Source organism: Monodon monoceros, unplaced genomic scaffold (assembly GCF_005190385.1).
Source record: "Monodon monoceros isolate NGI ecotype Baffin Bay Population unplaced genomic scaffold, NGI_Narwhal_1 Super_Scaffold_9, whole genome shotgun sequence".
Lineage (NCBI taxonomy): Eukaryota > Metazoa > Chordata > Mammalia > Artiodactyla > Monodontidae > Monodon > Monodon monoceros.
Genome location: NW_021703786.1, coordinates 17,592,701 through 17,661,985, shown reverse-complemented (window position 1 = coordinate 17,661,985; position 69,285 = coordinate 17,592,701). Strand labels below are relative to the sequence as shown.

Below are 69,285 nucleotides of genomic sequence, written 5' to 3'. Positions count from 1 at the left end.
GATGGCCGAGCTGTCGGAGGTGCTGGCACTCAGGATGCAGAACTATGAACAGCAGCAGAGGGAGGCTGCCCAGCTGCGGGCCCAGGTCATGAAGCTGCAGCAGTGCTGCCAGGCGGTGCGTCAGGGTGTGTGCGCGGGGCTCCTTGCTCCTGTCATGGCCCCATGGGACCCACACCTCCTTCTCCCTGCCCCCACCCCATGGAGCTCAGAGGCCCAAGGCCCCTCTCTGTGTCAGAGTCAGTGTTGGAGGAGACATCAGAGAGCGCCTCATCCTGTCCCCTCGTCCCAAGTTGGGGACCGAGCCCAAAGAGAGACACAGGGTGTTCCAGGAAACAGGCCACGTGACTCCCCACGTTCTTTGGCCTTATTCCATGTGACTTCTTTTTTGAAGAGCTGCCAGAGACTCATTGATGAGCCTGGGAAGATCTTGCCAGAAGCAGGGTGTGCGCGGGAGCGGGGAGGTCTGGGGTGAAGTTCACTGGTCTTGGGTCCTTCCAGTATGGGGCTGAGGCTGAGAAGTTGCAGCAGCAGCTGGCTTCGGAGAAAGAAATCCAGATGCAGCTCCAGGATGAGGTGAGGCTACCCTGGGCTCCTGGGGGACCTGGGACCCTTGGGCAGCTGGACAAGCTCCTTGCAGCAGGGACTGGGTCTGTCCTTTCCATACCCTCAGCCTCTGGCACAGGGCCTGGCAGGTGGCAGTTCATTTGGGGTCTGAGTGGAGTCTGGGGATCACCCTGCATATCATTATGGGGGTCTAGAGTCTGGGCCTCCTGCCTCTTTGCCCAGGCTTCCCCGCCCCCTGGGGAGAGAGTGGGCAAGGCGTCTGGGCTGGGTGTGCCTGCGTCCCAGCAGAGCCTGTGGGCGGGTTCCCAGCTGCAGGACCTACGGGAGAAGTACTCTGAGTGTGGGAGCATGCTGATTGAGGCCCAGGAGGAGGTGAAGACCCTCCGCCAGCAAGCCCCGGCGTCCACGGGCTCTGTCACCCACTACACGTGCACTGTACCTCTGGTGAGGCCCCCTGGCTGCCTGCCTTTTTACCTCTGTGCGATCTGTGTCTATCCGCAGTCCTTTCCTGTGCCTGGGGGTACGGGTGGGGGGTTCTGTGGGGATCTTCTGGTGATGTCCCCCCTCTCCATCGTAGGAGGCACTTCCTGATTTCCAGGAGACCCTGGCTGAGGAGCTCAGAACGTCTATAAGGAGGATTATCTCAGACCCTGTGTTTTTTATGGAAAGGTGCACTCTTGGCCCCAGACCTTTGCCTGCCCTGCACTCACTCTTGCCTACCTGGTAGGCAGCGGCCTTTCTGGTAGTGGGAGGGGGGTCACCCCACACCCCGCTCTGACCTCCCTCCCCCGCCCCTCCCCCCCGGGGTGCCCCTCCTCCTGCCTCATTGGTCCTTGGCCCCTTCCACTCAACACCTTTCCTCTGTGCACACGTTCTGGGTGTATCACTTCTCCCTGGGATTTTTCTGCATGATGGGGTCCCAGGGATTTCGCACTTTCAGCTTCCCGTTGCCTCGGGACAGTGAAGGCCCTTTTCTATGTTGAAGGAATTATGAAGTGACTCCAGAGGAGACCTCAGTTCTGGGGTACGCTGACCAGGGGCTCCCCCTTCACCTGCCCTCACCTTTTTTTAAAAATATTATTATTTTTTTGGCTGCATTGGGTCTTTGTTGCTGCACAGGCTTTCTCTCCTTGCGACGAGTGGGGGCTACTCTTCGTTGCGGTGTGTGGGCTTCTCATTGCGGTGGCTTCTCTTGTTGAGGAGCACGGGCTCTAGGTGCATGGGCTTCAGTAGTTGTGGTGCACGGGCTCAATAGTTGTGGCTCGCGGGCTCTAGAGCGCAGGCTCAGTAGTTGTGGCACATGGGCTTAGTTGCTCTGCGGCATGTGGGATCTTAGTTCCCCAACCAGGGCTTGAACCCGTGTCCCGTGCATTGGCAAGTGGATTCTTAACCACCACGCCACCAGGGAAGTCCCCACCTGCCCTCACCTTTCAGCAGCCAGACAACCCCCTGCAGCTGGTTCTGTGGCCCTACAGCCCTGGAGAAGCCCCTGCTCTCGGGCCGGCTGGGCTAAGAGTTGTTCTGGGAAGGAGCTGCCCCCTTTGCCTTCAAATTTTGCCCCATGGGTGGCCATCTGATTTGAGGCTTCTCCAAGTAGGGGCTGAAGCCTTCCCTTCACCTGACCAGGGGCTGAGAGGCGAATGGGCACTGGCCTAGGAGCTGGAAACAACTGGGACTGAGTCCCAGCTTGATCCCTTTACTGGCTGTGTGTCCTTGGGCAAGTCACTTGACCTGTCTGGGCCTTACTAAAATGGACTTGTTCCTATGGCAACTAGATGTGGGATGGGTTGTGAATGTTCAATAATGAAGGAGGGGGGCAGAGGGGATGTTGTTCCTGCTGGTCTGTTCCGTTCAGCAGGGTGGGGTTACTGGGGGGAGGCGGGGCCTAGGCAGTGTTGGTGACCATTCTTCTTTCTACCAGGGTCATGGGCTGGGTGTTTGAAGCCTTGAGGCTGGTACCCAGCTGCCCTCTCCCCTGGCTGGGACAGAACTGGGGAGTAACCATCAGGGTCTGTGTGCAGACCGGGGCAGAGAGCAGGAGCCCCAGTGGCTGGAGATGCCCTGGGGGAGTGAAGAGGGGTGGCTCTGGCTTTGGGGGGTTAGGGAAGGGCTTCCCTGTCTCCCTGCCCAGCTATGAGCTGCACTACAGTGAAGATCGAGAGCGGGAGCGGGGGCTCGAGGCAGAGGAGGGGCTGATGTCGGCTGAGGATTTCATGCCTGCGGAGGAGTTGGTGCCTGAGGAGGAGCTGGGGGCCACAGAAGAGGCCCTGCCAGCTGACGAGGGGGTGACGGAAGAGGCAGAGCTGGTGTCTGAGGAGGCTGAGGCCTGGGAAGAGGTGGAGCCCGAGCTGGATGAGGCAACGCGGATGAATGTGGTCACGTCAGCCCTGGAGGCCAGCGGCTTGGGCCCCTCGCACCTGGACATGAAGTATGTCCTCCAGCAACTGGCCAACTGGCAGGACGCCCATTACAGGCAGAGCTGAGGCAGAAGACGCTCCAGAAAGGTGAGCGCTCCCGTGGGGGCCTCCCTCCGGCCAGCCGGACAAGCTGCAGATCGTCAAGCCGATGCAAGGTGAGGGTAGGTGAGCCCCCCAAACGCTCACTTACCCCAGCCCGGCCCCACCCAGCGTGCTGATTTGCATGCACTTTGCATATCATTTACATAGGCACCTCAGGTCCCCCTCAGTGGGAGCTGTGGCCCCAATGCTTATTTACGTGGAGTTTGCATAGGATTCCAGATCTTCACCCTTTTTGCTCCTGGGGCTGGGCTGGGGGTCAGGGCGCGGACTGTAGCCCCTCACTGCGTCTCAGCTTCCTGTCTCGGCCCGCCCCCTTCCCGTGTCCCCCACCCCCACCTCCCCCATCCCCAAGGCTCCCCAACCCTGCAGCAGGGGCAGCAGCCAAAACAAACATGGGGGGCGGGGTCGTGGAGCAGCAGCTGGGGGGGCCAACCCAGGACTTTCGGAGGCTGGAGGAGGAAAGGGCCAATCACCCTCCCAGGGCCTGGGAGGAAGAGGGGCCTTCTGGGGCCACCCAGGCCATTGGGACGAAAGCCTCTGCCAGCAAGGGCCACAGTCAGACCAGTCCCCTGGGTGAGTCTGAAGGTGGGCTAGGGGCTCCTACAGGGTGATGGGGGGCGGTTAAGGTCTCCTCTCCCCAGCTGGAAGCCCCAAAGGTTGGGGAGTAACACCTGCTGAGTTCAGGCCTTGTGCTAGGCCGTGAGAGCCCTGCCTTGAGGAGTTCGTGGAGATATCAAAGATGATTTAGTGATGCGAATTATCTTCTCTAATCCTCACACCCCTGTAGGTACGTATTATCCCCATTTGGAGAGGAAACGGAGGTTCAGAGAGCAAAATAATTTGTTCAAGGCCACTGAACCCGTTTTCATCACTGCTATGCCATAATGACTTCCCTGACCCATCCCTCCCCTCTAACCCTGTCCTGGTGCCTTCTTGGCCTTCTGGGTGAGCTGTGATGTTTATAACCTGTTGGTAGCCTCACCATTATATCTGATCTGCCCTGACTCTGATGGCCGTTTGGTCACTGCTGGGTGGCCTCATCGGGGTCGCCATGTAAGGTTGTGCAGGTTGTAAACTGAATGGTGACCTCTATGACTGGACAACCTGCATAACTCTCAATGGTGGCTGTCTCTTTCTGATATAGCTGACCAGGCGTAGCCCCTGCCTGCTGCCCAGGCCAGACCTGTGGTCCTCAGGCCCCCAGTTCACGTCCACCCACTTCTTTTCCAGGCTTTGCTGTTTCCCAGCAGCCTGCAGAGGCCCCATAGACAGCCTGAGGCCCCTCCTTCCGCTGCCTGGCCAAGCCCCACCCTCCCCAGACCTCCCTTCCCTTGCTCAGAAACCGGACCCCCGATCTGTCACCAGCCCACCCGCTGTCCTGATGAACCTGGGCTGGAACTTGAGGGCCCAAGCCTTGACCCTCTTCTGGGACAGGCTGAAGGAACCCCGGCCCTCGTTCTGCAGTTGGTGCAAAAGCTGTGGCTGCTGGGCCTGGATCACTTGGTGGCCCCAGGGGCGTAAGAAGCTCAGGGGGTGTAAGAAGCCCAGGGGGAGGCCCACCAGCTACCAGACTCGGCTCTGAGCTGGGGCAGGGCTCAGGCCCGGGGTGTAGGAAGTTGTTTTGAGCACCTTGCTCACTACATGCCCCTCACCCCTTGACCCCCAAATCAAAGGTGGCTTCCCAGTCCTTGGTGACTTTTAGGGACCTGGTCGTCTTTTCCAGTTCTTAGCTCTTTCTTCTCAGTCCCTAATTGCTGTGTGTAACCAGAAGCATCTGTCTGTGTGGGCGAGGACTCCCTCTGCCCGGGATGGGGGTGCAGGGCTCCCTCCCCTCCCCTGCCCTCCCCACCTCCCCACCTGTGGCCTGTGAGTGTCCAGGCTCCCTCCCAAGGCCCTGTCACTCCCCACCACGTCCTCTCCTCAGTGCCCCTTGTTTCCTTGTTCTAGATGTTTCGCCCTTTCCCACCCTTTACTCATAAACACCTGGAGTCGGGGGCTCAGGCCCCTGTCGGTATCTGCCCACTTCCCCATAGTGCTTCTCATGCGTCTGTTGCTTGTCAGCCCATGTACGTGCCGGTGAAGGAAATAAAGGACCTGTGCGCTACCTGGCCCAGCCTCTGCTGTCTTTCTCAGGGAGTGCACGTGTGTGTGTGTGTGTGTGTGTGCAATGTGTGCGTGTGCATGCGCACTTTGGTGGGGCAAAGCTGTGGCGAGAGGATGGGCTCCAGTCGTGAATTATGTGCTAGGGGCTTTGATTAAACACATAATCATTCCAGCAACCCCTGGGGGAGTGGTGGGTGATCTGACAAATGGTCGTCAGGTGATGAAACAGACACCTAGGCAGGTGAAGTGACCCTTCCAAGAGTGGAACAGCTGGTTGTGGAGCTGGGATTTGAACCCAAGCCCTCAGGCCTCCAGAGCCCATGCTTGGGCAGGCCCCCTTCCCCGATCCTTTCTGTTCCTGGGATCCTGACTCAGTGCCTAGCTGCAAAGGGTATAGCAGGAATGAAGTCACCACTGTTTTAGGCAGAGGTCCCCCAGAAGAACATGTGAAAACAAGTCGTTTATTCCGTTAAATGAGGCTGTTGGACTGACTCTTGCCAAGGCAGGATTCTCAAACACGCAGGCAGAGAGGGACAGAAAACAGTATGAGATCAGAAGGTCCCAGAACTTTTGTTATGAGTCTGGCTTGATATGTTCAATTTCCAGTTTAGAGTTTATCATTTTGGAAAATAAGAGCTCGATTTGCAGAGCGGTTTAGTCACCTTCTAATTCTTGGTGTTTCCAGAGCATTGATAATAAAGATTTCAATCATGAAAAAAAAAAAAAAACCCAAGTAGTTTATTTAGAAGATGATCCCAGGAAGCACTCTTGGTGGGGGAGTGGGGAATTGAGAACAGAAGGAAGCTAACGAAAGGGAGTTTTAGGCAACAGAGGCTCAGTCCTACCGGGGAACCCTGGGAGGGAGTGTAGCCCGTTGCAACTCAAAGTGTGGTCTGTGGACCAGCATCATTAACATCTCTTGGGAGTTTATCAGAAATGCAGAATCTCAGGTCTCACCCAACACCTATATTGTCAGAATCTGCATGTTGACAAGGTCCCCAGGACCTTGACCTTCAATGCATATTGAAGTCGGAGATGCACCAATCTAGAACCCATTTCAGTTACCCCATCCAAGGGGCGAGGAAGCTGGGGCAGGCATCCTCCAAGTTTCGTTTGTCATTGGCTGAGGTCTGCTCCTGGGGTTATTAACTCACTGGTGCTCTGGCCTCTCCACACATACGCTGGGGAAAAGCCCCCTGGCAGAGACTAACTGTGCTTGTCATGGACCATGGTCAGCGTGTGCTAGAATGGTGAGTGCCGAGGAGGCGGGCAGGTCACTGACAGTCTGCTACAGTCCACCCTTTGTGCCACTCAGATGCACTGAAGCCCCATGTGGAGTTCACTCTGGCCTGGCATTGCTTCTTTAAGATGGCGGCTGGTCACAGTATCTTAGGAAGAAGAATTACACCTGGAGGATGAATGGTATAAGCTGTGGTCCTCAGCTGCAATTGCTCCTGAATCCCTAGATGATACTTCTCATCTCCTTCCTCTACCACCCATCCTATATTCCCCTCTTCCTTGGTCAGCACTTCAGCTGGTCCAGGTTGCTTTCTGGTTACTGGTGAAGTAACCTAGATCATCATTCCTGAGAGGTCTGAATACTTGGTCATCGGCCCTGGTCAGGCTATTGTTACTGCAACTGCCTGTTTATGGTTATTGCCAGGCAGGAAGTCCCAAGACTCTCCTCAGTGAATCCCCCTGAGTTCCAGACCCTGAATACTCCTTCCTGTCCCCACTATGAGGCAATGATCCTAACCCCTCATGTTAATCAGAATCAGTAACCCCTGCTAATAATTGGCCTTTCTTTGCCTGATGGTCTAATGACATGAACCAAAAATGGCCAGGCAGCCTCTATAACGTTTTTTTCTTTTTCTTTCTTTTTTTGTTTTTTTGCTTTTTTTGTTTTTGGCCGCACTGTGTGGCTTGCAAGATCTTAGTTCCCTGACTAGGGATCGAAACTGGGCCCCCTGTAGTGGGAGCACAGGGTGCTAACCACCGGACCACCAGGGAATTCACAAGCCCCTATAACTTTAGATTTAGGAGAACTTTTACTGTTCTCCCTGGTGGAAGCATCTTTCCCCGGGAACCAGGATTTCTAGTCCAGGAGTGTCTAGAGTTGTGGGGATGGGAAGTACAAATTTCTGAGGTGGGCCACTGGCAATGTTGGTCATAGGGACCACTTCCACTCTCCCCCTAGGTTCCCGGACCCAGGTGTTCTGGCTGTCAGGGACAAAGCATTGTTTGAGAACCTCTGGCTCAAAGTATATCCTTCACCCCACCCTCCAGGGTGCATCCCCAAGTTAATGCCTTAGCTGCGCCTTTAATTCCGACATTCTTTTAGGCCTGCGGTCTCTGGGTCACATGGTGTCTGGTAGGACAAGTGGATCCCATGGTCATATGCTCATTGCTGCACCTCCTTCACTATAAAGCAGGTCCCTTGTCTGAGGTCCTGTTTTTTTATTTTTTTATTTTTTTTTTACTTAAGATCTTTATTGGAGTATAATTGCTTTACAATGTTGTGTTAGTTTCTGTTGTACAACAAAGTGAATCAGCTATATATATGCATATATCCCCATATCCCCTGCATCTAGCATCTCCCTCCCACCCTCCCTATCCCACCCCTCTGGGTGGACACAAAGCACCGAGCTGATCTCCCTGTGCTATGTGGCTGCTTCCCACTAGCTATTTTACATTTGGTAGTGTATATATGTCAATGCTACTCTCTCACTTCGTCCCAGCTTACCCTTCCCCTCCCCGTGTCCTCAAGTCCATTCTCTACATCTGTGTCTTTATTCCTGTCCTGCCCCTAGGTTCATCAGAACCTTTTTTTTTTTTTTTTTAGATTCCATATATATGTGTTAGCGTACGGTATTTGTTTTTGTCTTTCTGACTTTCTTTGCTCTGTATGACAGACTCTAGGTCCATCCACCTCACTACAAATAACTCAGTTTCATTTCTTTTTATGGCTGAGTAATATTCCATTGTATATATGTGCCACATCTTCTTTATCCATTCATCTGTCGATGGACACTTAGGTTGCTTCCATGTCCTGGCTATTGTAAATAGAGCTGCAATGAACATTGTGGTACATGACTCTTTTTGAATTATGGTTTTCTCAGGGTATATGCCCAGTAGTGGGATTGCTGGGTCATATGGTAGTTCTATTTTTAGTTTTTTAAGGAAACTCCATACTGTTCTCCATAGTGGCTGTACCAATTCACATTCCCACCAACAGTGCAAGAGGGTTCCCTCTTCTCCACACCCTCTCCAGCATTTCTTGTTTGTAGAGTTTTGGATGACGGCCATTCTGACCCGTGTGAGGTGATATGAGGTCATGTTTTATGGGATCCTGTGATGACATGTCACACACTGTACGTCCTTAGATGCTCTGTCGTCCTGTAGTGCTGGGGGAGGCGCTGCGGGCAGAAGGGAAAGTCTACATTCCGAACGTGAACCACTCCCCACCAGGATGGTTCAATGCCCCTTCTAGGGTGGAAGGTGTCTGATGGAATCAATTTACCGAGTGGCTTGTTGGTCCCCTAAGGGCGTGGTCCCATAGCCAGGACTCAGAAATGGCATCTGCTGCTCACAAGTCAGAAGTGCAGCAGAGGTAGTAGCTGGATTGACTATCGATTCCATGCCTGACCTCTGTCTCTGGCACCATGGTCACTTTATTCATGGGCCCATAGTGCAAGTCGGGAGTGGCCAAAGACTGCACCTAGCTGACCTCCATTGGGTGAGACATCCTGACCACCTGGTCGTTTCAGTGGATGCTCTCGGGTGGGCACTGGTGTGAGACACGAAAGTCCACAGGCCCTGTGCCACCCTCCATGGATCTATCTACTTGCCTCTTTCCCAGATGTCTTCGTTTCGGAATTTCTAGTCTTTCTCTTGCATGTCCCCTGACCGATCTGCTGCTGCCCGGAGGTCTGTGTGTGTTCTTCCCCCAAACCGCTTCTCCCTCCATGCCAAGTGGATGCCCAGGTCCAGAACGTGAAGCTCTACCCACCTGAAAGGCTGCCCTTCACCACCGTATTCCAGGGCCACCCAGAGTGAGCCATGGTTCAGCAGCAGTTCATTTTCAGTTTTTACCAGCTTATCAAGTCTACCCCGTCGTGAACCAGGCCTGAATTTTTCCTCCTGTATGAGCTGGCCATAGGGAAACTCCAGTGAGGCTATAGGGGTAAGCCGAGGAAGAGGCGCTGGTGAAGTAGATGTAGGTGGCCTGGGGATGTGGGTGACTGACTAACTTGTTTGTGCCCTCTGGCCTTCCTCAGGCCCAGTCTCAAGTGTACCATTTCATCCTAAACTGAATCACTGCTTGGCCCATCCAACCTTATGACGTGATGAGTCTGAAAACACCCAGCTCATGGTGGGCAACTCTGGTTGCATAGTAACTTAATGTCCAGTGGCCAAGTGCTCATTCCCTACTAGGGCCCAGTAGCATGCTGGGAGTGGCTTTTTTAACAGTAAATAATTCTCTTCTGTAGATAGCATGCCCTTGACTCTAGAACAGGGGTCAGCAAACTATGACCCGTGGGTCAAATCTGGCCCATCACCTGTTTTTGTTTGGCCTGCAAGCTAAGAATGTTTTTTATAGTTTAAATGGGTACACTTTAAATGGTTATTTGAGTACCTATGCAATGTCCTTGATTTTGCCTCTTGGCCTGCAAAGCCTAAAATATTTTCCATCTGGCCCTTTAAAAAAAGTTTGCCAGCCTTAGGGGTCTGCACTGCACTTCTCTTATTGGGACTTCCCAGAGACTTCACATGAAATTCTTGTCCAACACAGATATTTCTAGCACTGTGGGATCTGTAGCATCATAATTACTGAGATTCCTTTTAAAAAATTTTTATTTTATATTGGAGTATATTTGATTAACAATGTTGTGTTAGTTTTAGGTGTACAGCAAAGTGATTCAGTTATACATGTACATGTATCTATTATTTTTCAAATTCTTTTCCTGTTTATTGCAGAGTATTGAGCAGAGTTCCTTGTGCTATACAGTAGGTCCTTCACAATTACTGAGATTCTTATCTGTAGTGAATTAGGATGGGATCCCGGTGGATGAGGGTCCATTGGCTTATCAATTGCTTCAGCACTTGAGAGATAAGAGCAATGATTATTATGACTGTGGAGTGGCTTGGCTATTGTTAATCATCAGAGAATCTCTAAAGGAGGAAAATGTTAGGCTCAGGTCAGCCAACCATTCACTCAGGATATGGTATGAAAGTCAAATGGCCTCCATTGCAACAAAGGGAAGATTGCATTGGAAATCAGGACCAAGACCTGATAGTAAGAGTGCAGAGTAACAAAGGAGGCTGAAAGCAGCACCCCAAAAGTCTCCTCTGCTGAAGTCCTAGAATGAAAGGATGTCCTAGAATGACACCCATGGGTGGAACATTTGAGGAGATGCCCTTAAAAATCTTTTTTTTTTTGCGGTACGCTGTTGTGGAGCACAGGCTCCGGACGCGCAGGCTCCGTGGCCATGGCTCACGGCCCCAGCCGCTCCGCGGCATGTGGGATCTTCCCGGACCGGGGCACGAACCCGTGTCCCCTGCATCGGCAGGCGGACTCTCAACCACTGCGCCACCAGGGAAGCCCTGCCCTTAAGAATCTTGAACTCCCAATCCTCCTACACTGTTGGTGGGAATGTAAATTGGTACAGCCACTATGGAAAGCAGTGTGGAGGTTCCTTAAAAAGCTAAAAATAGAGTTGCCGTATGACCCAGCAATCCCACTCCTGGGCATATATGTGGGCAAAACTCTAATTTGAAAAGATACATGCACCCCTATGTTCATACCAGAACTATTTACAATAGCCAAGACATGGAAGCAACCTAAATGTCCATCGACAGATGAATGGATAAAGAAGATGTGGTACATATATACAATGGAATACTACCCAGCCATAGAAAGAATGAAGTAATGCCATTTGTAGCAACATGGATGGACCTAGAGATTATCATACTAAGTGAAGGACGTCAGAGAAAGACAAGTACCAAAAGATATCACTTACATGTGGAATCTAAAATATGACACAGGGACTTCCTTGGTGGTGCAGGGGTTAAGAATCTGCCTGCCAATGTGGGGAACATGGGTTCGAGCTCTGGTCCAGGAAGATCCCACATGCCACGGAGCAACTAAGCCTGTGAGCCACAACTACTGAGCCTGCACTCTAGAGCCTGCAAGCCACAACTACTGAAGCCTGTGCGCCTAGAGCCCGTGCTCCGCAACAAGAGAAGCCACCGCAATGAGAAGCCTACCCACCGCAACGAAGAGTAGCCCCCGCTCACTGCAACTAGAGAAAGCCCGCACTCAGCAATGAAGACCCAACTCAGCCAAAAATAAATTAATTAATTAAGAAAAAAATGACACGAACCTGTCTACAAAACAGAAACAGACTCACAGACATAGAAAACAAATTTATGGGGAATTCCCAGTGGTTAAGACTCGGCACTTTCACTGCCGTGACCCGGGTTTGATCTCTGGCCGGGGAATTAGGATCCTGCAAGCCTTGCGTCCCAAGGCCAAAACAAACAAACAAACAAACAAATAAATCCCCTCCCCCATTTAAAAAAGAAAAGAAGGGCTTCCCTGGTGGCGCAGTGGTTGAGAGTCTGCCTGCCGAGGCAGGGGACACGGGTTTGTGCCCCGGTCCGGGAAGATCCCACGTGAGAGGCCCGTGTACCGCAAAAAACAAAAAAAACAAAAAAAAAAAACTTATGGTTATCAAAGGGGAAAGGGGGTGGGATAAATTAGGAGTTTGGGATTAGCAGATACACACTATTACATATAAAATAGATAAACAACAAGGGCCTGCTGTAAAGCACAGGGAACTATATTCAATATCTTGTAATAAACCATAATGGAAAAGAATATGAAAAAGAATATGTATACATATGTATAACTGAATCATTTTGCTGTACACCAGAAGCTAACACAACGTTGTCAATCAACTATACTTCAATTAAAAAAAAAAAAGTAAAAGAATCTTGAACTCCCGGTTTCCTGGAATCCTCTGGGCTGGAAGAAGGGCCTCTACTTTGCCAGAGGGGAGCAGCTTCCCTTTACCTGGAGGCTGCAAAGACCTCCTTGAGGCAGATGCCTCCTGAAATGATGCTTCTCAAGATTTGCCCCTGCCACCCTTAGGCGTTTCTAAAGCACAAGCTAACGTCCAGGTCTTAGCATGTGGAGAAGTACTGTTCCAGATAAGAGAAGAGAGGGATTATTCTCTGCCAAATGCTGCAGGAGCTGAATGACCTGGTACCAGCAGGGACCAGGACAACAAATATAGGAGTGGATTTTTGAGGTTGGTAGACCCAGGAGGGTGAGCTGGAGAATGACTGGCTAGGGGAGAGTTTATTTTATTTTATTTTATTTTGGCCACACCGCCCGGCTTGCGGGATCTTAGCTCCCCGACCAGGGATTGAACCCAGGCTCTCGGCAGTGAAAATGTGGAGTCCTAACCACTGGATGGCCAGGGAATTCCCAGGGGAGAGGAGTTTATTGATATGGGAGACAAGGATGCCTACCCTCCTATGACTCAGGATTTAACTTCCTGGCAAAGACACCTGAAGCCAAATGACTCGCTGGCAATGACTCCTTGACAGACAAAACAACAGCATACAGCAATTGAACCGAAGATGTCTGAATTGCCTCAGCACAGTATTGAGGAAGGAGACAACAGGCTCAGAGAGGCAGCAGTGAAGACCCATTCCATTGCTAGAATGGAATTGTGATGTAAGATGAGAGAATCCACAGGTGACTGTGACGCTTCAGGTGTTATCAACACCCCTCTTAGCACAGCAGTGGGGTCTGGCCGGTGCAGGACCAAATCCCAGCATCCCATCATGGGGGTCTGACTTCCTATAACCGCTTCTAGTACCCACTGTCTTAGGATGCGTTCCCCCAGGTGCAGACTTGGAGATAGGGACTGGAATGCAAGTAGTTTATTTGGCCGGTGATCGCAAGAAATACCTGTAGCAGCCTAAGGATGTGAGACAGGGAAGGGAAGGGAGCCGATAAAGGAGATCGTTGAGCAGGTTACTGTTGTGGGTAACTAGGGCTCAGTGCTACTGGGGACCTCTGGGAGACAGAGTAGCACATACCTCAGTGTTACCCCGCCCCAGGTGAGGGAGCTGGGGTAGTTATTCTCCAACTCTAATCTGTCATTGACTGACAGATGCTTCTGGAGGTACGGACTCCCCAGAAATTCCAGCCTGCCTTGCGTTCTGAAAGCCCTCAGGTGGCGAGTAGCAGGTGCCTGGGATAGGATGCTGTGACAGGCACAGGAACAGTAAAGGAATACGAGCAAAACGCCAAGTGTGTGTGCTGGCCACGCGCCTATCCATTTGATACAGACTTTTTAAATTATTTATTTATTTAATTCATTTTTGGCTGTGTTGGGTCTTAGTTGCAGCACACGGGACCCCTCGTTGTGGCGCTCAGGCCTCTCTCTAGTTGTGGCGTGTGGATTTTCTCTTCTCTAGTTGTGGTGCGTGGATTTTTCTCTTCTCTAGTTGTGGCGCGGGTTCCAGAGCGCGTGGGCTCTGTAGTTTGTGACACGCGGGCTCTCTCGTTGAGACACACGAACTCAATAGTTGAGGCATGCGGGTTTAGTTGCCCCGCGGCATGTGGGATCCTAGTTTCCTGACCGGGGATCAAACCTGCATCCCCTGCATTATAAGGCAGATTCTTTACCACTGGACCACCAGGGAAGTCCCCTATTTGATAAATATTTATGGGGTATCTCCTGTTCTTGGCACTAGGGATACAGCAGGGAAGAAGGACACGTAGTCCCCACCCATACAGAGTTTCCCTTCTGCCTGGGGAGGCAGACAATAAACTGGCAAACAAAGCAACTACAGATTGTGAAATGCGCTCTGCAGACGGTGCTATGCTGTGATGAAAGACTATTGGGGGCTGCGTGCGAGGAGCAGAAAGGGCAGGTCTCTCAGGAAGAGGCCTTTCAACCAAGACCCAAGAGAAAAAGAGGAGCTGGCCACGTTTGTGCCCAGGAAATGCATTCCACGCACAGGGAACAGCGAGGACAAAGGTTCAGGGCAGGAAAGAGCATGGTGCGCTTGAGTAGCAGGAAGGAAGAGGAAGGAGGAAGGAATTTGGCACCCATGAGGTGGAAGAGGACAGCAGGGCTAGGTCTTAGGGCTATGGCAAGGAGCCCACGTTGGTTTTTTTGTTTGTTTTTGTTTTGTTTTTCTGGCTGGGCCATGCGGCATGCGGGGATCTTAGTTCCCCAATCAGTGATCCAACCCGTGCTCCCTGCAGTGGAAGCGTGGAGTCTTAACCACTGGACCGCCAGGGAAGTCCCCAGGAGCTTAGGTTTTATTCTAAGTGCAACGGAAAGCACTGGGGGGTTGACTCTGGAGTGGCATGATTGATTTCTCTTTTAGAGGGCTCACTCTGGTTGCGATAACACCATCTATTCTCCCATCCACACTATAGAGTCTTGTTCAACGTTAAGCTCTGGGGACACCCAGGAGACTTAGCTAGTATCCCTGCCCCTAGGGGCGTGCTCAACCCTCCTCCCTGTCTCAACTCTGCCGCAGCCACCCCCATTCCCTGCCCCGTGACACTTGACACAATGTGATCCATTCATTGGAAGCTAGTTTATTTCGATTTATGTTTCATGGGGCTGGGCTAGGCTGGGCTGGGAGGTGGCTGGGCTCTCAAGCTTGGCTCTAGGGACCTAGGTCCCCTTCCTCGGCACTGCGGCGGCCGAAGTCCATCCAGCCATATGCTTCTTCTTCTTCTTCCACCCATGGTCCCTGCTTCTTGGACAGGTCTGAGGGTCAGAGGTGGGAGAGGAGGTGAGGATGGGGGAAGGATGCCTAGCCTCTGGAGACTGAAGCCAGGGCCAGCCTGGGGGGACCTTGGCTAAACCAGGCTGGGCGAGGCAAGTAGGGAGTGTTAGCAGCAGCTCCTACCTGCTACCAAGTGTGAGGGACCCTGGAGCCCCAGCTGCCTTCGGTGGTGAGAGGCTGGGCCCAGCCGGCCCAGCCCACGTGGCTCCTGGTCCCTATTGGCCCCTGGACCCAAGGGTGCGTCTTGCAGGTGGGAGCGGGGCTTCCAGGTAGCTTCAGAGAAGGTGGCCAGAGCCAGCACCAAGATCAGCACATACGCACACAGTCGCTGCATCTTGTCTGCAAAGGAGAGAGGGGTTGAGCTTAAAGGTGGGGCTGTCCAGGCACCCAGAGGCAGGGCCAGGACCCTCCCTGCTGACGGATCTGCAATTCTGCGTGGGGTTGTGGTCTGTTCCTCCAGGTCCTGCCAGATCCTCCCCTAACTCCCAACCTCAAGCCTTGCCCCTTTGCTCCTTACCTACCCTAGTTACAGTGACTGTTTCTCTCGGAGGAATTTAAAACCCAGAACAATGGTTTCTAAACTGTTCTGAAGAATTTGAGGCCACGTGAGCGGTTCTGTAATGCTTAAGTCTTGCAACTGAAAGTGAACTTTTTTTTTTTTTTTTTTGCGGTACGCGGGCCTCTCACTGTTGTGGCCTCTCCCGTTGCAGAGCACAGGCTCCGGACATGCAGGCCCAGCGGCCATGGCCCACGGGCCCAGCCGCTCCGAGGCATGTGGGATCCTCCCGGACCGGGGCACGAACCCGTGTCCCCTGCACCGGCAGGCGGACTCTCAACCACTGCGCTACCAGGGAAGCCCTGAAAGTGAACTTTTAAATAGTAATAGGAATGGGATACACACACTCAGCTGCTCATGCCTCTCTATGCAGCCAACCAGCACATTCACTGTGTAGTGGGGTCACCCTGTTTTTGTGCAGCCTTCGGAGGAAAGGTTCTCCTGCCATTTTCACTTACCTGAGGACTATCCTCTGATTATAATCTAGCAGTTAACAAACAAACAAACAAACTGAAACTGTCACCATTTGCAGCTGTGTGTCAAGGTGAACCAAGTTTGGGGAAACCAGAATACAGAAATAAACTGGACCCTCAAACGAATCTAAAATTTATCGGAAGTAAATAATAAACATGTTGCCTTCGAAGAACACATTTGTATTAATAAATTACTGGTTTCTTCTGTTTTCTCTGTTAGATTTCTTTTGGAAGAGAAAGGGTTCTGCTGCTAAAGAAACAAACCTGAAAAACCAGTGATCTAGAGTGATGCTGTCCAACATGGTAGCCACCAGCCACATGTGGCTCTTTACATTTAAATTAATAAAAGTTAAAAATTCCTGGGACTTCCCTGGCGGTCCAGTGGTTAAGACTCCGTGCTTCCTCTGCAGGGGGCATGGGTTCAATCCCTGGTCGGGGAGCAAAGATCCCACATGCTGGGTGGCCACACACACACACACACACACACAAATTCCTTTCTTGCACAAGCCACATTTTTAGTGTACATGTGGCTGGCGGATACCGTATTGGACAGTGAGGCTGTGGAATGTTACCACCAACATGGAAAGTTCCATGAAACAGTGCTGGTCTAGGAAAGAGCTTGAGATGGGTCTAGGAGCTGTAGGTTCCAGTTCCAACCCTGCCCAATTTGTGTGACTTTGGGCAAGTCACATCTCTCTCTGGGCCTCAGTTTTCTCCCCTGAGAGATGGGAGAATAGTCTTCATCCTCACCCCGCAGGGCTGGGGTGAGCATGGAGTCAGGGGGTCAGGGAAGGGCCCTGGTTGAGGCAGCAGGGCAGCTCGAAGGCAAGGGCTGGGATGCCAGGGTGGGTCCTAGAGCTGAGACCTAACCCAGCTAAGGGCTAAGGGAAGGCTCCCAGCCCTGGAGACACTGAAATGTGAGGCTGCTAACTGGCTGAGGGCAGGGGTCCCATCAACCCTCCTCCCAGCTTCTCCCCTCCCTTCCTGGGTGCTCTCACCTGCAGAGTTGGGAGATGCGTGTCGCTGCTGTTGGCCTGGTGCCTCAGTTCTCTGCTCTGCTGGGCGCTCCGGCCTGACTTATAAACCCTCAAGGGCCCTCCCAAGCCCTCCTCCCCCAGGAGGCCAGGCTCCCCACTGCAGAGGAATAAGGATGGGCACAGGTACCTCAGCCCCGCCCCGCCCTGTCATTTAGTCAGCTGTCCAGATGTGGGGGAAGGGAAGGCGAGTTGAACTTCACAGAGAGGGGCAGGAGCAGAGTGGGGGCAATTCTTCAGCTGGGCATATCAGGCGGGAGACAGGCTCCCTGGGCTCAGGACAGAGCCCCCTGCCATGTCCTTGGGGTCAGCAGCCTGGTGATCATTCCTTGGACCACATCCCAGTTGGATGGACCGAGTGACCTTAGATTCAGAGGAAGCCTATTTCCCGATATGTTCATGTTTGAAGAGCAGGGAGTGTGTGAATGTGGAGTGATGTATTGATCCCCTGTCCCCTCTGTTGGGCTCTGCAAACAGGACGTGTCATAGTTATCAGGAGCAATGGGCCGTGGGCTGATGGCCCCGCTTTCTCTGCCTAGTGGCTGCGTCCTGGTTGCCTCTGAAGCCCCTTCACCTCCCTTACCTGGAAAACCCTGAGCGTCCCCCTTCTGATGCCTTTGACGCCCTCTACGCTGGGCTGGGTTTAGCTTGGGGTTCCCCATCATCTCTCGGGTCTGTCCCTCCTCCCCCACCCCTTGCATCCCCCATCAAAGCCAGCTCCTTGAGGTTCCTGCACTTCCAGGCTCCCTCATTTTGTTTGCAAAGCAAGACAGTAATCTGCACTTTTCAATATCAAAATACATCTTTAAATGGTTAGCAAAGAGACTAAAGCGTTTGCCCGAATGTACCAGAAAACCAAAGGGTGCGTTTGGTCAACTTATTTGATAAACTGCTGCATCGACCTGGTTTGGGTGGATATGACTAGCTCTAGGCTGTGTTTGATTTTTCCACGGTTGGGGCTAGAGATTTAGCTCTTGTTCATGTGTCGTCAGGGCCCCTCCTTGTCTGGGGGAGTTTTGATGCCCCTGGGTATCATAAGGGGCCGTGGTACCCACGCTCACAGCCAGACTTGCTGAAAATGAGCAGGCGATGAAAGAAGCAGGCTGTGAAGTGTCCATGGCAACCAGTGGCCAAACGTTCTGATAAATAACCACTCACATCCGGAGCAGGACTCAGGGACTCAGCAGATGAAATAAATGAAAATGACAAAAACGGGGCAGGCATTGTTGATAATTAATCGAATCACAGAATCTCAGAGATGGAAGGGACTTTGAGGGGGCTTGGGAGAAAAGGTGGGGTGGGGAGCAGCTCTGCTCACGTGCTAGGGGAATAGAGGCGTTTGCGTTGCTGTGGTAACAGGAAATTATAAGCTTACAGCAGAGCCCTGGTTGTATAGGGCCCAAGACTTGATTTCTGCTGAGGAGGGGGTTATGCTCCTTTGGTTGTTCTTCTGCAGGCTGGCTACTGGAGGGGTGGCCACTGCACAAAACAGAAGCAGGTACTCCCATGCAATAGGTGATGGTGGAAGACGGCTGCTGCTGGTGGGCGTTGGCGGGCCTGCGGGTGGCGGGGGCGGGGGGCGCTCACAGTCACAGAAACTGCATGTTCTCCTCACAAGGGGAGCTAGTCTGATGGCAAAGGGAAGGGTTTCCTGGCTTTGTCCTTTTCCAGTTTGGGGCAGATGGCTGTTTTATCCCCCCAGGAAACAAAGGAAGTAACTTGGAGAGGAGTCTTGAAGATGATGTACATAAAGCAAGCTGCCCAGAATATCGTGGGCATCTAATTTGTTTGCATCTTCTCCCCTTAGTCTCTCTGGGTCTCAGTTAGCCTCATCTGTGAAATGGGACTCACTCATTCCTACCTCACAGGGCTGTGGTGAAGGGGGAATGTGACAAGATCTATGCACACGTTTTGCATACACGGTCCTGAGTTTACATGACTGACCAAGGAGAGCTGGGCTGGAAACTCTGGGACCTGTGAAGATGTGACAGTGCATGGCAAAAGAGATGTTGCACATGCGACTAAGGTTACAAACTTTAAAATAGGAAGTTTACCCTGGATGGTCTGAGTGGGCCCAATTTAATCAGATGAGTTCTTAAAAACAGAGAGCGCTCCACGGCCAGAGGCAGAAGTGATGTGTCTGAAGGATGAAACAGAGATTTGAAGAATGAGAAGGACCAGCCTTGGCTGGTCTGAAGGCGGGTGGGGGGCAGCGAGATGAGGGATGCAGGTGACCTTAAGGAGTGAAGTGGTTCCCCCTGACCACCAGCAAGGAACAGGGATTTCAGCCCCATGACCGCAAAGAACTGAATTCAGCCAACAACCTGGATGAATTTGAACTTGGATTTGTCCCTGGCACCTCCAGAAAGGAATGCAGCCCTGGCAGCACCTTGATTTCAGCCCAGTGGGCCATGCTATACCTGGACTCCTGACCTACAGAACTGTGAGGGAATGAATTTGCGTTGTTTTAAGCTTCTAAGTTTGTGGTAATTTATTATGGCAACACTAGAAAATGAATCCAAGGAGTTCCAGCCTTTTGAAGGCTTCTGTCAGTGAGAACGGACCCTGAGTGAGTTCGCGGGTGATTTTTCCAGTGCAATTAAGGGAGATGTTTGTCAGGACATCTGACTGTCCATCTAGTCCATTTTTGTTCCAGTTATCGAGCATGTGCTGTAAACCACAGTCTGGATGAGGCCCTGGGGATAAGAGGTGACTGTGACCGGCCCTCTCATTGCTTTGGTGGAGTTTAGATTCTTGAGGAGGGGGGACACATAAAATAGACAAAAGTGATGGTTCCCTGTCAAGGGGAAAAGCTTCCCTGGACTCCGCTGCCACCACGTCCCCCGCCCCTCGCCCCAGCTACGCTCCCTGCTGTCAGGACTGGCCTTGGGAGACCTCTGATGAGCTGCTGTCAGGAAGGCAGTGCCTTGGCTCCCTAATCAGTTATTGATATGGAAAAAGGGAGAGGTTGACGGTGACTCAGTCACCCCGCCCCAGGCAACGGGGCCTTGGAGGGTGTGAAGGTGCTGGGACAAACAGTGACACCTGGGTGCCGTTCATATCCACATGGGCATCCACGGTTCCTCCCAGGGCTGGGGCTGGGGCTGGGGAGAGGGAGGTGGGTTCACGACTTCTAGCCTCACCTGCTGTCCGAAGGTCATAAGGTAGCAGAGCCAAGAGGACAGCCCGTATGATGCCCTCAGGCTGAACTGGAGAGGCCACCAGCCAACCTCAAGGGCAGGTGACAGGCCCGGCGGAGAGGAGAGAGCAGAGGTGCTCCCATCCCAGCCTTCTCTCCCTGGCCCTGCCTCTCACCTTCTTTCTCTCTGTCTCTCTTTTTTTTTGGCTGTGCTGCGTGGCTTACGGGATCTTAGTTCCCCAACCAGGGACCGAACCCGCGCCCCCTGCAGTGGAAACGCGGAGTCTTAAACACTGGACTGCCAGGGAAGTTCCCCCCCCACTTCTTCGACAGTGTTTTTATTTTTAAAGTATTTATTTGGCTGCGCCAGGTCTCAGTTGCGGCCCACGGGATCTGTTCCCCGACCAGGGATCGAACCCGGGCCCACTGCATCAGGAGTGTGGAGTCTTAACCACTGGACCACCAGGGAAGTCCCACCGACAGTGTTTTTAAATGGGAAAATAATTCTAAAAGTACTAATGTGAGAGGACTCTTTCCTCAGGTACATTTTAGGGGTGGTCGGCCAGGTTGAGTCGCTTACCCCAGACCCCACGGGGAGGAGGCGAGGCGGCTGAGCTGTGAACCTGGTCCGTCTTCTTGGTCTCCGGCTACTGCAGCCTCTCCTCGCCCACAGCCTCCTGTTCTACCCTTTCTTCTGAAGCCCAGCGCCTGCTGAATTTACCTTTGCTGGGACCTCCAGTTCCCCAACCCCGTCTGGGTCCTCACAACCCACCTACCCTTCCCGGTTTCACTTTCCTCCCCAGCCTGGGTCACAGGGTTTGTCATTTCAGCCGTGTGTGGTGCATCTGGATTACTGCCCTTGTCCTGTTTCAGAACCTGCCAGGCGGGTCCCCAGTTCCTGGCAGAGGATGCCGCTACCCCTTAGTCTCTGTCTTCCTCTCCCTGCAAACAGGAAAGCTCCTGAAAGTGGCCAGTTGATTCCATTACAGATTAATAGTCCGCAGCTGGGCTGTTGCCTGGCAACCTTGTGAATCATCTCTCCCTTCACTCTCAAAGTCATCTGACATCAGCCCCCATCTCTCCACCATGACCAAGGTTGTCCAAGTCTGCCTTCCATCCTTTATTTTTTATTTTTTTTAGGCCCCTTGGTATCTTAGTTCCCCAACCAGGGATCGAACTTGTGCCCCTAAAGTGTAAGTGTGGAGTCTTAACCACTGGACCACCAGGGAAATCCCTGCCTTCCATCCTTTTCTCCTTTCTGCCGTTACTAGAGGGGACATAGCCCCGTTCAAGATCAACCCCCCTCCCAGGGTCCTTCATCCCAGACCCTCCTGCCTGTTTAGAGACCTTGTACCTTCACTTTTTCATTCATTCACTCATTCATTCATGCATTCATCTGTTTCTTCAACAAAAATTCTCTAAGTTCTCACTTAGTGCCAGGCACTGTGCTGACCCTGGGGACACAGTGTTGATCAAGAGGGTCTTCATGCCTTTTCTCTTGAAGGAGAGACAGTATGATGCGAGCTTAAGGTACCACAGGTGGTTGGGGGCGATGTAAGCTGGGGAACCTTGTCTATTTCCCTGGACCTTGAAGCTCTCCTCCATGAAAGCCTCCTGACATCTATAACACATTTCCCCTCCCTCTTCCCAGAATGATGGTGATTAAAATTTAGGGAGCATTTCTATGACCAGACCTCCATGGTAAGCACTTTACATGCATTATGTCTTCTAATCCCTACCACAACCCCACAAGGAGGGTAACACTCTTCTCCCTAGTTTATAGCTGAAGAAACGAACGCACAGAAAGAGCTGGTGATTGTTGGGAGAAGCAATGAAGCAATGAAGGTCCACTATGGACCTTGAGCATCCCTGAATGTTCTTGCTGAGGAGGCCAAGAATGCAAGGTTATGACCACTCTTCACCTGGGCCATGTCTCGGAGATGTCTTTGGAGTGAGTAACCTTGAAGGATGAGGTTCTTGATCTCCCGATGGGAGTAGGGAGATTCCCCAAGCTCAGCGTTCCTCAGCTGCAACTACTGCCCACAAAGCATCCATCTGGGTCCATATTGTGTCACCAACTGTGGAGTTTGAGGGGCGAGGGGAATTGATGCAAATCATGCTGTTAGCTGGGTTGTAAGTAATAAGGTTATTTGTCTCTGACCCAGGAGTCTTTTGTCTTCTGCTGGCATTGATCAAAGAATAACTTATCAGCTCCTAACTAGGATAAAATCAAATCAATCAAATCAATCCCAGAGTCAACACAGTGATTTGCCCAGGACACAGGGCTCATCCACTGAGATCTGAACTTAGGCAGTTTGATTTCACAAGCATTAAATAAAAGTCTTTCCTTGCTGCTTTCCTGCTCCCTGTATGGCAGTCTTTGAGTGAGGTTGGTCGGAGGGACAGTGGGGCTAAGGAGAAATGGGAGGAGGTTTTGATGGCTGGTTTTACCTGCAACCTCACTTGGCTATTGTGAAAAGCTATTTCAGGGAAGGGAGAGGGGGCAGTGTATTTCTCCAGGCTTTACTGAAGTTCCCCTGCATTTATAAACCCATCTCATTCTACACTATCCCTGGCAGAGGGTAGAGGACATTTGTGTTCACCAGCCAAAGTGATGCCATGTGGCAAGAGCAAAACTCCCTGCTCATAATTTGCTCACCCAGCCAGCTTTGAAAGGATGCAATTAAAAAAATACATATAACCTATTTCTTGAGATATATTTCACATATCACACCATTCACTCTTTTAAAGTATACAATCCAGGGGCTTTCAGGATGTTCACAAAGTTACCCAAATATTACCATTATTTAATACCATTTTCATCACCCCAAGAGGAAACCCTGTTCCCCTTTGCTGTCCCTCCTCATTCCTCCTTTCCCCTGGCAACCACTCATCAACTTTCTGTCTCTGGATATGTCTGGACATTTCACATAAATGGAATCATACAAACCGTGGCCTTCTGTGTCTGGCTTCTTTCACTTAGCATTGTTTTCAAGATTTACTCATGTTACAGCATGTACCAGTACTTCGTTCCTTTTTTTGCCAAATTATATCGCATTGCGTGGATATACTACATTTTATTTATTCATTCATCAATTAACGTGATCAGATGGACATTTGGGTTGTTTCCACTTTTTGGCTATTATGAACAATGATTGCTAGGAACATTTATGTACAAGGTATTATGTGAACATATGTCTTCAGCTCTCTTGGGTATATACCTAGGAGTGGAAGGGCTGGATCACAGAGTAAGTCTATGTTCAACTTTTTGAGGAACTGACAGACTGTTTTCTTCAGAGGCTGTACCATTTTACATTCCCACCAACAATGTATGAGGGTTCCCATTTCTCCACATCCTCCACCAAAAATGGTGATTTTTTGTCTTTTTGACTATAGCCATCCTACTGAGTAAAGTGTCATCTCACTGGGTTTTTGTTTTTGTTTTTGCGGTACGCAGGCCTCTCACTGCTGTGGCCTCTCCCGTTGCGGAGCACAGGCTCCGGACGCGCAGGTTCAGCGGCCGTGGCTCATGGGCCCAGCCGTGGGAGTGAGCTCATGGGCGGCACGTGGGACCTTCCCGGACCGGGGCACGAACCCGTGTCCCCTGCATCGGCAGGCAGACTCTCAATCACTGCGCCACCAGGGAAGCCCAATAATGGTGTTTTTGAAAAACAGTTAAGGACACAGGGAAATTTTCACATAGTGGATTACATAGATTTCTGTTTTCTTTTTCCTACTTTTTGCTGTTGTCCAATTTTTCAGTGAGTGCATATCGTTTTCACAGTCAAATAAAATATATATTTTTAAGGAGGAGTAGTGTATATCCAATGCACTCACCTCTTCACCACCCCCCTACACTGCTCCTTGAAAAGGGGCTTCTGACCCTTCTCAAGGTCACCAACTCATTGGCCTTGGGTGTTTCCTAGTTGCCTACAATTGTTTCCTGCAGCATTTGGCATTGTAGTCCAGCCCTCTGGGCTTCTTTAAGGTCTCCTGCTAGGCACCATTCAACCTCTCTACCTGCCTGAACCTTCCATTCCTTCCAAATATAGGAGTTCCACAGGGATCGTATGGACCCTTCCTCTCTCTCCCTTGATGGTCTCACCCTGTCATGACTTCAGGGTTCATGATCTTAAAGCTGTTTCCACACACACCTTCTCTTCCATGTCCAGACCCCATTGCCAACTCTTGGCTGTGTTCATTCATTCATTCGCTCATTCATTCACATTTACGGAGTACTTACTTGGTGCAGGTGCTGTACCATGCGGGGGTTCAGCAACGAACAAGTCAAACCACACCTTTTTCTCATGGAGTTTCTATTCTAGTTGGGGAGTCAGATGCTAAGCCAACCACTGTACAAATAGCTAAATTATTTCCACTGTGTTTAGGCAAGGAGTCACATTCAGTGTGTGACAGGGAGAGGCACTCTTTTCCTGCTCTCTTTTTCTCCATAGCACTTATCACCTTCTGGACAAGGATCTAATTCATTTGTTTGGTTTTGTTCATCTTCCCCCACTGGAGTGTAAACTCCACATGGGCAGGGATCTTTGTTTAGCGCTATATCCCCAGTGCCTCAAAGACTATCTGGCACATATTAGGTGCTGAATAAATGCTTATTGAATGAATGAATGGCTCACGCTACGAGAAGTTTAAAATGAGCAGGGTTAGCCTATCTGGTAGAGCAGGAGGGAAAGGATGGGAGAAATCAGTGGGTCTCAAAAGGGAGGTATGATTTTGCCCCCAGGGGCATTTGGCAATGTCTAGAGACAGTTCTGGTTGTCTGGGGAGGTGGGGTAGGGGAAGGAGTGCTATTGGCATCTAATTCGTAGAGGTCAGAGATACTGCTAAACGTTCTATGATACACGGGACAGACCACCTCCTCTCCCTCCCCTCAATAACTACCTGGCCCCAAATATCAATAGTGCTGAGGCTAAGAAACCCTGGGTTACATGAGCCCCCTGGGCACCGTCATAAACCCGGGAAAGCTTTTCAGAGTCACCCACACCGTGTCTTCTGTCCCGCCTCCAGCAGCAAAGCATCTGAGATCTCTCTCAGCGAGTCTCAATTTTTTGTATCAATGATCCTTTTTACTCTCATACGAAAAATCTAGAGGGACTTTCCTGGTGGTCCAGTGGTAAAGAATCTGCCTTACAATGCAGGGGATGTGCGTTTGATCCCTGGTCAGGGAACTAAGATCCCGCATGCTGCAGGGCAACTAAGCCCACGTGCCACAACTACTGAGCTCCCATGCCTCAACTAGAGAGAGAAAACCCGCAGGCCACAACTAGAGAGAAGCCCTCGCGCCACAATAAAAGATCCCACATGCCTCGACTAAGACCCAATGCAGCCAAAAATAAATAAAATAAATAAATAAAAATAAATTAAAAAAAAAAAGAATCTAGAGAGGAATTCCCTGGCGGTCCAGTGGTTAGGACTCCCCACTTCCACTGCTGAGTGTGTGGGGAACTAAGATTCCATAAGCCACCACAAGCCACCACAAGAACCTAGAGAACCAGCTTGGGAATTTTAGATCATTTTCATCATATGACAGGTATACGCCAGGCATTTTAAGGAAAAGATAATTTATTTGAGGTTGGTAATGACAGGTTCTTCTTTAAAGCTTAATTTAAAATATAATCTGTAACTCACAGACATAGAGAACAGATTGTGGTTGCCAAGGGGGATGCGGGATGGGGGAGGGATGGAGTGGGAGTTGGAGGTTATCAGTTGCAAAGTATTACATATAGAATAGATAAACAACAAGGTCCTACTGTATAGCACAGGGAACTATATTCAATATCCTGTGATAAACCATAATGGAAAAGAATATAAAGAAGAATGTATTTATATATGTAAAACTGAGTCACTTTGCCATACAGCAGAAATTTACACAACGATGAAAATCAACTATACTTCAATAAAAAATAAAAATAAAAATGAAATAAAATATCTGTAATAATCATACCATTTAAAGATAAAATTTGACTTTCCCATTAAAAAGTGACAGAACATTGTTTATATTTAATTAGAAGAAAAAGCACGATTTTAGACAAATTAAAAAGTGATATTGCATCATGCTTGGTTATGAGAACAAATATGTGTTAAAATGCAGATTTAAAGTTCATTATGTATTTTTTTTAAAGCTGTAGTCCATACGGATGGATCACCTTATATTTTTTAATAAACTTTGTATTATTTTTCCCGGAGGGTGATATAAGAGAGTTTCAGGCTACTTATGCAAGCACATTACAGATAGCACGTGAGAGATGGGCGCTGTCTTTGGTCCCAGTAAATGAAAAGCCACATTGGATATAGCCATCCTTGTATTTTCTCCTCCAACGTTGTTTTTGACATCCTTAATCAGATGAACAGGACCTGCAGATCTGGTAGGGTTCGGTAGTGGTGAATGGAGAGATCACTCATGGGCCACTCCAGGGGTTCTGGCCTGAGGCTCTGAGGGCTGAGCTCAGGCTTGGTACCAGTAAAAAGCACCTCAGCTGACTGCTGTGACAGCCAGGTTTCTGCACCTCTCAGCCACTGCCATGTTATTTATTTATTTTTTGCGTTTCAATAGAATCAGCTTTATTATTATTATTTTTAAACAAAATAAATGGTCTAAAAGCAAATAGAGATATGTACCAAGGGATGGATGTGACCTGGTACTCACAAAGGAGCTGCTGTGTCATAAATGAAAACAGCATGTTAGGAGAAAAATAATTTTCAGGTGCTGTCTGCTTGAATGATCTGGAGACGCATGGTACTAACCAATCAGTTCATATTTAGCTCATAACTGTTGCTTTCCATTCTTCAACGGTCTGTTTTTGTGCATTTCAGTGCATATCTGAAACTGTAATGGGAAATGCATTTATAAAAAATTTAAACTCATAACGTTACTGTCTTTCTTTAACCAGCTTGCAGATGACTCTATGAGGTCTGCTAATTTTATGGTCCAAGCTGGTGGTTCTTAAACTTTGTTAATGAAGATTGTTAAAGTGAAGATTGAGGGACTTCCCTGGTGGCGCAGTGGTTAAGAATCCGTCTGCCAATGCTAGGGGACACGGGTTCGATCCCTGGTCCAGCAAGATCCCACATCTCCTGGAACAACTAAGCCCGTGCGCCACAACTACTGAGCCCACGCGTCGCAACTACTGAAGCCTGCACGCCTAGAGCCGGGGCTCTGCAACAAGAGAAGCCACTGCACTGAGAAGCCCGTGCACCGAAACAAAGAGTAGCCCCTCGCTCGCCGCAACTAGAGAAAGCCTGCGCGCAGCAATGAAAGCCCAGCGCGGCCAAAAAAAAAAAAAAAAAAGATTGATTTACTAAGTCTACTGTGGGGCTTGAAATTCTGCACATCTAACAAGCTCCCAGGTGCTGCTGAGCAGCAGGTCTTTAGCTCTGTTTCCATGATGGGACAATGGAACCTAAGTAAGCCGCTATCTCCCTGCACCTGATTTGGTCCTGTGTTTGTTTTCTACTGTTTCACAGAAATGGAGTGAGAATCAATGACCTGACACACGCACAGAATGACTGTCATGTTTATGCTTCCACATTAACATTTTCCAACCTCTGCGTTCCCTATGCTTCCTGTTTTCAACGAGTTGTCCATTCTGGGTATAAATTAACCATAAAGGTCTAAGATTAAAGATAATTTGAACCTCGCAACGATCTGGATGGCTGCAGCTGGATGACGGTTGGTGATAGTGGCTGTGCAGCGAGTGTGCGGGCTTCTGAGCGCCTTGGAGTCTGGCCACTGTGTGCGCCTTCTGCTCAACACACACTCTGTTTCAGAGTTATTTTTAAATATTTTAAATAGCTATTAATTTGAAAAATCGACACTGAAATAGGCACCTTTACTGCTTGTAGTGATGTGCCTGGAAAACCTTTGATAATCCCTGGGGCTTCGCAAGTCTTGGGAGGAAATCATGGGCCAGAGATTCTTAACTGTTTTGGGTAGTGGCTTCCTTTAAGAATCTGATTAAAGCTATGGAAGGTCTGGAAGAAGATGCACACACATATGTTATACATGAACTCTCACAGTCTCATGGGTTGGTTTCTCAGATGCTGGTAACCCTCGGTCACCCCTTTTTCTACCATCTTAAATAAATAAAATGCTGTTTTTTAAAAGTTTTTTTTGATGTGGACCATTTTTAAAGTCTTTACTGAACTTGTTACAATATTGCTTCTGTTATATGTTTTGTTTTTTTGGCTGCAAGGAATGTGGGACCTTAGGTCCCCGACCAGGGATTGAACCCGCACCCCCTGCCTTGGGAGGCAAAGTCTTAACCACTGGACCACCAGGGAAGTCTCTCCCATATAGATTTTAAAATTTAATTCTTTTTTAAAAAACTTTATTGGAGTATAGTTGATTTACATTGTTAAGTTTCAGGTGTACAGCATAGTGATTCAGTTATACATATACATATATTCATTCTTTTTCAGATTAATAGTAAAGTGTTTTGACACTGCTGCCACATACCACCCAGGCTGGTAAACGAGGAAGGGAGTCAATTCTAGAGCCTGCTGGTACAATGCTTGTTCACGAATATACTGGGTTTCTTTGACCTAGTTATAGATTAAAAATTGAATAGGTTTAAAGTAGTTTTAGCTCACCAGTCTGCATTTTGCCTTCATTTTGTCTTTGGTCCTGCTTGTCCCCGTTGCCGAGGGTGAGCATTGGGCTGGGCAGGGAGACTGAAGGAAGAGAGGGGAAGGATGAGGCAGAGAGAAAAAACTGGGGGTGGGAGAAAGGAACTAAGGAGCAGAGAGCTGGGAGACCTTTTTTTTGGCCGTAAATTTTATTCATTTTCCTAATCGGCCTTTATTTTCTTGGCCGAGCTGCACAGCATATGCAGGATCTTAGTTCCCCAACCGGGGACCCAATCTGTGCCCCCTGCAGTGGGAACGGGGACCCTTAACCACCGGACCGCCAGGGAAGTCCCTGGGGGACATCCTCTACCGTGATTCTTTTGCATATTAACATCAAAACATCTTAGCTCGTGGCTCAGCCCACTGACCTCACACCAATCTTCCCCCAGCCCTTATTCTCCTCCACCCGCTCCTCCCCACCTACTTGCTGGTTAAGTTATATTCCCTCTGAAATCTGTCTACCATGGGACTGAGTCCGTACTGTAAAATGAGTCGTTTAGCACCGGCCTGGCATATAGTGAGAGGCAGTACTGAATTATTTCTGCTCCATGCACAGCCTTTGTTCCAGCCATGGCTTCCTCACACACACTACGTGCTTCCACCCCTGGGTCTTGATTCCTTCTCTTTGCCTGGAATGCCCTGCTTCTGATGGCACCTCCTTTATGAAGCCTTCCCTGGTCCTATGGGAGGTCCTATGGAAGTGGGGAACATTTCCTAATCCTCAGAGATCCTGCAGCTCTTTGGTAAAGCCACTGGTGGCCTTGACCCCTCTCTGCCTTGTGTCACGGCTGTGTACCAGTCTCACACCCCTATCTGGGGTCAGCATCCCAAGCACAGGGTATCTGACTAGCCTTTTTGAGGCCCACGATTCCTTGCATACTGCACTGCATATACCAAGCATGCAACCTCTGTAAAATAAACCATTTAGGTCATCTGGTGGGAAGAGCAGTGGAGAGTCCTGGGTTCTAGAAAATGTGCAACCACCTATTAGCCTTGGGAATTTCCACATTTCATATTTTTTAACTATCAAATGGAGACAATTAGGCTTTTTTGGGGGGGCACGCCCATTTGTGTGTTTATTTATTTGGTATGTGGGCCTCTCACTGTTGTGGCCTCTCCCGTTGCAGAGCACAGGCTCCGGATGCGCAGGCTCAGCGGCCATGGCTCATGGGTCCAGCCACTCCGCGGCACTTGGGATCTTCCCGGACCGGGGCACGAACCCGTGTCCCCTGCATCGGCAGGCGGACTCTCAACCACTGCGCCACCAGGGAAGCCCTGTGTATTTATTTTTTGTCCATACCACGTGGCATGTGGGATTCTAGTTCCCCGACCAGGAGTTGAGCCTGTGCCCTCCGCAGTGGAAGCATGGATTTTTAACCACTGGACTGCCAGCAAAGTCCCTAGCCTTTAATTATTTCATTCCCTGAGATACACCCAAGTCACATCAATTTGATTAGAATGTTCACAAACCAGGACTTCCCTGGTGGTCCAGTGGTTAAGACTCCAAGCTTCCACTAGGGGGGTACAGGTTTGATCCCTGGTCGGGGGGGAACTAAGATCTCTCATGCCATTTGGTGAGGCCAAAATAAATAAATAATGTTCACAAACCTCTTGCCATTATGTTCAGATACTTGTTTTGGTTGGTTCCAGACAGCTGATTGAATACTGATGTTGCCAGTTTTCCAAATAGTCCCATTCTGGAGAACTGGAGGGCTTTAATAGCCACAAGAGATGTTAACAATCTAGCACAGGACCAGCACATCAACGACACAGGATTCTCTTACTGTTTCATCCCATCTTCTTTTTTTTTAAACAGATTAAAAATTTATTTTTGGCTACATTGGATCTTTGCTGCTGCACGCGGGGCTTTTCTAGTTGCAGCGAGCGGGGGCTACTCTTCATTGTGGTGCGTGGGCTTCTCATTGCAGTGGCTTCTCTTGTTGAGGAGCATGGGCTCTAGGCACGCAGGCTCAGTAGCTGTGGTACACGGGCTTACTTACTCCGAGGCACGTGGGATCTTCCCGGACCAGGGCTCGAACCTGTGTCCCCTGCACTGGCAGGTGGATTCGTAACCACTGTGCCACCAGGGAAGCCCCTCATCCCATATTGATTGTGGTCTTCTGTGGGTTAGGCCTCTAGGTTGTTCTATAATAGAAGCCCCTATGAGCCCTTTTGGTTAACAGATCTTTCTGATTTTTAAAAGTATCATCCAAATAATTTGAACAATGCCACTACATTTGGAGCCAAGCGGTAAGTTGTTTATTAAACACAATGAGTTTTGTAGGATCTTGGGTTACAAGCCTCTGCCTCTGGGGTTAGAATTTTGTTTTCAGGGCAATTACCACTGGCTCAGCCCTGCATCTCATTGGTCCTCCTCTTCCACAAACACCTCCCTGGCTCCAGGCTGGCCTCTATGTGGGATGCTAACCTGTATTTACAAAATGGGCCGGCAACCAAGAGGGGAAGGGTTGACTCCTAACCACCATTCTGAGTTTGAAGTCTGACCAGTTCATAATCCACAAACGGAAGATTTTGTGTTTAACAGAATGGCCCTAAGAGCAGACTTTGATACACTTCACTACTCATTGCCTTTGTCAAAGGATGGCCTCCCAACATTAAGTATCAGCTTCTCCAACATTTTAGTAACTACATTTTTAATACTACAAACCTATTCTCTAAAAAAGTTACTTTCGTTATGCCTTTTCTAGGGTTTGTGGATTACATCAAGTCGCACACCATATTTATCATTTTGTCACAGTCCTTAAGACCTGTTAACAAGGGAAGTCAAGGATTTCCAAACCAACCCTGCTCTGTCATCTCACAAGGCAAGTCCCTCCACAACCACTAAACCACTCAGGCCGTTGACCAAGTGTCTGTCAGCCAAGCAGCACCTTCTTTCAGGACAGATTAATGGGACAGCACAGCTCTGGCTGAATGCTTACAGGACAGCTGACATGCGGGGCACTTGGAGGGACAAGCTCACTCGTTTTTCATTAAGAGGTTGAGGCCCCATTTGAGGAGCTGCGGCTGCAGATGTAACCTCTACTGCCATTTCTGTGGTTCCTCCACACATCCAAGATTGACTATGACTATATATTAAACAGAAATCTGCAAGTCAGATGTTTCTGAAAACAAGTTTTATTTAAATAAGGGTTTAAATACATTACATAACATTAAAACTGAAGGGGAAAAAAACCCCCAAAAAACCAAAAACCAGTTTGTTACTTCACATGGCATTGGGCAGCTGTTGCTAGTAAGCTGCGAACTCTACAGCTACATGACTGATACATCGGTTTGAAATTTGTTCCCTTGTCAAAAGTTTAACTCTGATAGAAGGTTGGCCTCACATTCTAGTTTGGACATCGATCAGCTAGGACATGTCTGGTCAAAAAGACCTTGGTGGCAAGCCAGATGTCCTGTCACCTCGATAGAAGGAAGGTGGCTGCTCTAAGCTCTGCCCACCTGGTCACGTTGGAGATACCACGGGATCTTTCCCCTGATGATCAAAGACTCCCTCTAGCAGTACAGCTGCCGTCGCTGCCTCACCCCATCCTCCACTCTCAGCTTCACCGAGGGCTGTTCAGGTGGCGACATTCTCTTAGGGCAGGGAACTCTGTAGAGGGATTGCTGAGGAGCTTCTGGCCAGACATAGCCGCCTGTGGTCTTGGGGCTCTGGACTTGGCTGAAACATCACCGTTATTGCTTTGTTTCAGGCCGGACACTGCCAGGTGCCTACTGCTTGACCTCTGTTTAAATGAGGGACTTCAAGACTAGACAGCATGGCTCTTTTCAGTTTATTGCATGAAGGAGTTACACTAGTCCAAGTTAAAAGCAGACCCCAAATGGTTACATTACACAAGCTGTGAGGTTTTTAAACTTGTGACAAGGGACAGGAGGAAAATTCTACTCATTGCAAGGAAATCCTCACTTAAGCTTCAGTGAGCCAGGAGCACTTAAAACCCATGAACCTTCAGCTGATCGTCCTTAGCCAGTCCAATCTGCAAAGGAAAAAAGGGCAGTTTTAAAGAGGAAATAGAGTTAAAGCCTCCATTTCTGATGACAACAATCCTGTCTTCCTGCTTCTACACTGGTCAAGAGAAGTCCCAGAGCCCAGATGCTCTCAACTCAAGGTACACTCAGTTAACCACCAATGGTGCAATAGGATTTTAGCACTTAGGAACAGCCAACCAGACATCCTGCTTGTTTTAGTATCTCAGATGCATGCAATTGCACCCTTAAAGCAGATCCATGTAAACAGTAAACTTAAGGCAGACAAATCCCTTGCTTTCAGAAATACATTTTGTCTATGAACTTCAAAAACTCAACTGTTTGGCTTAGCCTTAGAAAACAAACTTCTACGTCCCCAGCAGAGACGGACTAGACTAGGCAGATCTCAGATTAGTTAGCCAGGGCAGAGGCACAAATGCACTAACAGGAAGTGACAACTCACCTCTACGAGGAACTGGCATATGTTCTTGCGCTGGTCACCCTGTAGCTGAATTACTTCTCCATATTCTGGATGCTCAATCACAGTTCCATTGCAGGCAAATTTCTGCAAGGACAATGCAAGCAAACAAGTTAGGCAGCGCAACGGCCTGAATGCCACTAATAACCCTTTCCAGAAAGTAATACAGGACCGCAGCCCCATGTAGGCAAGGTAAATACGATTTCCCTACAATCTCACTGAACACCTACCTTCTTAAACGCCTTCACTAGTTTCTTTTTATCGTAGTCATCAGCGATCCCTTGGACAGTAGTAAGGGTCTTCCGGCCGTTTCTCTGTTGAATTCTTATATGGATATAATCCTCAGTGCCAGCAGGAAGCAGATCATCACCCTTACTTGCATCAGCAAAGGGGTCTGGGAAGAAAGGTCAAGCTCGTTTAGTTCTACTGTGATCAGATCCCACTGCCACCCTCCCACTGGATCTCTTCCGTGTGCAGAAACTGATACTGAAATCGTCAGGGCCTGGTCAGATCAGATATGTTCTTTGTTGGCTCTCCTCGAACAGGTCAGTCCGGGACGGCCGGCTTCCCCAGTCCGGCAGAAAGTCTGGGCTTCCTGCCCCAGGCCCGCCCTCGAAAGCCGATCACATGTCGGGGGAGCCAGGGTTGGCCGGCGGCGCCCCACCCAGCTGATGCAACCGGCCGGAACCCAAGCTCCGAGGCGGGGCCCCGCTTCCCACCCCATTGGCGCGCGCAGCTGTCACTTAAGGCTGGCACCGCCTCTCCCTCCCGGCTCTGTGACAACGGCGGTGACGTATGGGATGTGACGAAAGGATGGCGGGAGGGGCGGGTGTGGCCCGAAAAGGCCAGGGAGCCATTAGTAAATGCGCCACCCGAGACGCCGGACCCGCCCAATGGCTGACCTCCCGCCCGCTCCTTCCGGTCGCGCTCAGGGGCCAACCCCAGGGCCCAGGCCGCGGCCCCACTGCCTGCGAGCCCAGACATCTCTCCTCAACCCAAGTTCACTAAGGTACGGAACCCTCAGCAGCTTTCCGGGCCCTAGCTGCGGACCCGGAGCGCCCCGCCCGGGCCTTCCTCCTCTTGGGACCTTTCCGGGACTTACCGAAAGAGTGGAGGTTCTGGATAGCGGACATACGATACGATTCCTTTTCCTCGGTGGAAACGGCCTGCGGAAGGCGGCGGCTGGAGAAGGCGGGCAGGGGGGACGGAGCGTCGGGAAGCTAAGGGGCTCGAGGGGGAGGCTGCTGAGTCCTCGGCGGCGGCTCAGTGACTGGGGCGGAGGGGCGGTGCCTGTATTCACTTATGTAGCCGCCCTGTGACGCCAGCGCGCTGCCCTCACGTCCAGGCCCCACCCACGGCGTTGTGCCCCCTGCGCCCGGGCGCCACCGCTTCCAATTGGTCCGGAGGCGGGGACGCGGGACGGCGCTTGCGCAGGAACTGTGGGCTGCGGGAGGGCGTCTTCTCGACTAGGGGAGAGATGGAAGGGGGAGGGAAGGGTTGGTTCGTCTAGGCGCCTGCGCAGTGCTGGAGGAAGGTGGCCGGTGCAGACAACTGGCGGAGGTTTCTGCGCCTGCACCCTATGTTCTCTGGCTTGTTCCGCCTTCTTGACCCTGTTGCAGGGAACGGTTTTTTCCTGGGGTAGATTGGCACTCCTTAGAGGGGATTTAGATGCTGACCCGCCCAAACACGACAAATTCCCACTGTCTCATACCCACCCAACTACCCACTTACTCCCTACTTTACAGATTTGCTCCGTAACAGATTTAGGGCGGCACTTTTTCAACGTACAATAGTAGAACCAAAACCTTAACTTTATCATTTAGATTAATTTATCATTTAGATGAATCTAACCTAAAAATGTATTAATCTACTTTAAACGTATCGTTTAGATCGTCTAAGGAAAGAATTCCCAGATCATTAGCACAAGTTCAAGGGAGAGTAACGCTTGTTCTGGGGGTCAAGAAGAATTCCTGCACTTTTGTCATACAAATTGTGTGGGGTTGAGCCTTCCCAGAGCTTGAACTATTTCCTTCAAAACAGTCAACCTTTCTTGCACTTTCAATTTATTAATTGAAATGCTCATAGTTGCAGGGGTACCTAGTGTGGTTTTAGACTCCAAAGGCTTCCAGGGACCAGAGAGGTAAGGTAAAGGAGTGCAGACAGCCAAGGGTGGTGTAACGGGGTGTGGTGAGCGCCGGGGTGAAAATCAGAGGCTGCAGCGGCTCCAGCCCATTGTGCTGGATCTTCTTTTTCAAGAGAACCCTGAAATTCAGATGTTTCTGTAAAATCTTTTGATTTCTAATCATTGCCAATAAATTTAATTTTGGAAAAACACTGTGCGAGGCAAACAGAAAAATGTATGCTGGCCCCAAGGACTGTGGGTTTATGTATCTTGATGGTCAGGATCACTGGCACCAGTGGAGTCTAATGGGAGGGAGAGACAATAAGATGACAGATTGTGACAGGTGCCAAGAAAGAAGTAAATAAGGTGACATGAGAGAGTGACAAGTGTCATGGTCTGAGCACGGGTTGGAAAAGAATTTCCAGACACAAGGCAGAATGTAAGGAAGAGTTGATTAAAGAGAAGGGTCGCTGCAAGAACAGTGGGCCGACTTCCTGGTAGCCAGGGAAAGTCGACGATGAGCATGGGTTGCTTGTCCGTTTTTATAGCCAGAGACTTGTGAGTCACCTGCCAATTGGGTAGGGTCCACATGTTTCCAGTGGGATGAATACCTTCCTTTATATGGGATGGGAAAGGAGCAAGGCATGCTGCTTGGGAAAGCTCAGAGATGTTGCAATGGTCTCATTGTGACAGAGTGATAAGGGTCTGGTAACTCTCTGTTCCGGTGATGTTGGCCCTTTGAGTTTATCTTGTTCTTTGTCCTTGGAGCACATCACAACAAGGGCTTCAGGAGGCCTCTGAGGAGGTGACTTCCCAGTTGATGCTTAAAGAGAAAGAGCCCATTACATGGAAAACCCCAAAGGAGGAAAAACTGGGTGTACTTGATATTTTTTTTTTAAATTAATTTTTATTGGAGTATAGTTGCTTTACAATGTTGTGTTTGTTTCTACTGTACAGCAAAGTGAATCAGCTATATGTATACATATATCCCCTCTTTTTTGGATTTCCTTCCCATTTAGGTCACCACAGAGCACTGAGTAGAGTTCCCTGAGCTATACAGTGGGTTCCCATTAGTTATCAGTTTTTTTTTTGTTTTTTTTGTTTTTTTTGCAGTACGCGGGCCTCTCACTGTTGTGGCCTCTCCCGTTGCGGAGCACAGGCTCCGGACGCGCAGGCTCAGCGGCCATGGCTCACGGGCCCAGCCATCCCGCGGCATGTGGGATCTTCCCGGACCAGGGCACGAACCCGTGTCCCCTGCATCGGCAGGCGGACTCTCAACCACTGCGCCACCAGGGAAGCCCAGTTATCAGTTTTATACATAGTATCAATAGTGTATATATGTCAATCCCAGTCTCCCAATCACATTTAGGTCTTTAAACCACCTGGAATTGTGTGTGTGTGTGTGTGTGTTTGTGTGTGTGTGTGTGTGTGAGATGTGAGAGAGGGGTCTAATTCTTTTTCCTATGTGGATAGCCAATTGTCCCAGCACCATTTATTGACTAGTACCTGATTTGTCCTGCCTTCTCTATCATAATCGTATTTCCATTTATGCGTGGGTTCGTTTTCGGACTCTCTGTTCTGTTCCACTGCTCTATTTATTCCAGAGCCATAATCTCTCAATTATAGGAATTTTATAAAAAGTCTCTGTGCCCAATAGCATGAGCTCCTCTGTTTTGTTCTTCAGGATTATCTTGGCTTTTCTTTGTCCTAGTTCCCCTTCACCTCATGGTGTATCTCCGCTCCCCACGTTCTACAACGTTCTATGAAGCACCCGATCTCTCTCATTGCAGGGTCCGTATGTGCTGTCCCTTTTCTTCCCTCCTCTTCCCTGTTTGATATCTCCCACTCATCCTCCAGGACCCAGCTGGGAGTCATCTCTGTGCCCCCGCTTCCTCTCTTTGGCATTAATCGCACTGCATTTTGCTTGCCTGTTCCTTGAACCGGCTACATAAATTGCTGGGCCTGGTACAAGATGACAGCGTGAGGCTCTTTGTTCAAAAACGATTCAGAATTTGAAGACAGCGACAGCAGAACATTAAGCCAAGCACAGGGCCCTCCTAAGCGTGGGGCCCTGTGTGATGGCACAGGTGGCATGCCCGTGGTCTGGCTCTGCCAGTTCCCTTATTTATCTCCCTGTTAGACTGTGAGCTCAAAAGAATAGGGTACGTGCCTCTCTCCTCTGCTGTGTATGCGCAGTAGGTGCCTGCACACAGTGGGTGCTCAATGCTTGTCGAATGAACAGGCATTGTAGGTGCTACCGGTTAGGGTTCTTGGCCTTCCTTCATCGATAGAAATTGCTAAGAGGCCAGACAAGAAATTCAGGCAAGGCTTCACTGGGGGCCCTGCTGCAGCAGGGGGGAAGCAAAAACAAGCAACCGGTTCCCTTGATTGCTCCTGAGGAGGGGCGAGCTGGTTCCCTATATGGGGTGAGGTAGGGGTGTGTCCAGGGGTCGGGCCAGAGGGGTGGCTTAGGAGGTCTGCCCACCCCTTTGGTGGAATTGAGTGCAGGGGGCATGCGCAGTACCCTGCTTTTGCTCCTGGGTCTTCAGAAGTGGCAGTTGGGTTTTTGGTCTTTTTGTATCTTGTTATCCATAATTTGCCCCAACTGTGCATGCATGCGGTTATTTTTAGTCCCTCATAGTTTTTCTTTGCATTTTGTTGCTCTAGGAGATGTTTGTTCAGGTGCAAACACTGCAGCAAAGAGTCCCAGGTCCCGACTTGTCTCATAGTTGCTCAGTTACTAGGAATGGCCAACCCCTGGCTCCAGGCTGCAGCCTCTGCCTGAGAGTCCTGGGGTGAAGCACTGAGAAAAGGTCCTTTTCAGAGGTCCGACTCTGGGCTCTAAAGGGAGCTCCTGGACCTGGCTTCCTGGTGCAGGGCAGGGAGGGTGGCCCTAGATAAGCATGTTCCCCAGCTCCTCTTACAGGGACCTGGTGTCCGGTGCCAGACCTGACCTCAGTGCCCTGTAAACAGTTATTGCCACAAACACACACAGGCTTTGCTTTGGCCAGTCTGCTGTTCAGAGGCCAGGCCGGGGGCAGGTGGCTAGGAAAGTGGGACACCCAGTTCTTGGTTACCACCAGCTTCCTGGGCGAACCCTGTTCGCCTCTCAGGGCTTCCATTTTATCCCCTAGAAGGAGGACTCAGTGATTTCTAAGGCCTTTTCCAGGTCTAAAGTCTGTAGCTCTGTGTTCCCGTTGGGGACATTTCCAAGGAGGGTCTATAAGAGTCCACTATCCAGGGACTTCCCTAGCGGCCCAGTGGTTAAAACTTCGCCTTCCAACGCAGGGGGAGCGAGTTTGATCCCTGGTCGGGGAGCTAAGATCCCACATGCCTTGGGGCCAAAAAACCAGAGCATAGAACAGAAGCAGTATTGTAACAAATTCAATAAGGACTAAAAATGGTCCACATCAAAAAAAAAATCTTATTTAAAAAAAAAAAAGAGTCCACCACCTAGTGCAGAGTTTGTCCCAGCCCGGGGAGCTTGTAGAGTAATGATGGAGTCAGGACAAATTTGTCTGAAAGTGACATCTGTGCCTGCTGATAATACTGTCCTGTTCGTTACTGCACTCTACTTCCGAGTCCTGACCCCAGAGCACGGGCTCTGGAGTACCTGAATCTGAGTATCACCTCCACCTCTTCCTGCCTGGGTGACTTAGTCTCCCAGCCTCCATATTTTTCATCTGCACAAAGGGATACGAATACTTTCTCTCTTAAGCTTTTGAGGAGATTTAAAGAGAAAAATAAGTGTGACAGGATAAAAATGTAATGTTATTAAATCACTAAGTAGATAATGCCAGATTCTCAGCGGAGAAGGGAAAGAGAGAGAGCTCAGAGCCGCAGGGGACAGGAGCAAGTCCCTGAGAATGGGAGGACAGAGGTGGGCACCTCTCCAGGGTGAGCTTGGGACATGGCAAGGGCATGGCTGTGTGGGACTCCTGGGGACCTTCAGCCTTGATTAAGATTCCCCAGGGCTCTGAACCTGGCATGGAAGCAGCAGAATCTCTCACCAGGAAAAGATCACATCCTCTGGGGAAATAGGCATCTCCATGGTAACCAAGGCAGATGGCTGATCTGGTCCAAGCAGCCTCCCTGTAGCTCTGGTGCTACAGAGAACCCCGTGACCTAGAGGGAATCCTGGGGATCACTGGAGGCCCTGTCACATCCAAGGTCAGATTTCTGGGCAGCTGGTGGGATAACTGGCACAGGATTTAACTTGATTGAAAGAAAGTCAAATAAGTGCGATCTTTCTTGCATTCCTTATTTGGGAGCTACCAGTATGTATGTGCATGATGGGAATCATGTCCCCCCACCGCTCCTCAGGGAATGAAGTCTGCTATTCTTACCACTTGGAAAAGGAGGCAGACCTGGGCTTGCTGCAGCACTGACCCAGACTGCACGGGGCTCTTGTGAGATGTGCTTTAGCCCTCAGCCGGGGTTCCACTCATGATACATCACCCCTTCAACCTCCCCACACCCAGGGTGTGTAGTGGGAAGCGACGCGAGGGACCCTTATGGGGTGCTAGAAACGATCTCCATCTTGATCCTGGTGGTAAAAATTCACGGAGCTGGACCCTTAAGCCCAGCGTGCTTTACTCCCCTCCAGCCATCCCCCCGCCCCTGCCGCTGCGCCCCAGGCTTTCTTCTTGTTCTCACTTTTCCTCCGCTTGCCAGGGACTCCTGCTCGGCCCCCCTTTGCCGGTGGAGCATCTGCCTTCCTCATCCTGCTTTCTGCTCCTTCCCCTCTGCTTCCTCCTCCTTTTGGGAGTCCTGCAGGACCCTCTGTGGATGGGATCGGGGGGAGGCAGCTTTGCTTAGGAAGGGAGGTACAGGCCAGAGACCCTGGTTCCCCTCCCCTGGGCGGGCAAACTGCAGACTTGGTTGCGGGGAGGATAAAGTGTAGCCTGGGCTTGCGGAGGAAGCCTAGAAGGGCCAGACCTGGCACCTACCCTCAGGGAGTTCACAGCTTGGCAGGGCTCAGAAGATGCCCCCAACGAGCCAGGGGCGCAGGCGGAAGGAGGAAGTGCCGGGCACAGGTGCACAGAGGGTGCTGCGTTCTGAGCGTGGCAGTAGGAGTCCCCTGGGGTGGGGTGGGGGTGGGGGTAGACATTCCAGATGGAGTAAAGAGCATCAGATGTCGTTGTGGGGAAGTCAATTCACACCTGGTCCCTCTCTGGGAGAAGCTCACAGGTGTGTTTGGCAGTCTTCCTTGGACAGAGACCATACCTCCTCAGGTTTATTTTTATTTTTATTTTATTTTTAAAAAAGCTAATGTAGGGCTTCCCTGGTGGCAAAGTGGTTAAGAATCCGCCTGCCAATGCAGGGGACACGGGTTCAAGCCCTGGTCTGGGAAGATTCCCACATGCCGCGGAGCAACTAAGCCCGTGCACCACAACTACTGAGCCTGCACTCTAGAGCCCGCGAGCCACAACTACTGAGCCTACGTGCTGCAACTACTAAAGCCCGTGCGCCTAGAGCCCGTGGTCTGCAACAAGAGAAGCCACGGCAACGAGAAGCCCGCTCACCGCAATGAAGAGTAGCCCCCACTCGCCACAGCTAGAGAAAGCCTGCGCGCAGCAACGGAGACCCAATGCAGCCAAAAATAAAAAATAATATCTCAATAACTTTTATATGATTGCTTATTGAAATAATAATATTTTGGATACATGGGTTAAATAAAATAGGTTATTAAAATTAATTTCACCTGCTTCTTTTTACTTTTTAAAAAATGTGTCTACCAGGAAATTTAAAGTTACATGGGTGGCATGCATTATGTTTCTACTGGAAAGCACTGCTCTAGATGATTCCAGACTGAAGAGAGGGTTCGTTGACACAGCACGTGGCAAACCCACACTCATGCGCTTGGCTGTCCCCCCAGCCTCCTCCTCACCGACAGCAGACGTGCTTCCTGCTCTCCTACTCCAGCCTCAAGCGTCTCTGATGAGCTTGCGAATTGCTTCCTGCTCCCAGTCGAGAAAACAGCTCAGGGATGGTCATGCGAGGAGAGTTACACGATCTTTCCCTTTCCCAAGTGGCTTATCTTCACCCACCCAAACTGGGTCTCTTCCTGGGCAGGGCTGAGAGCTCTACCACCGGGAAGGTGAAGGTCTTTCCTTTTGTTTCACTCGCCCAGCCCAAGCTGACGCCTCCACCAGCTAGTGACCAAATATGGCCACCTGGCCATGCCCCAGGGGCTGGGGCACCGACCTTGTCCTTTGCCCCAAACAGCTTAGATGCTGTCCTCTCTACCCCTAGATAAGACTCTCCCTAAGAGGAATTCTAGGAAATAATTACAAAAAAATAGACTTTATTCTTTAGAGCAGTTTCAGGTTTACAGCAAAATCGAGAGGAAAGTACAGAGTTCCCATATACCTTCTGCCCCCACCCAGGCATGGCTGCCTCTTCCACTGTCACCATTCCCACCAGAGTGGTACATTTGTTACAACTGATGAACCTACAGTGACACATCACAATCACCCAAAACCCGTGGTTTACGTTAGCGTTCACTCTTGGGCAATACGTTTTTCATTTTGTGAAACGAACAATTGTTGAGTACCCGCTACTCACTACGTGCTGTGCTGAGTGTTTCCCACTCCTGTCCCACGAGATTCTGACAAAGCAGGTGGCATTAGCTCTTCTGTCCAAGCCTGGGCTTGGACAAGGACACTGGCCAGGGTGGTGGTGGCCCTCTTCCTGCTGGGCAGCATGGCCACCTGGAGTGTCTGGGTTTCCAGGGGAAGCCTTGGGGTGATTCTGCCTTTGTAAGGGGGTTGGTCATTTCCTTGGTGGGGCTAGTGCCTGGGAGTGCATCCCAATTCTTGGGGTGAGGAGGGGATGGTATACACTCTTGAGGACTGAGTCTGGGTAGTCACTGCTGCTGTGGACAGGGCAGCTATCACAGCACATAGACTAGGATTTAAAAAACATTTTTGGGGGGGCTTCCCTGGTGGCGCAGTGGTTGAGAGTCCGCCTGCCTATGCAGGGGACACAGGTTCGTGTCCCGGTCCGGGAAGATACCACGTGCCGTGGAGCGGCTGGGCCCTGAGCCATGGCCGCTGAGCCTGCGCTCCGCAACAGGAGAGGCCCGCGTACCGCAAAAAAACAAACATTTTTTTGGATCCCTAATTCCTTTCTTTAAACAAACAGTGGCTGAACCCACACTTTGACAGAAGGGTCAGGGGGGCCGCCAGAGTTCAGTTGTGCTTCAGAGATGAGCGGGACAACATATGTGTGTGTGTGTGTGTGTGTGTGTGTGTGTGTGTGTGAATACGTGCAGGTGAGAGTGTATGTGCAGGCTATAGGCATGTGAGTGTCAGTGTGCGTGTGAGTGTGATCTGAGTATGAGCATGTATTCGTGGGTGTTTTCCTTTCTCTCTTCCCAGATGCTCCCGAGGATCTGAGAGCTTCCTGCGTTGCAGCCCAAACCCAGGGGAATCATCTTGGTCCCTACAGGAGGCCCTGATAACAAAATTGGGGTTTTAAGTCAAGGGACCGTTTGAGATGCTGTCCTGCTACTTGTCTGTTCTGTGTCCTCAGGCTGTAGCCAACTCCAAGCTCGTACTTCTCACTGCAGGACAGGCCAGTAAATCAAGAGACCAGTTGTTGGGGCAAAGGATAGCGACTTTACTCAGCCAGCAGACAGAGAAGATGATGGACTAGTGTCCCAAAGAACCGTCTTCCCTGAGTCAGAGTTCAGGCTTCTTTTATACTAAAAGGGGAGGGGGTGTGGTTGGTTGCTGCAAACTTCTTGGTGCCAGAATCCTTTTTTTTTGTTTGTTTTTAATTAAAACAATTTTTTTAAATTGGAGTATAACTGCTTTACAATGTTGTGTCAGTTTCTGCTGTACAGTGAAGTGAACCAGCTATGCGTATACCTATACCCCTCCCTCTTAGACCTCCCTTCCACCCCCCCCATCCCACCCATCTGGGTCGTCACAGAGCACTGAGCTGAGCTTCCTGTTCTTTACAGCATGTTCCCACTAGCTAGCTATTTTACGCTTGGTAGGGTATATATGCCAATCCTAATCTCCCAATTCGTCCCACCCTCCCCTTGTAGCTGTCTGCGTAGATCAGGTTTCGATGTTCCTGTAAACCTTCAACAAGAAAAATGTTATTCTCTGTTCTGCAACTTTTTATTTCTATATGGTTAGAAAAGTGTTATACCTTTAAAGGTCAGAGCCTTAAGAATGGGCTATCCTGTAAATTGCAGCCTATAAGCAACATTCTTAACTTGTAAGAGAAGGGCAGTAGAGTGGAAAGGTTAAAGTAAAAGAAACAGATCCAGTATGGAGGGAGTCACGTTTGTTCTTCCCTATTACAAGACAACTTGCATAATCTCTCTGAACCTCAGTGTCCTTTCCTGTATGTATCAGGAGAAAATCCACTGGTTTATCTATAACCTGCAGCTCACCTTCTAAGGAGCGCAGCTCCAGTGCCCTGAGGGGCCTTAGTTGGCAGGTGGAGGAGACTGGTGGAGCTAAGATGCTGGGTGAAGGATGAGACCCCCGGGAAGACTCCAAGGGAGGGGTAGGCGTGGCCAGTGAGGCTGGGGGCCATGCAGTCTGTGGGGCCAGGTGGAGAGGGAGGGTCTGGGAGAACCTGGATTTGTGCACCGTGGTGTCCCACCTGCCCCATCCTCACTGCTCCTGCCGAATCCTTCGTAAAATACCAGTTGCTCACTGGTGCTTTTGAGGAGAGGATTTTCTTTTGGGGACAGAGTGAGGTTTGGGCTTTTGCTTCAAGACTGGCCGGGGCTTCTGCATGGGGGAAACTGTGACACTTTGGTTACCTTATAGGGAGGCCATGGCCTGTTGTAGAAATATTATTTACTACCTGCTTCCAAGTGATGGGCTTGGCGTTAAGCACTTTATATTTACTGTCTTGATCAATCCTCCCAATGCCCCACCAGGTGGGAATGGCTCTTCTCTTTTACAGACGAGGACACTGAATTGAGAGAGCTGGGATTATTTTCGCAAGATCATAGCTAGCAAGTTGCGGGGCTGCATTCAAGCCCTGAGCCTGTGCCCTTAACTGTGAGGGTACCCCCGCCCTGGAGGACTGTCTGTGCCTGGCCGTGCCCCCCAACAGATACCCCCAAATCACTGCTGGCTTCTATTCCCAGGGCGGGGGAGGCACAGAACCCCCGCCCAGGGCAGGGCGGCCTGGCATGGCCCTTGAGTGAACCCACTTCCTTCAGTTCTTTCAGCATCTCTATGCTTTATTTTATTTTCAAAATAATGATGATATCTCCCCAAATTGTAAAATAATACGTTCTTATTGCATAAAAATTTAAAAAGTAGAAAAGTGACCCCCCAAAAAACACCTGTTAAGTCAGTTACCACCTAGGGATGACCAGGACCCACTTTGGCATGTTTCCGTCTGTTCACATGGATGTTTATGAATCTGCCCACTGCTTTCAGTGTCCTTCTGCCTTGTGCCTTGCTATGCTGTACACAGCCTTCGGCATGGCTTCAGATCTTCCCCAAAGAATCCATTCTTACTTAAAACATGAGTGAACGATGTAAGTTTTACCCAGTGACCCTCAACAGAGGGCATTTACACCACCTCCCCTAACTTAGCTCAAAAGTCTTAGCTGCGCAGACCCCTCCTGGTCTTTTTTTTTTTTTTTTTTTTTGCCGTACGCGGGCCTCTCACTGCTGTGGCCTCTCCCGTTGCGGAGCACAGGCTCCGGACGCGCAGGCTCAGCGGCCATGGCTCACGGGCCCAGCCGCTCCGCGGCATGTGGGATCTTCCCGGACCGGTGCACGAACCCGCGTCCCCTGCATCGGCAGGCGGACTCTCAACCACTGCGCCACCAGGGAAGCCCTACAACCACATTTTGAACGGCTATGAAGTTTTTATTTATCTGGATGTAGCATGAATAAGGTAACCAGTTTCCTTTTCTTGGACATCTAAATCATCTCCAGTCCTTTGTTCTCGTCAACAGCCCTGGATGAACATCCTTGCGGGCAATTCAACTTGCACGCCTTTCAGGAATTCTGAGGATAATTCCTCTAAGTGGATTTTCTGGGTCAACAGAAAAGCATATCTTTAAGGTGTTTGCTAAACTGCCCTCCAGAGACAAACTGGTTCACATTCCCTCCAGCAGCCCATGTGAAGGGGGGCCTTTCCCTTCTCTCCCAGCCACTTCTCTGACTCTTTCCTCCCTGGGCTCTGTGACGCTCAGCTCTCCGCCAAGCGCTTTACAAATCCTAGTTCATCGTGTTTAGTTGTCACGTCAACCCGATGAGGCAAGGACTTTTTTTAAAAAACTAATTAATTAAATTTTGGCCACATTGGGTCTTCATTGTTGCGTGCGGGCTTTCTCTAGTTGAGGCGAGCTGGGGCTACTCGTCGTTGTGGTGCGTGGTCTTCTCATTGCGGCGGCTTCTCTTGTTTCAGATCATGGGCTCTAGGCACGCGGGCTTCAGTATTTGTGGTATGCGGGCTCAGTAGTTGTGGCTCACGGGCTCTACAGTGCAGGCTCAGTAGTTGTGGCGCACAGGCTTAGTTGCTCCGCGGCATGTGGTATCTTCCCGGACTAGAGCTTGAACCCATGTCCCCTGCATTGGCAGGCAGACTCTTAACCACTGCGCCACCAGGGAAGTCCTGAGGCAAGAACTTTTATCATCACCATTTTATAGATGGGGAGACAGAGACTCAGAAAGGATAAGTAGGGACTTACCTACTTATAAATAAATAAATAAATAAAAAAGAAAGGGTAAGTAACCAGCCCAAGGTCACACAGCTGCTAGCAAGCTGTGATTGGATGGCCTGGCCTGGGACTGTATTGACAGGCAGCTCTCCCTTTGCTTTCTCTGCTAGCTCCCCTTCCTTCTCTGGACTCCTGCCAGGTCCCAAACTCTTGCTTCCTGCTGTCTTGGGTCTCACATTCCTCTCTTCTGCAGCAAACTGGCAAACTCGTTCCCCACCAGCTCTATGAAGATGGCTCCTAAGTTTGCACCTCGGTTCAATTCAGCTCCCACAAGTTTCTATTTCCAGGTCTGTCTCTAGCAGGGGTTTCCGAATCACAGTGGCCAAGAGAACCAGAAACATCTCTGGGGCAAGCATCCTTGGCTCAGGGCTCTGCTACCTCCTGTAAGTTCCTTTCCCTGTCTGGTTCTCAAGCCCTCCTGGGTAAAAGTGGGGAAAAAACACACAGGGTTGGGAAACCGCATAGCAGCTCCTCAGAAAAACTAAACATGGAATCGACATATGATCCACAATTCCACTTCTGTGTATAAACCCAGAAGAATTGAAAGCAGAGACATGAGCAGATGTACACCCATGTTCATAACAGCACTATTCACAGTAGCCAAAAGGTGAAAAACCCTCAGATGTTCACTGATGGATGAATGGATAAACAAGACGAATTCCTACACAGTGGAATATTATTCAGCCTTAATAAGGAATGAAATTTTGACACATGCTACAACACGGATGAACCTTGAAAACACTATGCTAAATGAAGAAAGCCAGATACAAAAGGACGAATATCGGATGATTCCACCTAGAGGAAGTACCAGAACAGGCAAATTTGTAGAAATAGAATGATGGTTGCCGGGGCTTGGGGGAAGGGAGGATGGGGAGCTATTGTTTAATGGGTACAGAGTTTCAGTCTGGGATGATGAGAAGTTTCTGGAGATGGATTGTGATAAGGAAGATGACGTTGGATGACGGTTGTCCAACAATGTGAATCGACTTCATGCCACTGAATGATATACTTAAAAATGATTAAAATGGTAAATTTTATGTTACGTGTACTTTCCACAATAAAACACGCACACACAAACGCACACACACACGGTTACCAAGTGGGCTGAATGAAGTTAATTCACTTGATATCCGCCTTATGATGTTTAATGAACACCCCAAACTTACTAAGCCATAGTCTGAGCTCCTAATCTCCCCTCCCCGCCCAAGCTGCCCCATTCACAGTGGCCCCGTCTCCGCTGATGGCAGCTCCTTCCCCATGGAGACAGCATCCTGACTCTTCTCTCCCACCCCACATCCAATGGTTAGGCAACCTTGAGCTCTCTCTGCACAATATATCAGAGCCTGATCACTGCTCAACACTCCTTGGTTCACTGCCCCAGACTGAACCACCATCATCTATGCCTTGGATTGTTGCAATAGCCCCCCAACTTTCACCCCAGCTCCCTGGAGCTGGTCCCCACACGGCAGCCTGAGGAAGCTCCTTAAAATGGAAATCACATGACTGCCATCTGCTCAAAAGAAAAAGCCGGTCTTCACATGTTCTACAGGGCCCCCGTATCAATCCTTATCACCTCTCCCAGCCCATCTCAGCTACTCCACACTCCATCCCCAACTCCAGCCACACCAGCTCCCTTGCTGGGCCTAGAACATGCCAGAAATGCTCCCACTTTGGTATCTGGAAGCTTCTCCCCAGATATTCACGTGGCTTTCTTTCCCAATGTGTTCTAGGGGAAGAAAACATAATTTTCCCTCCACCCTTCTAAGTTCTTGGCTGAGACTCCTGTAATAAAAGACAGATTAATAAGAGAAAAACAAACAGGTTTATTAACATGTATACCTCATGCATACGGGAGAGGTACCCAGGAAAAAAAATGAGTAATTCCAAGGTGGCTTAGAATTCAGGCTTTAAATACCATCTTAATAGAAAAAAGGGAAGGCGGAGGGAACATAGGCCTCTTAGGTGAAAGTAAACTAAAAAAAATTTAAAAATTGAAGTATAGCTGATTTATAATATCATGCTAGATTCAGGTGTACAGCACAGTGATTCAGTTATCTATAAATATAAATAAATAAGTAAAGTAAGTAGGTAAATAAATAAATAAATTCTTCAGATTCTCTTCCCTTATAGACTATTACAAAATATTGAGGAGAGTTCCCTGTGCTGTACAGTAGGTCCTTGTTGCTTATCTATTTTATATATAGTGACGTGTACATGTTAATCCTAACCTCCTCATTTATCCCTCCCCCACACCCCCTTCCCCTTTGGTAACCATAAATTTGTTTTCTATGTCTGTGAATCTCTTTCTGTTTTGGAAAAAAGTTCATTTGTGTTTGTTTTTTTTTTAAGATTCCCTGCTACCCTTCCTCTCGTGGTTTTGCTTAACTGTCTCCTTTCTTGACCACCCTGTTTTATTTATTTATATTTTTTAAAATTAAATTTTACTTTTTTAAAATTGGAGTATAATTGCTTTACAATGTTGTGTTAATTTCTGCCGCACAACGAAGGGAACCAGCCATATGCATAAACACATCCCCTCCCTCTTGGACCCCCCTCCCCCCCACCCCCCCACCCCTTGTTTTAAATTGCAGCTCTCCACCCAGTCCTCCCGTACTCCTTTCCCTGCATTACGGCTCCTTTTTTCCCCTAGCACCTTCTAGAACACCATGTACTTTACGTATTTATTAGGGCTGTTAATGTCTGTCTCCCCTACTGGAATCAACCACCCAAACCACTTAGCACAGGGCCTGGTGCATAGTAGGGGCTCAATAAATACTAGTCAAAGGCATGCATGAGTTAAAGTGCTTTCTTTACTATGTAGTCTGTACACATGTGAGCGAGTGTTACTGCTTGCACTTTTATTAATTTATTACTTCTGGTTGCGTGAAGGACGTCTTCACGGAGAGCAACTCAAGCTGAAGTCCTCGTCTCTCCTGGTGGCCCTGGCTTGTCAGCACTCTCAGTAGTACCACCCTCAGCGCTGCGTGTTCTTCATCTGTTCTCTTTGCCCAGCAGCTTCTCAGCTGCCCCAAACTTCTCTCCTGTTTGCCCTGTTCACTCCCCTCCCGTCCTCTGCAGCTACGACGCTTTTTTGCCTGGAGAGATCCCTGACAGAGCTGCGCCCCTGCTCAGAGACTTTTGCTGGTTCCTCACTGCATGAGGATTTAAGTACAAACTCAGCTTTGCCCGTTAGGCTCCCAAATGATCTCGCCCTCAATGCCTTACACCTGACCTAGTCTTGGGACAAACTGCATTCCTTAGAACCGATGTTTTCCTGCCTCTGTACCTTTGCTCAGGCCGGTCCCTTCACCTGGAGTGTCTTCTTTCATCTTCGCTTGCCCCCAGTTCTACCTGCCCTTTAAGGCCCAGCTTCAACATAACTTTTCTGATGCCTCTCCATCTTCTGGAACCTTTTGCAGACCTTCTATTTTGGTATCTGGCTCTGAGTTGAGTTTTGGACCATGTCACTTGGAGGCCACCCGGCCAGACTGTAAGCTTTAAATGAACTGTAAAGGAACGGGCTTTTCAAGGCTGTGCCTTGTTCCTTTCTATGTCCGTGGGAGCCGGAGCACACTGCTCAGTTTCGCTCAACCCAAGTGTTAATTTGGAACATTACAGGAAGGACGCAGAGCGGCGGAACAGGCGCACTTCCTGCTAACGCCACAAGATGGCAGCATAGACCGGGCTTCAGAACAGGTGAGGTTCCCGCCGGTTCCCGCCCCCCCCCCCCCCCCCCCCCCGCCGCCCTTGTTCCTACTACCTTCCCAGCATCCAAAGCCCTGAAAGGCTACTCGGTTCCCTCGAGGTGTGTGGAAGAGAGTCCTCTCTCTAGGGCTGGGGGCGTTAGGTCTGGGGTGGGCACACCAGTTGAAGGCCTATAGTGAGTGTGTGCGTGTGTGCGTGTGTTTCCTGTACCGCCCTCTTCCAAGGTCTCTTTTCCAAGAGAGATCCCGGTAGGATGGAAGGAGCGCCAGGCAGGGAGGGAGTGGCAGGTTTGGGTCCTGGTTCTGCATTGCGGCCTCGGGCAAGTATCTTTGTACCAGGAAAGGGCCGATCACAGAGTCCAGCTCGCGGCAAATGCCCACGAAGTCTCCTCTTCCTGTTCTCTCCCAGTCCCCCTGCCCCGATTTTCCCGAAGGCGAAATGATGGTTGCACTAATGACCTGACGGTCACCACATTCTCCCCCTTTCTGGGATTCTGTGTGGCCCAGAAGAGGGGCGATGTTGGAGCAGGGAGGGACTTTAATAATTTACTATTATTATTAAAGTCCTTTTCCGCTCCAACATTTGACAATTGAGACCAACTGAGAGAGCGGGGGCGGGATGGCGGGGATTTAGGAATGCCTGAAATGTGCTTGCCGAGGGCGCAGGAGAGAGGCGAGAGGAAGGACAAAGATGTCTGCGGAGGGTCAGGTACACTCTGGGGCTTCCCTGGGCGACGGGGTGTGTGAGGAAGGGGCCGGGCTATCCCCAGGGGTTCGCGGGGATAGAGGGGAGGAGGGGGCGGGGCGGGGGTAAGGACTGCGTGTCCCCCACCCCCTCCCGCGGCGCGCAATGATGGGTCTGTCCAACAGAGGGCGCCGCTAGCACGCAGGGCTCAGTCTTGAGTTTCCTCCACTTCTTAACTGACTGGGTTTGTCTTCCGAGCTTTGGGCCTCTGCACCTTCACCAGGGATGTGATAGGGGCGAGGGTACTGCTGGTTCAGCTGGGGAGCTGTGTCGCCGTTCGTAATTGTGCTGTCCTGTGTCCCGAGTGGCAATTGTGGGTTTGCATGTAATCAGCACAGTGATCATTCATTCACTCACTTATTCATTCATCCAGCTAAAATTATTGAGCACCCACCAGGTGGCAAGCACTGTACTGGGAGTGAAGTGGCAAATGAGGAGCGCTCACTGATGACCGACACCTAAGACCCACGTCACAGGTCAGCCCAGGACCCTGGGGGCACACCGAGGGCGGGGAGCACTTCCTACCTCCACCCCTCGCAAGTGCACCCACTCTGAGGTGAGCAGTGTTATGCCTCTTTCACAGAGGAGAGAATCGAGGTTCAGAGAGGTTAGGTAAGAGGCCCAGGGTTACACAGCCATTAAGGTGATGAGCTGGGATTTGCACCTGGAGCCTGGTTCCAGAGCTCTTTCCCACCTGCCCTGTGAGGCTGCCTCTGTCAGGGAACAGCCAGTGAGGCTGTGAGGGGGTGAGAGGCTGTCCTGGGGGCAGGGAGGCCACTCCACCTGTGCATGTCCTGAGCAGGACAGGAGCCTGTGGGCAGGGGGAGCTTACAGCTGGCTGCTTCACCCCAGAATGAATGACTTTAGCGATCAGAACTGCCCAGTCATGGAATGGGTGAGCCTGAGGAACAGAAGTGCCCTGCCTCTTCCCAGACCTTGCAGGGGCTGCCCGTTGACCCTGGTGCATCCACCCAGCATTGGAGGCTCTGCCTGGCACAGTCCGCTTCTCCCTCCAGCCTCGTCTTGCGTCCTTGCCCGGCTGCTCTCTGTGTTCCTGCCTCTCAGGCCTTCTTTCAGCAACCTGCTGGGCACACTCACCTCTGGGCCTTTGCACATGCACTCACCCATCTTCGGGCCACTTCAAGCCTTCCCCAAAGTCTTGTGTGCTGCCCTGCTGGTTTAGGCTTCTCCGCTCCCCCTAAACATGGCTCCACATGCCTTACTGAAATTATCGGGTAATATAGCCTTTCCCACTGGACTGTCAGATGCACGTGGCAAGGAAACTGTCTTGTTATCAGGGCATTGCCTCGTTTGGTGTTCAAGAAAGTTTTCTTGGAAGAATGAATGAATAATGAATGAAGGTAAGAAAGAATGAAAGAAGCACGCAAAGCCCAGTGCATGGTTGGGGGGCTTGGGTCAGTTCAAGATCTTTCAAGTCCCTTCCAATCATCCTCTGGCCGCAGCTCTTGCTCCCCCCACCCCCGCAGGAAGTGGAGACTGAGAGCCACAGTCAACACCTGACGTTTTTAAGCATCTAGGCATCCCGCTAAGCACTGTCACATGTACTCTCACCCATCAAATAAGCAGGAACGAGGTGAAACGTTTTCAGTGGACACTAGCTTGAAGGCTTCAATCTCTGCCTGAATAGTTTGCCGGTTGGCCTCCGTCATTGCTACATCTATCTGCACGGGCCCCGCCTCCCCTCGGACTGCGTCCGCCTGGGCCCCTGGCTGCACTTCCGAAGAAGGCCACCAGGTGGCGGCAGACGCCAAGAGTCGGGGCTCGGCGCGCGCCGTCCAACCTCCGACCGCCGGCAGGGGGCGCTGCTGCTCTGCCGGGTGCTCGGAGGAGGTGGGTCGGGTTTGCCAGCAAGGCTAGGGAGGCGGGGTCAGCCCTGCCTGGAGTTGGGGGCAGGTCCGAACCTCAGCAACGGAGGAAGGCTGCGTAGCACCCTCATTCTTCTTCATTCGTACAGTGTGGTCTTAACCTCTACTTTGTAGGCTTAAGAGGCAAACTTTTTTGTAAAGGGCCAGATGGTAAATATTTTAGGTTTTGCTGGCATTTGGTCTCTGTCACAACTACTCAACTCTGTCCTTGGAGTGTGAAAAAACCCATGGACAAATGGGCGTGGCCGTGTGCCAATACATCTTTACTATTGGACGTCGAAATTTGAATTTTGTACAATTTTCTCGTGTCACGAAATGTTGTTCTTTTACTTAAAAAAAATGACTTAAATATGTAATAACTAGTTTTAGTTCTTGGGAAGGGATCAGGTGAGCCCTGATCTAGGTGAAGTCCCAAACCAGTGCCTGGCGTATAGTAGGTGCTCAATGAGGGGTCGCTGATGTCAGCCACCCGGAAACACTCAGCAGGGGCTCCATGGACCCTGGTCTCCAGCAGCCCTTGGAGGGGGTCAGGACGCTCTCCTCCCAGTTTTGGCCTTGGCTCTCCTCCACCCCTCACAGAAGTGCTCAGTGAGGGAGACCTGTCTCCTCCCCTTCTTCCTGTGGCTGCATTTTCCCACCTCCATGCCTCCACCTGGGCAGTTCTCTCTTTCTAATGAAACCCCTGTCCTTTTCACCTTGCAAGTCCCAATCTCATTGCTCTCTTTGTAAAAATTCAACTTTAATTGAGGTATTGAAGTATTCACCCATTTTAAGTGCAGAGTCCATGAGTTTATTTATTTATTTATTTATTGGCTGCGTAGGGTCTTAGTTGCAGCACGCGGCATCTTCGTTGCAGTGTGTGGGCTTCTCCCTAGTTGTGGTGCGAGGATTTAGTTGCCCTGTGGCATGTGAGATCTTAGTTCCCGGACCAGGGATCAAACCGGTGTTCCCTGCATTGCAAGAGGGATTCTTAAACACTGGACCACCAGGGAGGTCCCAGAGTTCATGAGTTTTGACAAATGCGTGTACCCAAAGGACCACCACCCCAATCAAGATAGAGAACATTTCCTTCACCCCAAAATCTTCCCCATGCCCTTTCCTAGTCAACCTTGGATTTTTTTTTTTTTAATGTCTCCCAATTATCAAGCACTTGCAATGTGCCAGGCTTCACGGAGGCCCTTGACAAGTCCTGTTTCACTGAAGCCTCGGGAACCTGGTGAGGTGGGGGCAGTTGTTATCCATGGGCATCTTTCAGCTCAGGACCCCGAGCTCTGGGTTGGGGAGACACGTGCCCACTGCACATCAGGACAGGGCTGAGATTTGATCCTGGCCTGCTGGTTCCTAACCGCTCTTCTACCTGCTTTTCTCCCAGCCCCCTTCGTGTTCCCAGGGGCATTGTGCACACACCTCTATACTCCTGGGTGCTTGCAGAGTGGCCTGGGACCAGGAACATCAATATCCCCTGGGAGCTGGCCAGAAATGCAGAGTCTCGGGCCACACCCAGAACTACTGAGTTCCCAAGTCCCCAGGTAATTTCAAGGCTGAGAAGCGCTGTCCTGAGCCCGGCTCTTTACTGGGGAGTGGTGGCTGTGTCTGTGTCCACTTCCCAGATAGACTGTGAGCTCCTGGAAGGCAGGGGCTGAGCCCACCTCAAGGCCTCCATCCTGCAGCCCCCTTGTGACTCAAAGTTGAGTCACAGGAGACTGGAGCTCCAGTCACTGGAGACTGGAGCAGGAGACTGGAGCTTCGGGGTGAAGGTTTGGGGGTGAGGGCTCTGTATGCTAGGAACTAGTGGGAGGACTGAGACAGTGCTGGGGGTGGTGTATCCCCTTGGAGTTTGAAGGTCTGGCTGTCCCCTTGCTCTGGTCGCTCACTGTCCAAGCTGACCCAGGGAGTCTAGTTCATTTGCATATTATTTGCATGCAATGAGCATATCTGGTGCCTTTCCTCTTCTTGCAGATTACATGGTGGTGGGGGAGGGGAGCAGACTGGATTTGGGAGGCGGTGGACAGGACACAGAGCCGGGAGTTTTGGGGAGGCCTTGGGCTGCAGACTCAGGCCTGGCTCCTGGCTGATGCCCATCCCGGGAGCTGGTTTGGTGTTCAGCAGTGACCCTCTTTGGGTTAGGAGGGGCACCGGCGAGGTCCTCCAAGCTCCAGATACTTGCTGTGGGAGCAAGGTTGGGGGCTGGGCTGTTTCTCACCTCCCTGCCTTCGTCCCCCAAGTTCCCCCGCCTGGAATGTCCTTTCCCACGTCCCTGTCACCATCCTACACATCTGTTCACACAACAGGATTCTCTCCAGCAGTGAGAGAACCTTGCAGATGTCATGTTCAGCAAGAAGACATAAAAGGAGCTTGTGTTATGAGTCCAATTATATAAAGCACGAAAGCAGGTCCTATGAGTCTCTGCTGTTAGATGTAATGGTTCCCCTGGGGGGTGGTTAGTACCTGGAAGGGAGCACGGGGTGGGGGCGGTGGGGGCTCTGGGAGATGCTCAAGTCACTGTGATCTGGGTGTTGGTTATACGGGTGCTGGTTTCACTTTGTGAAAATTCACCGAGCTGCACAGGGATTACACATGCATTTTTCTTTTTTTCTTTCTTTCTTCCTTTCTTCCTTCCTTTCTTTCTTCCTTCTGATTTATTCAACATTTATTTTGTATTTACTATGTAAGAAGTATGGCGATAATATGAATTATAAAAATTCACTTTCTGGACCAAGCACCTACACTATGTCTGTCCCTCAGATCATTTATATTCAAAATATGTCTGTATTTTAGGAACTAAATTGTAGCATTCTAAATCCTCCCACTTTGCTTTTCACGTCCTTAAAAAAGGAAAATTTTTGTTAAGATCCATTTGCATTTTCGTATCTTAACAGGTAATTTTAATGTGTAATAATAGCACATGGAGGGATCACTTTATGAACTACTGCTCCGTACGTGCATTTTTCTGTATACAAAGTTGAAAAAAGACCAGATTGAATGCCGAGATGAATTCTGTGCATATGAGCTGCTAGGAGCGCTTCTCTCCCCCTGCCTGCCCTTCACAGCTCATAAGGCCCTAGCTGCTCCATGGGATTTTAGTTTTCTCTTGCCCTCTTCTCCCCCTGGGCTGGGACACTCTGACATCAGGCCCAAGCCTGTTCCTCTGTGTCTCCTGGCCTGGGACCCGGCACCGAGCAGGCGCTGAACATCCCAGCATGAATGTGGCTCCTCAAGACCCCTGGGCTGGCCCACGAGGCCCTGGGGCACCAGACAACATGTGTATAGGGGTATTTCTCCTTACTCCCCCCCACCGCCCCGCAAAGGCCAGCCTAAAAACACCTGGCTGTGGCCCAGGGTTAGAAGTGGGCTAAGGGATGGGATGGCAGAAAGCACCAGAGGAGAGAGAGGGGCCCCCGGTGTGGGGAACCACTGACATTCTGGGTCCTCAGCACCCTGGTCTCTCATCGCTGCTCTCCCTAGCTGGGGTCAGCGCCTGCTCTTGCGTTGTGCATTCACCCCTGACCCTAAGGGTGCCTGGGCCCCTGCTTAGCCCCCACTTCAGTCTCCAGCAGGGGAGGCTGAGGCCTGGCTTCTCTGCACTTGGCTCTGTGCTCAGGCTGCTCTGAACCTGCCCGGCCCTGCATCTGACTCACCCCTGCTCACCCTGCCCTGCAAGTTGGGGCCTCCCGGTGGTGCCTGAGTTACAGGGACCTGCAAGCAGACACAGATCCCCCTCCCCACTGTCTGGAACTTGTCATAGAGGAACTTTGGGCAATGATCTGGCCTCTCTGGCCTCGGTTTCCCTTTTCCGTAGAGTGGGAGAGCAATTCTGCAGCTGTGGGGTCTGAGGAGTGTGGGAGACCTTGGGAGCCGGAAGTGCGGGGTCAAAGGCCTGCTGGGGAGGGGGGATGGCTAGTGAGGGGCCACACGGCCCTTGCCCCTCAGCTGGGTGGGTCTGCACGGCGGGGGGCAGGTGAGGGGTGGAGAGGTGTGTGCTGCTTTCCCAGCGTTCCTCTGGGAGGTGGGTGGAGGTGCCGGGGGAGCATGGGAGAGTCAGGGGCCTTGGCTTTGGCCCGACTTGGTCCTAACTGTCTGCAGGCCTGGTCCTTCTTCTATGGGTCTCAGCTGACTCCTTTGTCGGGGGGCCATTTTGTTCCATTGTCCCTCAGGCCCCCAGAGCTCTGAGGCTCTCTCAGGCACATGCTCTGTTTGACCTGCCTGCGGTGTTATTTTGGAATCAGTGTCTACATTTAAAAGATCAGAGGCCTCGCAATCAAATCCTGAGTTCCAGCTTCCTGAGCAGGCAGGCAGAGATCTGGCCTCTTTGGGATCCTCTGTGCCAGCAGGAAACGGGGACGGCTGCTCCCGGGGGTCTCCATTCCCTGGGGGCCCAGCCCCCTGCACTGTCCACACCTGGGGGCCTAGCCCCGCGGGCATTTGAGTGTAGTCGCTGGCTCCCCTTCCAGCCTGGGGCCGTCCCTGCCCAGGACCCTCTGCTTCCAGCCCCGTCAGCCCCGTGGTTGCCCCACCTCCAGCAGCCCAGTGGTCCAGCAGCTGGCGCACCTGCACAAACAAGCCTCTTTTCTCTCTGTTTTGCCAACTCTGTTTTGCCTCCAAGTTTTGCCAACTTGGAGGGCAGGTCTGGATTAGACGGGCCTTAGCTCATGTGTTTATCCAAAGCAAACACCTAGGTTTCGGGATTTCCGCGGGGTGTCTAGAGCCTCGGTCAGGGCCCAGAGATGGTGTCTGCTCGTGGGGAGGTGGGTCCCTACCTCCTGGGGCCAGGTCCTTCCCCTCCCCCTGCGATGACCCCCATTCTCAGTGTCTCAGCCTGGTCACAAGGCCTTTGGAGACCAGCTCCCCGACTGCCTGCTGATGTCTTGGCCTCACCCCCACCCTCCCACCCCCAAATGCCCACGCTCATCGTGTTCTTTGCGGCGCGGCTGACTGTCCGCATCCCTAAGCCCCTTCCCCTCCTTCCTCTGCCTCAGCACCCCCTCCCCCTCCCCCTCCTCCCAAGCCTGCCCTGCTCTGTCCCCATGGGCTGCTCCATGATGCCTGTGGCCTCCTGCACCATGGCTGTCCCTGGTGCTGGGATGGGGCCTCGGTCCGGCCTCCCAGCCTTGAGCACAGAGTCAGACACACAGTCAGGCCTCAATGCATGTTCTAACGATTGAAGCTGCTTTTTGTCTGAGGGGCTGGGAGCTGGTGAGGCGTCACCGGAGGTCAGGCCAAGGTTCTTTCAGCTGTTGCCTGGTCATTGCTGGGAGAGGCAGAAAGGGTAGCCCTAGCCGTCGGGCGAGGGGACAGGGAGGCCCCCTCCCCTCTGACACCATTCCTGGCCACAGCCCTGGGCTCCTGCCCTCAGCCACCCGTTGGCACTCAGGTGTGCCAGCCCCAGGATGGGCAGCGGCCTGCAGAAATCCAGCCGGCCACGATCCCCTCCGCCTTCCGGCTCAAGCCGGCCCAGCTCATGGTGGGCAAACAGAACTAGGGAGGCTTCTCAGGGACCGCCCAGGCCAGCTCCTGACACTTTACAGATGGGGAAACTGAGGTCAAAGAGGGGTGGTGACTTGACCTGGAGTCCTGGGACCCTCTCCCAGGTGGCCTGAGTCCTGGGCAGTGCAAAGTCAGTCCTGGGGGTCGGGACATGGCAGTGCCTGCTGTGTGGGGCTCCCTGCCCCCATCTGAGCAGCAGGGGAGCCAGCCCTTCCCTCGCCCGGTTCCACCTGGCCTGGTGCCTCCCAGAGCTGGCAGAAAGGTAGGGTGGGAGCGAGTCTGAATCGGCCCAGGTGGCTTCGGATCCCAGGCGGCCCTCCCTGCCCGCAGGCCCTGGGAGCGGGCACTGAGCTCACACCCCAAATCCTCTGCCTTCCCTCCCCACCCATGCATTCAGCCTGGGGCCCAAACATGGCAGGGAGCCAGCCCCAGCCTCTCTCCTTGGTAATGGAGGCACAACACCCAACAATACAGACTCGTTGCCCTGCCAAGGTCACACCCGAACCTGGGCCTTTGTGCCTGGTCGGGGAGAAGCCTGGCTGGGGGAGGGGGGAGGCAGGCAGGGTGGGGGGAGGGGGCAGCAGGGTCTCTGGGCCTAGAGACCCTTCCCTCCCTTCTCAAGCTCAGGGGAGCCAGGGCTGTTGTCCCAGCAGCCTTGGGTGGTGTGGCCCCAACCTCAGCCCTTCAGACTTGGTAGTGCGTGGAAGGCAGAGACGGGCCAGGTACATCACAGGGAGAAGTGTGGGTCTAAGCAAGGGAGTCCTCCTGGGCCAGCTGGGCTGTGGGAAGGGCTCAGGGAGGGAGGGTATGAGAGGGTCCTTCTGTTCTGGCTGGGGGGCAGCAGGGGAGGGATGGGACATTCACCAGCCCCCAGGTTGGGGCAGGGGCACTGGGAGGCCGGTCCAGCCCCATGTTTGGGGCTGCTTGGGTGGGTGAGCAGAGGGGGTCAGGGCCTGGGGAAGCTGGGATGGCGCTGGAGAGGGGAAGGACAGTTTTTCTGACCTTCACTGGCCTTTGGTTTCTGTGGCCCAGGGCTTGGGATTGTGGGGCGATACAGGCAGATGGGGTCTCTGTCCCTGGGGAGCCCCCATCAGGGAGGAACATGGCCCCAGACCTTGGGAGCCCCGGGTCTGAGTGGGGAGGCCCAGCCTCTGTCCTGGGGAGTTCGGGAACATCCATATGGGCGACAGAGACAGAGGACAGATGGAGTCACTCAGCTGTGGGGCACAGGGCTCACCGGGCCTCCCTGGTGAATGCCTCTGCCACTTAGGGAGTGATGGAACCTGAGGGTCTTTCTGCTTCTCCTCCCTGGGTTGGGGGTACCACCCCAGAGCTGATGGGCCCTCCCCCAAGTTACCAGGCCTGGTCAGAGCTGTGATCAGTTGAAACTGCTGGTCCAATGCTTGCAGGTTAAGCAGAAACTTCTCCCACCGCCTCTGCCTGGCTCTGTGGGGAGGAACCATCACTGGCCCCCCTTTATGGATGAGGAAACTGAGACTCAGGGACGTGAGATGCCCGTGCTAGAGGCCTCGGGTCCTAGGGGCCAGACCACTGTGTTTAGAATGCCTTGCTCTCTGATGTTTGGGGGAATCTGATGCAGGCATGCCCTGGGCAGTGCAGGGAAGGGCAAGTCAGATCTGTGTCCCGGCTGTCTCCCAAGTCCTGAGACCCGGTGTGTGCCGTTCCAGTCCTCGGCCCCTCTGTCAGGCCCTGTACCCTGCTTCAGTCCCCGGCGGGCCAGAGGGGAGGGTGGGTCCTGCTGAGGCCGCATCTTCCACACCCACGGCCCACCCAGGCTGAGTCAGGGCCGGGCAGGCGCCACGGGGGTGGCAGCTTTCCCAGGGCCAGCCCGGGCGGTGTCCACATTCCTCACAAGCTGGGTGCGTCTGGGCTTGGCCAAGCTAGGAGTCCTGGGCCCCGCCCAGGCCCCCGCCTGCCCCAGAGGCAGCTCAGCACCATGGCCTTGGCCTTGTAGGGACCCCGCCTGGCAGCCGCCTGGACCGGGGTGTGTGCTTGCCTTGCACATACCTGCTGGGTGTGGGGGATCCTGCTGGAGCCCCAGCCCCCCACCATGGCCCGGGCATTGGGGTGCCCACTGCTCACCCCCTCCTCAGGCCCCCCTTTTGCCTCTGCGCTTGGAGACCTGGAGGCTGAGGCTTATGCCGCCCACCTGCGGTTTGGGCCTCGGTCTCGCTCACGGCTCAGCAAGTGCTGGTGGAAGGGCGAAGGGTGTTCCGACAGCTGGGGGGTGACGAGGGCCCCTCCAAGGCCAGGAAGCAGCAGGGGGCTCATCCTGTTTGTAGCGCCCAGTCTCTCAGGGAGGCCTTTGTCCTCAGCAGCTTGGAACCCTGGGTGCCAGGTGCGGTGCTGGGGCGGAGGCTCTGAGGGGGGCCCTGTGTCCACGGGGGCTCCAGCTCTGGGGGCTGCCTACAGCTTGCCCCTCCCTGCTTCCTCTGCATGCCCGCCGGGCTCTCTGCAGGGCAGGGGCCTGCTAGGGATCCACGCAGGGGTTGGTCAAGGCCAGTCCCCACCTCTCCTTTGTTGCCCACAATCCACCTCCTCTCTCTGGGCCTCAGTTTCCTCTCCTGTCAAAGGAGGACAGACCCCCCTACATACCTGCTGGGTGGGGTGCAGGCTGGGGTCGGGGGGAATGTGAGGCCCCTGGGCTCTTGGTGGGCGGACTGTGACCTTGAGACTGAGACCTGAGATGGGCTGTGCTGGGCCACCACCCCTTCCGCACGGGGGACCCTCCACCCCAGCTCTGCGGTTTCCCCATCAGCCTCTGTGGGTCAGGCCAGGCCCCTGCCTGGGGGTAGGGGAGGTAACCTCAAATCTGGGATCTGGGGACCCTGTCCACGGTTCCCCACTTCCGCTGAGGGCTGCTGGTAGAGCTAGCATTTCATTCACTCCAGCGAATGGCTGCCAGGCGCCGCTCGCCTTCCCGAGTCGCCCAGTTCTACGGCCTCAGCAGTTCTGAGTTCAGCCCATGGGGCCTGGGCTGGTCGCCTCCGTCATGTCCCCGCAGCAGGCAGGCCCGGGCTGTTCCCTGGGCTGCAGAAACCACTTCCCAGGCCTTGGTGGCAACCAACGGGCCCTGGCCCTGTGCCCAGAGTGGGCGTGGGAATACCGTCCTGCACGGAAGGCCGGGAAGGGTGACACCGGGGCTGTCGGAGGAGGGGCAGGGGACAAGCTGAAATGTCAACTCAGCATGTCACTTGGAGAGGCAGCAGGCTGAGTGCCAGGAGACCAGGGGGCCTGGGCCAGGGGAGGGGGGAGCAGGTGGGCACAGCCCCTACCCCATCTAGCCCATCACTGAGCACCCCTCAGGCTCCCCCCTCCCCGGCTTCCGACGGCTGAGCCCTAGAGCTGGCGTTCTGCGTGACCCTGTTCCTGCGGACCCTCTAGAGCAGCACTTTGCCCCGGGAGTGGTGCTGTTTGCAGTGTAAGGAAGTGCCTCAGCCCCTGAAAGCCAGCTCCGTGTCCTGGTGTCCTTGGGCTAAGGATGGTTCAGTGTGTGTGTGCACGTGTGTCTGTGTGTGTGTGCACATGTTTGTGTTGGGGGGAGGCAGTTGTCCCAGTGGAGGTGGATTTCTGGACATTCAGACCAGGGTCTCTCTAGCTGGATTCTGAACCCTGAAGGATTCTGGGAGTTAGCACTGAGAACTGGGCCTGGGGCAGGCTGGGAAACCGTGGGAACAGGTGAGAACAGGCTGGAAGGGTGCGGCAGCAGCTGGAACGTGTAGGCTGGAGCAGCTCCACCCTCCCTCATACAGGAATGGGTGCTGGCTGGGGAGCCAGGACCCTGTGCCTCCCCCATGCTGTCCCCAGCTCTGCTCTGCTGGCCTCCCCAGCCCCTGCTCCCTCCCGTGGGGCATCCCCACACCCCCTCACTCCTTGCTGGGCTAGAGCCAGTGGCTCAGCTGGGCCAGGCTGCTTGGGAGAAGCTGGCCACTTTTCCTGAAGATTCCCAGGGTTTTGGTTTGCACGTTTGTTTCTGACCCTCTGCACAGACAGACTCTGTCACTCACGGGGGTCGTGTTCTGATGAGTTAGGGAAGCACGCAGCTCACCTGTGGGGTGTTCCCTGAACCAGTGGATGGGGTTTCTGGGCTAACTCTCCTCCTGGGATAGGGGCTGAGGGCACCTGCCATTCCCAGAGCTTCTGGACACACTGTTGGCCTCTGCAGAGAGGCTTTGTCCTCGCCTGTCCTTCACGGTTGATCAGGGAACCCTGTGGCCTTCAAGAGAGAGGCCGTGCTCCTTAGCAGAGCATACAGGGCCTTCCACTGCGGGCCCCTGCCCGCCTCTCCAGGCCCAGCTCCCATCTCAGCCTCCCCAGCCAACACCCCCCATCCGAGGCGTCTCACTTCCCTGAGGGTGCCAGGCCCTGGGGCCTCCCGGCTTTTGCACATGCCAGTCTCCTGCCAGGAAGGCTAGTGTCTACCTGTGACCCTTATGTATACAGGTCCCTGCTCAGACCCCTGCCCCAGCTGTCCTGCCTCTTGGGCTGCATCGGGGGGGTCCCTCTTAGGTGCTCCCACGGCCCCACCTGCTCAACCAGCTTGTGATGTCTGGTGTCTCCCCCGGGGACAGAGCCCCCTAGACCAGGGCCCACTGTCATGTGTGTCCCCTGCCACGTCTCCAGGCTCTCCCTCACGGAGGTCGGGGAGTGAGAGAATGAACTAGTGAATGGGTGCAGGCAGCGTGGGGAATTCCTCTGAGGCCTGCAGACTTGTAAAGGGCTGTCACGTGATCCTGGCCCTGGTTCTGCTGCCTCCAGTCCGAGGAAAAACACCCCTCTACCTTGGGATTGGGGCCTCCTGGACAGATTCCAGAAATCTCTCTGAGAGCAAGGTGGGTAGAAGCTCCCCACCCCCCCACGGGGAGGACTCAAGGTTAATGGGCCAGTGCGCATGGCAATGGCTGCTTTGTGTGAGTGGGTGGGTAAAGGACGAGCCGTGAGAGGCTGTGTGAGTGTGAGTGTGCACAAGTGTGAAAGTGCCCACGAGTGTGTGAAAGTGCCCACGAGTGTGTAAAAGCGTGAGCGTGAGTCTGTGAATGTGAATCAGCGTGAGTCTGTGCACGTCTGTACGCACGTGTGAGGGTGTGGATACAGGTGGGTGTGCAAGTCTGTGAGCGTGAATGGTGTGAGAGCTGATTGTGAGTGTGGGTGTCTGTGAATGTGTATATACTCTGTGCGAGTGTGTATGGATCTATGAGTGTGTGAGTTCGTGTGCATCTGTGATTATGAATGTGTGAGTCTAGGAGTGTGAGTGTGACTATGTGAAAGCTGTGGGCGAGTGTGTGAAGGTGGGAGCCTGAGTGTGTGTATGTGAATGTGCCTGAGAGCGTAAGAGTCTACGAATGCGTGTGAGTGTGTGGTATGAAGTTGTATGAGTGGGAGAGTGTGAATGTGTGTAAATGCGTGAGTGTGTGAATATGTCAGTCTGTGAGCATGTGACCATGGGCGTGTGAATGTGCGTGTAAGCTGAGTGTAAAGGTGTGGCTAATCCTGGAGGGTGGTGGCAGGGGACCCAGGGCCGTGGGAGAAGCTCCGTCTCCCCTTCCCCAGGGTGGAGGTCAACCCCAGGGAACCCTCCAGGAGTCTGGGGAGACCCTAGGAGCTGCCAGGCTCATGTTTGCCCCAGAAGTTGACTCAGAGGGGCAAGGGGTCTTTCCCTATTCTAGAGAGAGCTGAGGTCAATCTTTACTAAAAGAAAAAAAGTACCACCAAATGGATTCAAAATAATATCTACAAAATATGGGTAGGATTTAAGAGTTAAGACAACAAACACCTGTGAACCCACCACCCGATTTTAGAAACGTTGACAGCACCCTCTCCCATCGCACCACGACCCGCAATGGGGATTTTGGGCTGTTATAACCTTGCTCTCTTTGCAGATCTGAAGCACTTCTCTCCAGGCCCCGTGGGTGAGACACAGGGCTCTTTCTGCCTGTTCAGCTGCCGGCGAGGCCAGGGCGGCTCAGTGCTGCCTCCTGGGGGCGCGGGACGCTGGCTTCCTCCCTCTCCGCGCCGCCGCCGCCCGGGGTAGGAGCCCCACCCAGGTCACTCTGCAGACCCCACAGAGGTGCACTACTCACTGTGCACGCACACGCAAGGCACGCCCAGACACATGCGCACACCAGGCACTCACAGAGCTTTGCACGCAGACGTGATCCATCTATTGTGAAGGGAGCAGGTGCCATACTCTGTGTGGGGCGCTCCAGCAGGAGCCAGCCCACAGCGGCTGCTGCCCCAGGGAGCTGGAGGCAGGAAGGGGGTGGTCCACATGAAGGGGGTCCTCGGGGACCCTCCCACTCAGGGCTGGGGGAGTCTCGGTAAGAAGTACCTTTGGGGTGAGCCATTTAATAGAAAGGTCTAAGCACGGGGTTGCGGGAGGAGGGCTTTGTGCCAGAGGCAGGGAAAGGTTTTTTGGAGATGGAGAACGAGGGGAGGAGAGGCATAATGCAATGCACAGGCCAACTTCAACAAGGAATTTCATGTCCATTGGCCTGGAATGCACGCAATGGCCCAGCCGGGGCCCCTGGTGCTACGGGGGTCACGGGACTACAGGGAGAGGAGCTGAAGACGGTGAGGAGGAACCAGGCCCCTGGAGAAGGCGCCGGTGTGAAGCGCAGGTGGAAGATGTCTTGAGTCCCGTTGTCCCTACGCTAGTCGCAGGTGCCACCTCCCGGGACTGCTTGGCAGAGGCGCGCGACCCAGGGAGGCCAGCAGAGGGCGCTCCCGCTACAGATTTGAGGCTCCAGTTGGCGCGGTCTTGAGCCCGGGGTTTAACTAGGATTAGATCATTCTTGGAAAGCGTTCGGGCCTGCAGTCCTGATGGAAGCATTCTGGCTTCCCCCTTGGGGGCTACGGAGCAGAAGGGTGAGAAGAGACGACCACGTGAGGTGGGAGCCCCACCAGTGTCCTCCTTCTCCCTTTCCTCTGCTCCCTGGTCAGATGCGGTCCGGTCAGTGTTTGCACCCCCTGTCTCCAGGTGGCGACCTTGAAATCAACCCAGAAACGCGACTGGCTCTCCTAACCTGCCCTGGAAGCCTTCCTCGAGGCCAGCCAGCTTTTCTAGAACATTCCCCAGGGAACTAGTCCCAGGGCTCTGCCTCGGGAGTCTCCCCGCTTCCCTCGCTGGCCACTAGGTGGAGGACTTCCTCGCCTGGTGCCCAGAAGGCTTCCCCAGCTGCCACAACCACCAAGCCTGTGGATGCTAGAGTTTTCAGGACCGAATGCAGCCCTTTGTCTTCTGCCACAAAGCGTGACAGGCTTCCACGTGGCCGGTTGGTGGACCCAGCCAAGTCCAGCTGGCTCAGACGAGGTGGCAGCCCCAGCAATCCCTTGGTGGTGGTGGTGGGGGATTATGGAGGAGAAAGTCCCTTCAGTTGTGAGTGCCTCCTTCCACACCCTGGCATCTCCACCCAGGCAGAGGCACCTCGAACTCAGGTCATTCACGTATTCATTCATTTCTGCAGTTATCAAGCACCATTTGCTATGTCTGTTCCTGGGGACAGAAAGGAGGCAGGGTTCCTGCCTGAGTGGAGGAGGAGACAGGAAATAGGTGTGACCACACAGGGTGGTACGTGCTGTGCTTTGAGGTCAGTGAATTGATTTCTTCCTCTGAACCCTGCTTTTCTCTCTGGCTTCTCGGACCCAGTCAGTGGCATATTACCTGCCCACCTGCTCAACCCCGAAAATGCAGTCATCCTGACGCCTCCCCCGCGTAGGCCCATCTCCCTGTCGGCCACTGACGCCTCCCCCGCTTAGGCCCATCTCCCTGTCGGCCACTGTGTCTCATCCTTGCGCTCATCATCTCTCTCCCAGACCATCCCTTTAGCCCCGGGGCTGGCCCTTGGCCCCCTTCCGGCTTTCACATGGCCACCAAAGTGAGCGCTTCTTTTATGCCCAGAGGCATAAAAGAAAAAATTAGCAAATATGACCTAAGGGAAATCGTTTTGTTTGGGGAAAAAAACACTGTAAACAAAGTTGGAAGACCAGTGGTCAGCTGGGAAAAGACATTGCAACCCATGTGGGAAAGGCCTCCTTCTCACGTTGACCAAAAGCTCACACACGTCAGGAGGGACAAGATCCCACAGAAAAAAAAAAAAAAAATGGTGTAGACTAGGAACAGCTGGTTCATAAAAAACAAGAAGGGTGCTGGCTCTGGCAGCACATGTACTAAAACTGGAACAATAGAAGATTAGCATGGCCCCTGGGCAAGGGTGACACCCAAATTCGTGAAACATTCCATATTAAAAAAATGATACAAATGAACTTATTTAGAAAACAGAAACAGAGTTTGAAAACACACTTATAGTTACCAAAGGGGAAATGTAGAGGGGAGGGACAAACTAGAGTTTGGGGTTAACAGATACACACTTGTATATATAAAGTAGATAATCAACAAGGACTTACTACTGTAAGTAGTAAGCACAGGGAACTCTACTCAATATTCTATAACACCTATATGGGAGAAGAATCTGAAAAAGAATGGATATATGTATAACCGAATCACTTTGCTGTACACCTGAAACTAACACAACATTGTAAATCAACTCTACTCCAATATAAAATAAAAATTAAATTTAAAAAACCAACCAAACAAGAAGGGACTAAAAATTTAGGGAAGGATAGTCAGTCTTACTCATGAATAAAGAAATGGAAACTGAAGCAATAGAGAGGCCTTTTTCAAAGATCAAAAAGACAGAACTTGGAAAACAACAACAAACTTCAAAGCTCGGTGAGACCCAGTGCTGATGGGTGTGGGTGGGTGGAGGGAGGAGTTATTCTCATTCATAGTGGGTGGGAACGAAGATTTGTAGAACTTTTCAGGAAAACTTAGAGGTGAAGATCCATGACTGGTACAGGGCCCTGGGGCTGCCCGTGACCTTTTTTTAAAACTGTGGCAATTTCAAATATACACAAAAGTAGAGAGAATGGCAGAACAAACTCCCATATGCGCATCATTCAGTTTCAATAATTGTCAACATGCTGACATTCCTTTTTTTCTCTTTTCAATATATATATATTTTTTAAATTAATTAATTAATTAATTAATTAATTTTTAGCTGTGTTGAGTCTTCGTTTCTGTGCGAGGGCTTTCTCTAGTTGCGGCGAGCGGGGGCCCCTCTTCATCGCGGTGCGCGGGCCTCTCACTGTCGCGGCCTCTCCCGTTGCGGAGCACAGGCTCCAGACGCGCAGGCTCAGTAGCTGTGGCTCACGGGCCCAGTTGCTCCGCGGCATGTGGGATCTTCCCAGACCAGGGCTCGAACCCGTGTCCCCTGCACTGGCAGGCAGATTCTCAACCACTGCGCCACCAGGGAAGCCCCTCAATATTTTTTTAATCAAAGCATAGTTGATTTACAATGTTGTGTTAATTTCTGCTGTGCAGCAAAGTGATTCAGTTATACATATATATATTCCTTTTTAAATATTCTTTTCCATCATGGTTCATCACAGGATATTGAACATAGTTCCGTGCGCTCTACAGTAGGACCTTGGTGTTTATCCATTCTGTATATAATAGCTGACATCTGCTAACCCCACACTCCCACTCCACCCCTCCCCCAACCCCCTCCCTCTTGGCAATCACCAGTCTGTTCTCTATGTCCGTCAACATGGGGCCATTCTTGTTTCTTCTCTCCCCTCCACCATCTTTTGTGGGGGAGATTAGAGTATTTTAAAGCAAAGATATAATTTCAATTCACTCTGAATGAAAATTTGGCAAGAGCTATCAAAAGAGAAAATGGATCTACCCTTTCACCCAGGAATCCCACGGCTAAAATTTCCCCTAAGGATATATTTGTAAAAGTTCACCAGGCTTATGTTCAGGGAGGTTTATTACACCATTGTTTGTAAAAAGCAAAAAAAGCTGGACACCGTTTTGGGGGGGACAGTAGTGAGTGAATTACAGCTCACGGTCACGATGGATTAAATTAAAGAGAGTGAGAGACTTCCCTGGTGGCGCAGTGGTTAAGAATCCGCCTGTCAATGCAGGGGACACAGGTTTGAGTCCTGATCTGGGAAGATCCCACATGCCGCGGAGCAACTAAGCCCGTGCGCCACAACTACTGAGTCTGCGCTCTAGAGCCCGCGAGCCACAACTACTGAGCCCATGTGCCACAACTACTGAAGCCCGCGTGCCTAGAGTCTGTGCTCTGCAACAAGAGAAGCCACTGCAACGAGAAGCCCGTGCACCGCAACGAAGAGTAGCCTCTGCTCACCACAACTAGAGAATGCCCGCGCGGCAACGAAGACCCAACGCAGCCAAAAATAAAAAATAATTTAAATACATTAAATAAATTAAAAAAAAAAAAAAGAGGGTGAGGTGGCTCTCCAAGAGATATTATTAACTGGGAAACTGAGACATTGAAGAGATCAGTCATCTCCCTTTGTATAATTAAAATCTCTAAACAGACAAACTAAAAACAAAACAGTACAGCAATGCTTGGATGACTGTATTGCTATAGAATAAAGTCCGAACTCTGCAGCACACTTTTCATGGAGGTCTCTCTTTCCAACTTTCATTCTAGCCATTTCTCCCACTAATATGCACTATGAATTGGCCATTAGATTCCCAAGATGGGTTCCAAGGAACCGTAGCTCCACATGCACCCCCTGAAAGTGGGTCTGTGGGTGATTAAGTTTGGGAAACGCTTAGCGCTCTGTCTTCTCCTTGTACAGTCACAATGCACTGTAGCTTGTTAAGGGCTCTGGGAAGTCTGCAGTCAAACAAACAAAAACTTCTTGACATGGATGTACGTGCCTTCCCCTGGTCTCCCAGGCTCTGGAGCATGGTTCTCAGCCTTGGCTCTCATTAGCACCACCCGGGCCCAGCTCTGTGCACCAGGGCTTAGAACCACTACTCTGCAACGTTGCCCTGCCCCTTTCTGAGCTTATGTAGCCCCACTTTCTCCTTTGCTCACCCCACCCCAGCCATACTGGTCCTTCTTCTAGTTCCCTGAAAAGGAGTGTCTTGGTTCAGCTCCAAGGCCTTTGCACTAGCTCCTACTTTGGCCTGGAATGCCCTTCCCTGCACCTGCTCGCTCCTTCCTTAATTCAGTTTTCCCCTTAAATGTCACTTAGAAGAGGCCTTCCTGCCCTGCCCCAGAAGCACTCACATTCCCTTTCATGTTTCCGTGAAGAATGTCTCATTCTCTGGATTGATTACTGTCCATCTTACCCCCTAGAATATCTGCTCCATAAAAGCAAAAATGGTTTCTTTTGTGTTCATCACCATATCCCCAGAGGCTAGGGCAGTGCCCAGTACACAGTAGGTGCTCAATTAATAGTAGCTG

The 69,285-nt window shown here is 51.6% G+C and overlaps 3 protein-coding genes and 1 non-coding gene across 4 annotated transcripts in view; 2 read left to right on the top strand and 2 right to left on the bottom strand.

Moving 5' to 3' along the window:
* Positions 1-4,541, top strand: part of HAP1 (huntingtin associated protein 1) — an 8,591-nt gene extending 4,050 nt beyond the window's left edge. Inside the window, 7 exon segments of the mRNA XM_029213199.1 lie at positions 1-115; positions 499-573; positions 874-1,008; positions 1,142-1,233; positions 1,550-1,588; positions 2,696-3,036; positions 3,039-4,541. The exon segment at positions 1-115 is cut by the window's left edge and continues 16 nt beyond it. Of these exon segments, the coding sequence (XP_029069032.1) occupies positions 1-115; positions 499-573; positions 874-1,008; positions 1,142-1,233; positions 1,550-1,588; positions 2,696-3,036; positions 3,039-3,199 (958 nt within the window). The 3' untranslated portion in view covers positions 3,200-4,541.
* Positions 4,542-14,803: 10,262 nt separating this feature from the next.
* Positions 14,804-29,016, bottom strand: GAST (gastrin). Its single transcript, XM_029210653.1, has 3 exons — positions 28,824-29,016; positions 15,135-15,350; positions 14,804-14,992 (listed from the first exon to the last, which is right to left on the bottom strand). Exons 1-3 carry the CDS (start codon positions 29,014-29,016, stop codon positions 14,889-14,891), a joined length of 513 nt encoding a protein of 170 aa, XP_029066486.1. The 3' UTR covers positions 14,804-14,888.
* A 2,963-nt stretch (positions 29,017-31,979) lies between these two features.
* EIF1 (eukaryotic translation initiation factor 1) lies at positions 31,980-34,601 on the bottom strand. Its single transcript, XM_029212979.1, has 4 exons — positions 34,427-34,601; positions 33,555-33,718; positions 33,310-33,411; positions 31,980-32,857 (listed from the first exon to the last, which is right to left on the bottom strand). The coding sequence occupies exons 1-4, from the start codon at positions 34,455-34,457 to the stop codon at positions 32,813-32,815; spliced, it is 342 nt and encodes a 113-aa protein (XP_029068812.1). The 5' UTR covers positions 34,458-34,601; the 3' UTR covers positions 31,980-32,812.
* A 31,541-nt stretch (positions 34,602-66,142) lies between these two features.
* LOC114889871 lies at positions 66,143-66,245 on the top strand. Its single transcript, XR_003792165.1, has one exon. It is a non-coding gene; the product is annotated as a U6 spliceosomal RNA (small nuclear RNA).
* The last annotated feature ends 3,040 nt before the right edge of the window (positions 66,246-69,285 follow it).

Excerpts from the sequence above, each read along its gene's own strand:
- EIF1 (XM_029212979.1), bottom strand. The coding sequence starts at position 34,457 with ATGTCCGCTATCCAGAACCTCCACTCTTTCG. Across the intron at positions 33,719-34,426 it reads CCAGAACCTCCACTCTTTCG|ACCCCTTTGCTGATGCAAGT; the intron begins GTAAGTCCCGGA and ends CTTTCTTCCCAG. Across the intron at positions 32,858-33,309 it reads TATGCCAGTTCCTCGTAGAG|ATTGGACTGGCTAAGGACGA; the intron begins GTGAGTTGTCAC and ends TTTCCTTTGCAG.
- GAST (XM_029210653.1), bottom strand. The coding sequence starts at position 29,016 with ATGAATAAAATTTACGGCCAAAAAAAAGGTCTCCCAGCTCTCTGCTCC. Across the intron at positions 15,351-28,823 it reads TGAAGGCAAAATGCAGACTG|ACAAGATGCAGCGACTGTGT; the intron begins GTGAGCTAAAAC and ends TCTCCTTTGCAG. Across the intron at positions 14,993-15,134 it reads TCCCTCACACTTGGTAGCAG|ACCTGTCCAAGAAGCAGGGA; the intron begins GTAGGAGCTGCT and ends TCTGACCCTCAG.